Raw genomic sequence first — 72,089 nt, forward strand, 5'->3', positions numbered from 1 at the left:
GCTTGCCCATGGGGAGAGAAGTTCTGGTAGTCCATCTGGAAGGTCCAGAGAGTAGTGATTGATTGGGGAGCTACATCACGGGCGGACCTGGCCAGGTGAAGCTCCCTGACAAGTGGCAGCCTCTCCGGAGACTACTAATTCCGCTGATAACATTCTATGCAAATAACTGGCTGAGTGCCATGGGCAGAAAACATTGACACATACCTGCCAGAGGCCTATTCTGGGTCTGAAGAGTCCACCCTGGTCTCCAGCAACTCATCATCTCAGCACACACTTTGCCTGCACGCATGGAAACCGCCTCTCTCCACGAATGTCTTCACCTGCTAGGAAACACACCATGTCACTCAGCCAAAGGAGAGCACAGGCAAAGTCAACTGAAGCCCCCATTTTCAAGATTTTGCCCTCTGCTGCTCCACAGCCTCCGGTGGCACACTGCATGTGCGTCACTTCTCGGTAGACAAGGCCGAAATCCGGGCATCCAGGGCCCCAGCCGTCCACAGTCTACGGATGGCGGCATATGGATCACCTCTTTGCCTCGTACAGCAGGGAGGCCTGGGCCCTAGACTGGCTCCGCTAGAGCTCCACGACCTCAGCTATTTTCCCTGACCTTTGACCCGTGCCCTCGTGAGTGTGTCATCTCTACTTCCACTTCTCTTCCCACCACACTGAATCCGCCACCTGCGGATACCTGAGCGTGGACATCAACATCTATCCCTGGGTGCAGTGTCACAGGTCACTAGGTGTCTAGGCTCAGGCTGACCTTGGCTGTCTTCTGCCCAGGCAAGGAGCCTAATCCTTCCAAGGAAATCAGGACATGTGCTCACTGGCCGACATCCTTTCTTTCATCCACACAGCGGTCTAGATGAGGGGAAAGAGGCCAGGTAGGCCAGGTGAAGGCTGAGTGTGGGGCCTAAGGCTTCCTTCCCAATCACCATGGTGACAGCCACCGGAAGGCTGGGCGGAACTTCTGACGGGGACGAGTCACAAACACTCAGCCAATAGGAGAGGTCCAGCCTAACCGGCCAGTTCCGCAGAGCCCTCCATTTTACCCATGGACAGACAACGGCCCCTTGCGTCTTTGGCCACAAAATCGAGGGCACCCAGGGAATAACTTCACAGTAGGCAACCCCTGATGTGAACACGTTCGACACACCGGGACAGCAGGCAGGTACCTCTTTTCCACTTACGCTAGGATATCACTAGGCAAGGTGCCCTTCCTCAGCATCTGTGGCCTCTCTGTATGGGTTCTCTCAGAGGAATCTCTTCGTTCTACCCCTGAGACACATCACAAGTATGAGGGTCCTGAGAGAGGGCTTAGAGATGGAACGGGGGAGGGTTCCGGCTGTACTGCTTCCCCGTGGGTAGAAAATAGCAGGTAGTCTCTCTGGAAGGTCTTAGCTTCTGTTGACTGACACGCGCAATACAGTAGGGGCGGACCCTGGCCAGGTGGAGCTTGTGGGCAGATGCAACCTCTCCGGCGACGAATAATTGCGCTGCTGCTTTGTATGGTGAAAACCTCCCCCCGCCAAGGGGGATGGGTAGAGAACATTGACCCACACCCTCCAGGGGCCTTTCTTGGGACTAAAGATTCCAACGTGGTCTCAACGTCGTCACCCTCTCAACACACACCTTTCCTGCACACGTAATCCTGCCTTTCTCCGTCAGGGCCCTATCCTACCAGGAAAAAAAGCAAGCCGCTCAAAAAGGCCGATGCCAGGGAAATCGAGGAAACACTGCCACTTTCCAAATTTTTGCTGTCTACACGTCCCCGCCTGCGGTGCAAGGCTGCCTATGTGGCCGGGCTCCGAAGGCAAGGCCGAAATCCTGGCAGCCTGGGCCCCAGCAGTGCAATGGTTGATGGACGTGGGGACACGGATGACCTGTTCGCCACATACAGGAGGGATCCTTGGGCCCTTCACTGGCTCGCCATTCAGCTCCACCACGTCCACTACTGGCCCTGGCCTTTGCTTTGGCTGGTGCCCCATTAAACGTGTGCTCCGGAGAGATGTTTCTCCACCCATCACTAGCATTCTGCCACCAGGGGATATGTGAGTGTGGGAGTCACCATTTGTCACTGGCAGCAGTGTCACAAGTCACTAGACTTCCAGCTACCCGCTGACCTAGGCTGCCTTCTGCCCCAGGCAAGGTCCCGAATCCTTTATCCCAGATGCTGACACCTGGGCACTGGCGGACATTGATTTTTATCAACACAGAGGTCTGAGTGAGGGTCAGAGGGCCAGGTAGGTGAAGTCAAGGCCAGGTGGGCGGGGCTAAGGCTTCTTTGCCATCACCATAGAGACAGCCCCCCCACCGCAAGAGTGGGCGGAGCTTGGGATGGGCCTGCTGACAAGACTGAGCCAATGGCAGAGATCCGGCCCGCCAGGCAGATGACACAGGGCCCTCCATTGTGACCTATGACCCCTAGTGGCCACAGGATTTGAGCACACCCCGGGAAAGGCTACGCAGGCACAAGGGAGCCCCTGGTGCGGACTGCTTCAGGGCATTGGCAGAGCACGCCAGGTACCTCTTTCCCACTTTCCTGAGGATATCAGTAGGCAAGGCATCCCCACTCAGCATCTCTTGCCTCTCTCTGTCTCTCTCTGCTTGTCTTCGTTCTCTGAAATCTCTTCCTTCTCCCCCTTGTCACTTCACACCTTGGAGTGCCTGACAGAGGGCCTTGAGACGAAAGAACAAAGAGGGAAGGCCTCTGGCTCTACTGCTTGCCCATGGGGAGAGAAGTTCTGGTAGTCCATCTGGAAGGTCTAGAGAGTAGTGATTGATTGGGGAGCTACATCACGGGCGGACCTGGCCAGGTGAAGCTCCCTGACAAGTGGCAGCCTCTCCGGAGACTACTAATTCCGCTGATAACATTCTATGCAAATAACCGGCTGAGTGCCATGGGCAGAAAACATTGACACATACCTGCCAGAGGCCTATTCTGGGTCTGAAGAGTCCACCCTGGTCTCCAGCAACTCATCATCTCAGCACACACTTTGCCTGCACGCATGGAAACCGCCTCTCTCCACGAATGTCTTCACCTGCTAGGAAACACACCATGTCACTCAGCCAAAGGAGAGCACAGGCAAAGTCAACTGAAGCCCCCATTTTCAAGATTTTGCCCTCTGCTGCTCCACAGCCTCCGGTGGCACACTGCATGTGCGTCACTTCTCGGTAGACAAGGCCGAAATCCGGGCATCCAGGGCCCCAGCCGTCCACAGTCTACGGATGGCGGCATATGGATCACCTCTTTGCCTCGTACAGCAGGGAGGCCTGGGCCCTAGACTGGCTCCGCTAGAGCTCCACGACCTCAGCTATTTTCCCTGACCTTTGACCCGTGCCCTCGTGAGTGTGTCATCTCTACTTCCACTTCTCTTCCCACCACACTGAATCCGCCACCTGCGGATACCTGAGCGTGGACATCAACATCTATCCCTGGCTGCAGTGTCACAGGTCACTAGGTGTCTAGGCTCAGGCTGACCTTGGCTGTCTTCTGCCCAGGCAAGGAGCCTAATCCTTCCAAGGAAATCAGGACACGTGCTCACTGGCCGACATCCTTTCTTTCATCCACACAGCGGTCTAGATGAGGGGAAAGAGGCCAGGTAGGCCAGGTGAAGGCTGAGTGTGGGGCCTAAGGCTTCCTTCCCAATCACCATGGTGACAGCCACCGGAAGGCTGGGCGGAACTTCTGACGGGGACGAGTCACAAACACTCAGCCAATAGGAGAGGTCCAGCCTAACCGGCCAGTTCCGCAGAGCCCTCCATTTTACCCATGGACAGACAACGGCCCCTTGCGTCTTTGGCCACAAAATCCAGGGCACCCAGGGAATAACTTCACAGTAGGCAACCCCTGATGTGAACACGTTCGACACACCGGGACAGCAGGCAGGTACCTCTTTTCCACTTACGCTAGGATATCACTAGGCAAGGCGCCCTTCCTCAGCATCTGTGGCCTCTCTGTATGGGTTCTCTCAGAGGAATCTCTTCGTTCTACCCCTGAGACACATCACAAGTATGAGGGTCCTGAGAGAGAGCCTAGAGATGGAACGGGGGAGGGTTCCGGCTGTACTGCTTCCCCGTGGGTAGAAAATAGCAGGTAGTCTCTCTGGAAGGTCTTAGCTTCTGTTGACTGACACGCGCAATACAGTAGGGGCGGACCCTGGCCAGGTGGAGCTTGTGGGCAGATGCAACCTCTCCGGCGACGAATAATTGCGCTGCTGCTTTGTATGGTGAAAACCTCCCCCCGCCAAGGGGGATGGGTAGAGAACATTGACCCACACCCTCCAGGGGCCTTTCTTGGGACTAAAGATTCCAACGTGGTCTCAACGTCGTCACCCTCTCAACACACACCTTTCCTGCACACGTAATCCTGCCTTTCTCCGTCAGGGCCCTATCCTACCAGGAAAAAAAGCAAGCCGCTCAAAAAGGCCGATGCCAGGGAAATCGAGGAAACACTGCCACTTTCCAAATTTTTGCTGTCTACACGTCCCCGCCTGCGGTGCAAGGCTGCCTATGTGGCCGGGCTCCGAAGGCAAGGCCGAAATCCTGGCAGCCTGGGCCCCAGCAGTGCAATGCTTGATGGACGTGGGGACACGGATGACCTGTTCGCCACATACAGGAGGGATCCTTGGGCCCTTCACTGGCTCACCATTCAGCTCCACCACGTCCACTACTGGCCCTGGCCTTTGCTTTGGCTGGTGCCCCATTAAACGTGTGCTCCGGAGCGATGTTTCTCCACCCATCACTAGCATTCTGCCACCAGGGGATATGTGAGTGTGGGAGTCACCATTTGTCACTGGCAGCAGTGTCACAAGTCACTAGACTTCCAGCTACCCGCTGACCTAGGCTGCCTTCTGCCCCAGGCAAGGTCCCGAATCCTTTATCCCAGATGCTGACACCTGGGCACTGGCGGACATTGATTTTTATCAACACAGAGGTCTGAGTGAGGGTCAGAGGGCCAGGTAGGTGAAGTCAAGGCCAGGTGGGCGGGGCTAAGGCTTCTTTGCCATCACCATAGAGACAGTCCCCCCACCGCAAGAGTGGGCGGAGCTTGGGATGGGCCTGCTGACAAGACTGAGCCAATGGCAGAGATCCGGCCCGCCAGGCAGATGACACAGGGCCCTCCATTGTGACCTATGACCCCTAGTGGCCACAGGATTTGAGCACACCCCGGGAAAGGCTACGCAGGCACAAGGGAGCCCCTGGTGCGGACTGCTTCAGGGCATTGGCAGAGCACGCCAGGTACCTCTTTCCCACGTTCCTGAGGATATCAGTAGGCAAGGCATCCCCACTCAGCATCTCTTGCCTCTCTCTGTCTCTCTCTGCTTGAGTTCGTTCTCTGAAATCTCTTCCTTCTCCCCCTTGTCACTTCACACCTTGGAGTGCCTGACAGAGGGCCTTGAGACGAAAGAACAAAGAGGGAAGGCCTCTGGCTCTACTGCTTGCCCATGGGGAGAGAAGTTCTGGTAGTCCATCTGGAAGGTCCAGAGAGTAGTGATTGATTGGGGAGCTACATCACGGGCGGACCTGGCCAGGTGAAGCTCCCTGACAAGTGGCAGCCTCTCCGGAGACTACTAATTCCGCTGATAACATTCTATGCAAATAACTGGCTGAGTGCCATGGGCAGAAAACATTGACACATACCTGCCAGAGGCCTATTCTGGGTCTGAAGAGTCCACCCTGCTCTCCAGCAACTCATCATCTCAGCACACACTTTGCCTGCACGCATGGAAACCGCCTCTCTCCACGAATGTCTTCACCTGCTAGGAAACACACCATGTCACTCAGCCAAAGGAGAGCACAGGCAAAGTCAACTGAAGCCCCCATTTTCAAGATTTTGCCCTCTGCTGCTCCACAGCCTCCGGTGGCACACTGCATGTGCGTCACTTCTCGGTAGACAAGGCCGAAATCCGGGCATCCAGGGCCCCAGCCGTCCACAGTCTACGGATGGCGGCATATGGATCACCTCTTTGCCTCGTACAGCAGGGAGGCCTGGGCCCTAGACTGGCTCCGCTAGAGCTCCACGACCTCAGCTATTTTCCCTGACCTTTGACCCGTGCCCTCGTGAGTGTGTCATCTCTACTTCCACTTCTCTTCCCACCACACTGAATCCGCCACCTGCGGATACCTGAGCGTGGACATCAACATCTATCCCTGGGTGCAGTGTCACAGGTCACTAGGTGTCTAGGCTCAGGCTGACCTTGGCTGTCTTCTGCCCAGGCAAGGAGCCTAATCCTTCCAAGGAAATCAGGACACGTGCTCACTGGCCGACATCCTTTCTTTCATCCACACAGCGGTCTAGATGAGGGGAAAGAGGCCAGGTAGGCCAGGTGAAGGCTGAGTGTGGGGCCTAAGGCTTCCTTCCCAATCACCATGGTGACAGCCACCGGAAGGCTGGGCGGAACTTCTGACGGGGACGAGTCACAAACACTCAGCCAATAGGAGAGGTCCAGCCTAACCGGCCAGTTCCGCAGAGCCCTCCATTTTACCCATGGACAGACAACGGCCCCTTGCGTCTTTGGCCACAAAATCGAGGGCACCCAGGGAATAACTTCACAGTAGGCAACCCCTGATGTGAACACGTTCGACACACCGGGACAGCAGGCAGGTACCTCTTTTCCACTTACGCTAGGATATCACTAGGCAAGGTGCCCTTCCTCAGCATCTGTGGCCTCTCTGTATGGGTTCTCTCAGAGGAATCTCTTCGTTCTACCCCTGAGACACATCACAAGTATGAGGGTCCTGAGAGAGAGCTTAGAGATGGAACGGGGGAGGGTTCCGGCTGTACTGCTTCCCCGTGGGTAGAAAATAGCAGGTAGTCTCTCTGGAAGGTCTTAGCTTCTGTTGACTGACACGCGCAATACAGTAGGGGCGGACCCTGGCCAGGTGGAGCTTGTGGGCAGATGCAACCTCTCCGGCGACGAATAATTGCGCTGCTGCTTTGTATGGTGAAAACCTCCCCCCGCCAAGGGGGATGGGTAGAGAACATTGACCCACACCCTCCAGGGGCCTTTCTTGGGACTAAAGATTCCAACGTGGTCTCAACGTCGTCACCCTCTCAACACGCACCTTTCCTGCACACGTAATCCTGCCTTTCTCCGTCAGGGCCCTATCCTACCAGGAAAAAAAGCAAGCCGCTCAAAAAGGCCGATGCCAGGGAAATCGAGGAAACACTGCCACTTTCCAAATTTTTGCTGTCTACACGTCCCCGCCTGCGGTGCAAGGCTGCCTATGTGGCCGGGCTCCGAAGGCAAGGCCGAAATCCTGGCAGCCTGGGCCCCAGCAGTGCAATGGTTGATGGACGTGGGGACACGGATGACCTGTTCGCCACATACAGGAGGGATCCTTGGGCCCTTCACTGGCTCGCCATTCAGCTCCACCACGTCCACTACTGGCCCTGGCCTTTGCTTTGGCTGGTGCCCCATTAAACGTGTGCTCCGGAGCGATGTTTCTCCACCCATCACTAGCATTCTGCCACCAGGGGATATGTGAGTGTGGGAGTCACCATTTGTCACTGGCAGCAGTGTCACAAGTCACTAGACTTCCAGCTACCCGCTGACCTAGGCTGCCTTCTGCCCCAGGCAAGGTCCCGAATCCTTTATCCCAGATGCTGACACCTGGGCACTGGCGGACATTGATTTTTATCAACACAGAGGTCTGAGTGAGGGTCAGAGGGCCAGGTAGGTGAAGTCAAGGCCAGGTGGGCGGGGCTAAGGCTTCTTTGCCATCACCATAGAGACAGTCCCCCCACCGCAAGAGTGGGCGGAGCTTGGGATGGGCCTGCTGACAAGACTGAGCCAATGGCAGAGATCCGGCCCGCCAGGCAGATGACACAGGGCCCTCCATTGTGACCTATGACCCCTAGTGGCCACAGGATTTGAGCACACCCCGGGAAAGGCTACGCAGGCACAAGGGAGCCCCTGGTGCGGACTGCTTCAGGGCATTGGCAGAGCACGCCAGGTACCTCTTTCCCACGTTCCTGAGGATATCAGTAGGCAAGGCATCCCCACTCAGCATCTCTTGCCTCTCTCTGTCTCTCTCTGCTTGAGTTCGTTCTCTGAAATCTCTTCCTTCTCCCCCTTGTCACTTCACACCTTGGAGTGCCTGACAGAGGGCCTTGAGACGAAAGAACAAAGAGGGAAGGCCTCTGGCTCTACTGCTTGCCCATGGGGAGAGAAGTTCTGGTAGTCCATCTGGAAGGTCCAGAGAGTAGTGATTGATTGGGGAGCTACATCACGGGCGGACCTGGCCAGGTGAAGCTCCCTGACAAGTGGCAGCCTCTCCGGAGACTACTAATTCCGCTGATAACATTCTATGCAAATAACTGGCTGAGTGCCATGGGCAGAAAACATTGACACATACCTGCCAGAGGCCTATTCTGGGTCTGAAGAGTCCACCCTGGTCTCCAGCAACTCATCATCTCAGCACACACTTTGCCTGCACGCATGGAAACCGCCTCTCTCCACGAATGTCTTCACCTGCTAGGAAACACACCATGTCACTCAGCCAAAGGAGAGCACAGGCAAAGTCAACTGAAGCCCCCATTTTCAAGATTTTGCCCTCTGCTGCTCCACAGCCTCCGGTGGCACACTGCATGTGCGTCACTTCTCGGTAGACAAGGCCGAAATCCGGGCATCCAGGGCCCCAGCCGTCCACAGTCTACGGATGGCGGCATATGGATCACCTCTTTGCCTCGTACAGCAGGGAGGCCTGGGCCCTAGACTGGCTCCGCTAGAGCTCCACGACCTCAGCTATTTTCCCTGACCTTTGACCCGTGCCCTCGTGAGTGTGTCATCTCTACTTCCACTTCTCTTCCCACCACACTGAATCCGCCACCTGCGGATACCTGAGCGTGGACATCAACATCTATCCCTGGGTGCAGTGTCACAGGTCACTAGGTGTCTAGGCTCAGGCTGACCTTGGCTGTCTTCTGCCCAGGCAAGGAGCCTAATCCTTCCAAGGAAATCAGGACATGTGCTCACTGGCCGACATCCTTTCTTTCATCCACACAGCGGTCTAGATGAGGGGAAAGAGGCCAGGTAGGCCAGGTGAAGGCTGAGTGTGGGGCCTAAGGCTTCCTTCCCAATCACCATGGTGACAGCCACCGGAAGGCTGGGCGGAACTTCTGACGGGGACGAGTCACAAACACTCAGCCAATAGGAGAGGTCCAGCCTAACCGGCCAGTTCCGCAGAGCCCTCCATTTTACCCATGGACAGACAACGGCCCCTTGCGTCTTTGGCCACAAAATCGAGGGCACCCAGGGAATAACTTCACAGTAGGCAACCCCTGATGTGAACACGTTCGACACACCGGGACAGCAGGCAGGTACCTCTTTTCCACTTACGCTAGGATATCACTAGGCAAGGTGCCCTTCCTCAGCATCTGTGGCCTCTCTGTATGGGTTCTCTCAGAGGAATCTCTTCGTTCTACCCCTGAGACACATCACAAGTATGAGGGTCCTGAGAGAGAGCTTAGAGATGGAACGGGGGAGGGTTCCGGCTGTACTGCTTCCCCGTGGGTAGAAAATAGCAGGTAGTCTCTCTGGAAGGTCTTAGCTTCTGTTGACTGACACGCGCAATACAGTAGGGGCGGACCCTGGCCAGGTGGAGCTTGTGGGCAGATGCAACCTCTCCGGCGACGAATAATTGCGCTGCTGCTTTGTATGGTGAAAACCTCCCCCCGCCAAGGGGGATGGGTAGAGAACATTGACCCACACCCTCCAGGGGCCTTTCTTGGGACTAAAGATTCCAACGTGGTCTCAACGTCGTCACCCTCTCAACACACACCTTTCCTGCACACGTAATCCTGCCTTTCTCCGTCAGGGCCCTATCCTACCAGGAAAAAAAGCAAGCCGCTCAAAAAGGCCGATGCCAGGGAAATCGAGGAAACACTGCCACTTTCCAAATTTTTGCTGTCTACACGTCCCCGCCTGCGGTGCAAGGCTGCCTATGTGGCCGGGCTCCGAAGGCAAGGCCGAAATCCTGGCAGCCTGGGCCCCAGCAGTGCAATGGTTGATGGACGTGGGGACACGGATGACCTGTTCGCCACATACAGGAGGGATCCTTGGGCCCTTCACTGGCTCGCCATTCAGCTCCACCACGTCCACTACTGGCCCTGGCCTTTGCTTTGGCTGGTGCCCCATTAAACGTGTGCTCCGGAGCGATGTTTCTCCACCCATCACTAGCATTCTGCCACCAGGGGATATGTGAGTGTGGGAGTCACCATTTGTCACTGGCAGCAGTGTCACAAGTCACTAGACTTCCAGCTACCCGCTGACCTAGGCTGCCTTCTGCCCCAGGCAAGGTCCCGAATCCTTTATCCCAGATGCTGACACCTGGCCACTGGCGGACATTGATTTTTATCAACACAGAGGTCTGAGTGAGGGTCAGAGGGCCAGGTAGGTGAAGTCAAGGCCAGGTGGGCGGGGCTAAGGCTTCTTTGCCATCACCATAGAGACAGTCCCCCCACCGCAAGAGTGGGCGGAGCTTGGGATGGGCCTGCTGACAAGACTGAGCCAATGGCAGAGATCCGGCCCGCCAGGCAGATGACACAGGGCCCTCCATTGTGACCTATGACCCCTAGTGGCCACAGGATTTGAGCACACCCCGGGAAAGGCTACGCAGGCACAAGGGAGCCCCTGGTGCGGACTGCTTCAGGGCATTGGCAGAGCACGCCAGGTACCTCTTTCCCACGTTCCTGAGGATATCAGTAGGCAAGGCATCCCCACTCAGCATCTCTTGCCTCTCTCTGTCTCTCTCTGCTTGAGTTCGTTCTCTGAAATCTCTTCCTTCTCCCCCTTGTCACTTCACACCTTGGAGTGCCTGACAGAGGGCCTTGAGACGAAAGAACAAAGAGGGAAGGCCTCTGGCTCTACTGCTTGCCCATGGGGAGAGAAGTTCTGGTAGTCCATCTGGAAGGTCCAGAGAGTAGTGATTGATTGGGGAGCTACATCACGGGCGGACCTGGCCAGGTGAAGCTCCCTGACAAGTGGCAGCCTCTCCGGAGACTACTAATTCCGCTGATAACATTCTATGCAAATAACTGGCTGAGTGCCATGGGCAGAAAACATTGACACATACCTGCCAGAGGCCTATTCTGGGTCTGAAGAGTCCACCCTGGTCTCCAGCAACTCATCATCTCAGCACACACTTTGCCTGCACGCATGGAAACCGCCTCTCTCCACGAATGTCTTCACCTGCTAGGAAACACACCATGTCACTCAGCCAAAGGAGAGCACAGGCAAAGTCAACTGAAGCCCCCATTTTCAAGATTTTGCCCTCTGCTGCTCCACAGCCTCCGGTGGCACACTGCATGTGCGTCACTTCTCGGTAGACAAGGCCGAAATCCGGGCATCCAGGGCCCCAGCCGTCCACAGTCTACGGATGGCGGCATATGGATCACCTCTTTGCCTCGTACAGCAGGGAGGCCTGGGCCCTAGACTGGCTCCGCTAGAGCTCCACGACCTCAGCTATTTTCCCTGACCTTTGACCCGTGCCCTCGTGAGTGTGTCATCTCTACTTCCACTTCTCTTCCCACCACACTGAATCCGCCACCTGCGGATACCTGAGCGTGGACATCAACATCTATCCCTGGGTGCAGTGTCACAGGTCACTAGGTGTCTAGGCTCAGGCTGACCTTGGCTGTCTTCTGCCCAGGCAAGGAGCCTAATCCTTCCAAGGAAATCAGGACATGTGCTCACTGGCCGACATCCTTTCTTTCATCCACACAGCGGTCTAGATGAGGGGAAAGAGGCCAGGTAGGCCAGGTGAAGGCTGAGTGTGGGGCCTAAGGCTTCCTTCCCAATCACCATGGTGACAGCCACCGGAAGGCTGGGCAGAACTTCTGACGGGGACGAGTCACAAACACTCAGCCAATAGGAGAGGTCCAGCCTAACCGGCCAGTTCCGCAGAGCCCTCCATTTTACCCATGGACAGACAACGGCCCCTTGCGTCTTTGGCCACAAAATCGAGGGCACCCAGGGAATAACTTCACAGTAGGCAACCCCTGATGTGAACACGTTCGACACACCGGGACAGCAGGCAGGTACCTCTTTTCCACTTACGCTAGGATATCACTAGGCAAGGTGCCCTTCCTCAGCATCTGTGGCCTCTCTGTATGGGTTCTCTCAGAGGAATCTCTTCGTTCTACCCCTGAGACACATCACAAGTATGAGGGTCCTGAGAGAGGGCTTAGAGATGGAACGGGGGAGGGTTCCGGCTGTACTGCTTCCCCGTGGGTAGAAAATAGCAGGTAGTCTCTCTGGAAGGTCTTAGCTTCTGTTGACTGACACGCGCAATACAGTAGGGGCGGACCCTGGCCAGGTGGAGCTTGTGGGCAGATGCAACCTCTCCGGCGACGAATAATTGCGCTGCTGCTTTGTATGGTGAAAACCTCCCCCCGCCAAGGGGGATGGGTAGAGAACATTGACCCACACCCTCCAGGGGCCTTTCTTGGGACTAAAGATTCCAACGTGGTCTCAACGTCGTCACCCTCTCAACACACACCTTTCCTGCACACGTAATCCTGCCTTTCTCCGTCAGGGCCCTATCCTACCAGGAAAAAAAGCAAGCCGCTCAAAAAGGCCGATGCCAGGGAAATCGAGGAAACACTGCCACTTTCCAAATTTTTGCTGTCTACACGTCCCCGCCTGCGGTGCAAGGCTGCCTATGTGGCCGGGCTCCGAAGGCAAGGCCGAAATCCTGGCAGCCTGGGCCCCAGCAGTGCAATGGTTGATGGACGTGGGGACACGGATGACCTGTTCGCCACATACAGGAGGGATCCTTGGGCCCTTCACTGGCTCGCCATTCAGCTCCACCACGTCCACTACTGGCCCTGGCCTTTGCTTTGGCTGGTGCCCCATTAAACGTGTGCTCCGGAGCGATGTTTCTCCACCCATCACTAGCATTCTGCCACCAGGGGATATGTGAGTGTGGGAGTCACCATTTGTCACTGGCAGCAGTGTCACAAGTCACTAGACTTCCAGCTACCCGCTGACCTAGGCTGCCTTCTGCCCCAGGCAAGGTCCCGAATCCTTTATCCCAGATGCTGACACCTGGGCACTGGCGGACATTGATTTTTATCAACACAGAGGTCTGAGTGAGGGTCAGAGGGCCAGGTAGGTGAAGTCAAGGCCAGGTGGGCGGGGCTAAGGCTTCTTTGCCATCACCATAGAGACAGTCCCCCCACCGCAAGAGTGGGCGGAGCTTGGGATGGGCCTGCTGACAAGACTGAGCCAATGGCAGAGATCCGGCCCGCCAGGCAGATGACACAGGGCCCTCCATTGTGACCTATGACCCCTAGTGGCCACAGGATTTGAGCACACCCCGGGAAAGGCTACGCAGGCACAAGGGAGCCCCTGGTGCGGACTGCTTCAGGGCATTGGCAGAGCACGCCAGGTACCTCTTTCCCACGTTCCTGAGGATATCAGTAGGCAAGGCATCCCCACTCAGCATCTCTTGCCTCTCTCTGTCTCTCTCTGCTTGTCTTCGTTCTCTGAAATCTCTTCCTTCTCCCCCTTGTCACTTCACACCTTGGAGTGCCTGACAGAGGGCCTTGAGACGAAAGAACAAAGGGGGAAGGCCTCTGGCTCTACTGCTTGCCCATGGGGAGAGAAGTTCTGGTAGTCCATCTGGAAGGTCCAGAGAGTAGTGATTGATTGGGGAGCTACATCACGGGCGGACCTGGCCAGGTGAAGCTCCCTGACAAGTGGCAGCCTCTCCGGAGACTACTAATTCCGCTGATAACATTCTATGCAAATAACCGGCTGAGTGCCATGGGCAGAAAACATTGACACATACCTGCCAGAGGCCTATTCTGGGTCTGAAGAGTCCACCCTGGTCTCCAGCAACTCATCATCTCAGCACACACTTTGCCTGCACGCATGGAAACCGCCTCTCTCCACGAATGTCTTCACCTGCTAGGAAACACACCATGTCACTCAGCCAAAGGAGAGCACAGGCAAAGTCAACTGAAGCCCCCATTTTCAAGATTTTGCCCTCTGCTGCTCCACAGCCTCCGGTGGCACACTGCATGTGCGTCACTTCTCGGTAGACAAGGCCGAAATCCGGGCATCCAGGGCCCCAGCCGTCCACAGTCTACGGATGGCGGCATATGGATCACCTCTTTGCCTCGTACAGCAGGGAGGCCTGGGCCCTAGACTGGCTCCGCTAGAGCTCCACGACCTCAGCTATTTTCCCTGACCTTTGACCCGTGCCCTCGTGAGTGTGTCATCTCTACTTCCACTTCTCTTCCCACCACACTGAATCCGCCACCTGCGGATACCTGAGCGTGGACATCAACATCTATCACTGGCTGCAGTGTCACAGGTCACTAGGTGTCTAGGCTCAGGCTGACCTTGGCTGTCTTCTGCCCAGGCAAGGAGCCTAATCCTTCCAAGGAAATCAGGACACGTGCTCACTGGCCGACATCCTTTCTTTCATCCACACAGCGGTCTAGATGAGGGGAAAGAGGCCAGGTAGGCCAGGTGAAGGCTGAGTGTGGGGCCTAAGGCTTCTTTCCCAATCACCATGGTGACAGCCACCGGAAGGCTGGGCAGAACTTCTGACGGGGACGAGTCACAAACACTCAGCCAATAGGAGAGGTCCAGCCTAACCGGCCAGTTCCGCAGAGCCCTCCATTTTACCCATGGACAGACAACGGCCCCTTGCGTCTTTGGCCACAAAATCGAGGGCACCCAGGGAATAACTTCACAGTAGGCAACCCCTGATGTGAACACGTTCGACACACCGGGACAGCAGGCAGGTACCTCTTTTCCACTTACGCTAGGATATCACTAGGCAAGGCGCCCTTCCTCAGCATCTGTGGCCTCTCTGTATGTGTTCACTCAGAGGAATCTCTTCGTTCTACCCCTGAGACACATCACAAGTATGAGGGGCCTGAGAGAGAGCTTAGAGATGGAACGGGGGAGGGTTCCCGCTGTACTGCTTCCCCGTGGGTAGAAAATAGCAGGTAGTCTCTCTGGAAGGTCTTAGCTTCTGTTGACTGACACGCGCAATACAGTAGGGGCGGACCCTGGCCAGGTGGAGCTTGTGGGCAGATGCAACCTCTCCGGCGACGAATAATTGCGCTGCTGCTTTGTATGGTGAAAACCTCCCCCCGCCAAGGGGGATGGGTAGAGAACATTGACCCACACCCGCCAGGCGCCTTTCTTGGGACTAAAGATCCCAACGTGGTCTCAACGTCGTCACCCTCTCAACACACACCTTTCCTGCACACGTAATCCTGCCTTTCTCCGTCAGGGCCCTATCCTACCAGGAAAAAAAGCAAGCCGCTCAAAAAGGCCGATGCCAGGGAAATCGAGGAAACACTGCCACTTTCCAAATTTTTGCTGTCTACACGTCCCCGCCTGCGGTGCAAGGCTGCCTATGTGGCCGGGCTCCGAAGGCAAGGCCGAAATCCTGGCAGCCTGGGCCCCAGCAGTGCAATGGTTGATGGACGTGGGCACACGGATGACCTGTTCGCCACATACAGGAGGGATCCTTGGGCCCTTCACTGGCTCGCCATTCAGCTCCACCACGTCCACTACTGGCCCTGGCCTTTGCTTTGGCTGGTGCCCCATTAAACGTGTGCTCCGGAGCGATGTTTCTCCACCCATCACTAGCATTCTGCCACCAGGGGATATGTGAGTGTGGGAGTCACCATTTGTCACTGGCAGCAGTGTCACAAGTCACTAGACTTCCAGCTACCCGCTGACCTAGGCTGCCTTCTGCCCCAGGCAAGGTCCCGAATCCTTTATCCCAGATGCTGACACCTGGGCACTGGCGGACATTGATTTTTATCAACACAGAGGTCTGAGTGAGGGTCAGAGGGCCAGGTAGGTGAAGTCAAGGCCAGGTGGGCGGGGCTAAGGCTTCTTTGCCATCACCATAGAGACAGTCCCCCCACCGCAAGAGTGGGCGGAGCTTGGGATGGGCCTGCTGACAAGACTGAGCCAATGGCAGAGATCCGGCCCGCCAGGCAGATGACACAGGGCCCTCCATTGTGACCTATGACCCCTAGTGGCCACAGGATTTGAGCACACCCCGGGAAAGGCTACGCAGGCACAAGGGAGCCCCTGGTGCGGACTGCTTCAGGGCATTGGCAGAGCACGCCAGGTACCTCTTTCCCACGTTCCTGAGGATATCAGTAGGCAAGGCATCCCCACTCAGCATCTCTTGCCTCTCTCTGTCTCTCTCTGCTTGAGTTCGTTCTCTGAAATCTCTTCCTTCTCCCCCTTGTCACTTCACACCTTGGAGTGCCTGACAGAGGGCCTTGAGACGAAAGAACAAAGAGGGAAGGCCTCTGGCTCTACTGCTTGCCCATGGGGAGAGAAGTTCTGGTAGTCCATCTGGAAGGTCCAGAGAGTAGTGATTGATTGGGGAGCTACATCACGGGCGGACCTGGCCAGGTGAAGCTCCCTGACAAGTGGCAGCCTCTCCGGAGACTACTAATTCCGCTGATAACATTCTATGCAAATAACCGGCTGAGTGCCATGGGCAGAAAACATTGACACATACCTGCCAGAGGCCTATTCTGGGTCTGAAGAGTCCACCCTGGTCTCCAGCAACTCATCATCTCAGCACACACTTTGCCTGCACGCATGGAAACCGCCTCTCTCCACGAATGTCTTCACCTGCTAGGAAACACACCATGTCACTCAGCCAAAGGAGAGCACAGGCAAAGTCAACTGAAGCCGCCATTTTCAAGATTTTGCCCTCTGCTGCTCCACAGCCTCCGGTGGCACACTGCATGTGCGTCACTTCTCGGTAGACAAGGCCGAAATCCGGGCATCCAGGGCCCCAGCCGTCCACAGTCTACGGATGGCGGCATATGGATCACCTCTTTGCCTCGTACAGCAGGGAGGCCTGGGCCCTAGACTGGCTCCGCTAGAGCTCCACGACCTCAGCTATTTTCCCTGACCTTTGACCCGTGCCCTCGTGAGTGTGTCATCTCTACTTCCACTTCTCTTCCCACCACACTGAATCCGCCACCTGCGGATACCTGAGCGTGGACATCAACATCTATCACTGGCTGCAGTGTCACAGGTCACTAGGTGTCTAGGCTCAGGCTGACCTTGGCTGTCTTCTGCCCAGGCAAGGAGCCTAATCCTTCCAAGGAAATCAGGACACGTGCTCACTGGCCGACATCCTTTCTTTCATCCACACAGCGGTCTAGATGAGGGGAAAGAGGCCAGGTAGGCCAGGTGAAGGCTGAGTGTGGGGCCTAAGGCTTCCTTCCCAATCACCATGGTGACAGCCACCGGAAGGCTGGGCGGAACTTCTGACGGGGACGAGTCACAAACACTCAGCCAATAGGAGAGGTCCAGCCTAACCGGCCAGTTCCGCAGAGCCCTCCATTTTACCCATGGACAGACAACGGCCCCTTGCGTCTTTGGCCACAAAATCGAGGGCACCCAGGGAATAACTTCACAGTAGGCAACCCCTGATGTGAACACGTTCGACACACCGGGACAGCAGGCAGGTACCTCTTTTCCACTTACGCTAGGATATCACTAGGCAAGGCGCCCTTCCTCAGCATCTGTGGCCTCTCTGTATGGGTTCACTCAGAGGAATCTCTTCGTTCTACCCCTGAGACACATCACAAGTATGAGGGGCCTGAGAGAGAGCCTAGAGATGGAACGGGGGAGGGTTCCGGCTGTACTGCTTCCCCGTGGGTAGAAAATAGCAGGTAGTCTCTCTGGAAGGTCTTAGCTTCTGTTGACCTACACGCGCAATACAGTAGGGGCGGACCCTGGCCAGGTGGAGCTTGTGGGCAGATGCAACCTCTCCGGCAACGAATAATTGCGCTGCTGCTTTGTATGGTGAAAACCTCCCCCCGCCAAGGGGGATGGGTAGAGAACATTGACCCACACCCTCCAGGGGCCTTTCTTGGGACTAAAGATTCCAACGTGGTCTCAACGTCGTCACCCTCTCAACACGCACCTTTCCTGCACACGTAATCCTGCCTTTCTCCGTCAGGGCCCTATCCTACCAGGAAAAAAAGCAAGCCGCTCAAAAAGGCCGATGCCAGGGAAATCGAGGAAACACTGCCACTTTCCAAATTTTTGCTGTCTACACGTCCCCGCCTGCGGTGCAAGGCTGCCTATGTGGCCGGGCTCCGAAGGCAAGGCCGAAATCCTTGCAGCCTGGGCCCCAGCAGTGCAATGGTTGATGGACGTGGGGACACGGATGACCTGTTCGCCACATCCTTGGGCCCTTCACTGGCTCGCCATTCAGCTCCACCACGTCCACTACTGGCCCTGGCCTTTGCTTTGGCTGGTGCCCCATTAAACGTGTGCTCCGGAGCGATGTTTCTCCACCCATCACTAGCATTCTGCCACCAGGGGATATGTGAGTGTGGGAGTCACCATTTGTCACTGGCAGCAGTGTCACAAGTCACTAGACTTCCAGCTACCCGCTGACCTAGGCTGCCTTCTGCCCCAGGCAAGGTCCCGAATCCTTTATCCCAGATGCTGACACCTGGGCACTGGCGGACATTGATTTTTATCAACACAGAGGTCTGAGTGAGGGTCAGAGGGCCAGGTAGGTGAAGTCAAGGCCAGGTGGGCGGGGCTAAGGCTTCTTTGCCATCACCATAGAGACAGTCCCCCCACCGCAAGAGTGGGCGGAGCTTGGGATGGGCCTGCTGACAAGACTGAGCCAATGGCAGAGATCCGGCCCGCCAGGCAGATGACACAGGGCCCTCCATTGTGACCTATGACCCCTAGTGGCCACAGGATTTGAGCACACCCCGGGAAAGGCTACGCAGGCACAAGGGAGCCCCTGGTGCGGACTGCTTCAGGGCATTGGCAGAGCACGCCAGATACCTCTTTCCCACGTTCCTGAGGATATCAGTAGGCAAGGCATCCCCACTCAGCATCTCTTGCCTCTCTCTGTCTCTCTCTGCTTGTCTTCGTTCTCTGAAATCTCTTCCTTCTCCCCCTTGTCACTTCACACCTTGGAGTGCCTGACAGAGGGCCTTGAGACGAAAGAACAAAGGGGGAAGGCCTCTGGCTCTACTGCTTGCCCATGGGGAGAGAAGTTCTGGTAGTCCATCTGGAAGGTCCAGAGAGTAGTGATTGATTGGGGAGCTACATCACGGGCGGACCTGGCCAGGTGAAGCTCCCTGACAAGTGGCAGCCTCTCCGGAGACTACTAATTCCGCTGATAACATTCTATGCAAATAACCGGCTGAGTGCCATGGGCAGAAAACATTGACACATACCTGCCAGAGGCCTATTCTGGGTCTGAAGAGTCCACCCTGGTCTCCAGCAACTCATCATCTCAGCACACACTTTGCCTGCACGCATGGAAACCGCCTCTCTCCACGAATGTCTTCACCTGCTAGGAAACACACCATGTCACTCAGCCAAAGGAGAGCACAGGCAAAGTCAACTGAAGCCCCCATTTTCAAGATTTTGCCCTCTGCTGCTCCACAGCCTCCGGTGGCACACTGCATGTGCGTCACTTCTCGGTAGACAAGGCCGAAATCCGGGCATCCAGGGCCCCAGCCGTCCACAGTCTACGGATGGCGGCAGATGGATCACCTCTTTGCCTCGTACAGCAGGGAGGCCTGGGCCCTAGACTGGCTCCGCTAGAGCTCCACGACCTCAGCCATTTTCCCTGACCTTTGACCCGTGCCCTCGTGAGTGTGTCATCTCTACTTCCACTTCTCTTCCCACCACACTGAATCCGCCACCTGCGGATACCTGAGCGTGGACATCAACATCTATCACTGGCTGCAGTGTCACAGGTCACTAGGTGTCTAGGCTCAGGCTGACCTTGGCTGTCTTCTGCCCAGGCAAGGAGCCTAATCCTTCCAAGGAAATCAGGACACGTGCTCACTGGCCGACATCCTTTCTTTCATCCACACAGCGGTCTAGATGAGGGGAAAGAGGCCAGGTAGGCCAGGTGAAGGCTGAGTGTGGGGCCTAAGGCTTCTTTCCCAATCACCATGGTGACAGCCACCGGAAGGCTGGGCGGAACTTCTGACGGGGACGAGTCACAAACACTCAGCCAATAGGAGAGGTCCAGCCTAACCGGCCAGTTCCGCAGAGCCCTCCATTTTACCCATGGACAGACAACGGCCCCTTGCGTCTTTGGCCACAAAATCGAGGGCACCCAGGGAATAACTTCACAGTAGGCAACCCCTGATGTGAACACGTTCGACACACCGGGACAGCAGGCAGGTACCTCTTTTCCACTTACGCTAGGATATCACTAGGCAAGGCGCCCTTCCTCAGCATCTGTGGCCTCTCTGTATGTGTTCACTCAGAGGAATCTCTTCGTTCTACCCCTGAGACACATCACAAGTATGAGGGGCCTGAGAGAGAGCTTAGAGATGGAACGGGGGAGGGTTCCGGCTGTACTGCTTCCCCGTGGGTAGAAAATAGCAGGTAGTCTCTCTGGAAGGTCTTAGCTTCTGTTGACTGACACGCGCAATACAGTAGGGGCGGACCCTGGCCAGGTGGAGCTTGTGGGCAGATGCAACCTCTCCGGCGACGAATAATTGCGCTGCTGCTTTGTATGGTGAAAACCTCCCCCCGCCAAGGGGGATGGGTAGAGAACATTGACCCACACCCGCCAGGCGCCTTTCTTGGGACTAAAGATCCCAACGTGGTCTCAACGTCGTCACCCTCTCAACACACACCTTTCCTGCACACGTAATCCTGCCTTTCTCCGTCAGGGCCCTATCCTACCAGGAAAAAAAGCAAGCCGCTCAAAAAGGCCGATGCCAGGGAAATCGAGGAAACACTGCCACTTTCCAAATTTTTGCTGTCTACACGTCCCCGCCTGCGGTGCAAGGCTGCCTATGTGGCCGGGCTCCAAAGGCAAGGCCGAAATCCTGGCAGCCTGGGCCCCAGCAGTGCAATGGTTGATGGACGTGGGCACACGGATGACCTGTTCGCCACATACTGGACGGATCCTTGGGCCCTTCACTGGCTCGCCATTCAGCTCCACGACGTCCACTACTGGCCCTGGCCTTTGCTTTGGCTGGTGCCCCATTAAACGTGTGCTCCGGAGCGATGTTTCTCCACCCATCACTAGCATTCTGCCACCAGGGGATATGTGAGTGTGGGAGTCACCATTTGTCACTGGCAGCAGTGTCACAAGTCACTAGACTTCCAGCTACCCGCTGACCTAGGCTGCCTTCTGCCCCAGGCAAGGTCCCGAATCCTTTATCCCAGATGCTGACACCTGGCCACTGGCGGACATTGATTTTTATCAACACAGAGGTCTGAGTGAGGGTCAGAGGGCCAGGTAGGTGAAGTCAAGGCCAGGTGGGCGGGGCTAAGGCTTCTTTGCCATCACCATAGAGACAGTCCCCCCACCGCAAGAGTGGGCGGAGCTTGGGATGGGCCTGCTGACAAGACTGAGCCAATGGCAGAGATCCGGCCCGCCAGGCAGATGACACAGGGCCCTCCATTGTGACCTATGACCCCTAGTGGCCACAGGATTTGAGCACACCCCGGGAAAGGCTACGCAGGCACAAGGGAGCCCCTGGTGCGGACTGCTTCAGGGCATTGGCAGAGCACGCCAGATACCTCTTTCCCACGTTCCTGAGGATATCAGTAGGCAAGGCATCCCCACTCAGCATCTCTTGCCTCTCTCTGTCTCTCTCTGCTTGTCTTCGTTCTCTGAAATCTCTTCCTTCTCCCCCTTGTCACTTCACACCTTGGAGTGCCTGACAGAGGGCCTTGAGACGAAAGAACAAAGGGGGAAGGCCTCTGGCTCTACTGCTTGCCCATGGGGAGAGAAGTTCTGGTAGTCCATCTGGAAGGTCCAGAGAGTAGTGATTGATTGGGGAGCTACATCACGGGCGGACCTGGCCAGGTGAAGCTCCCTGACAAGTGGCAGCCTCTCCGGAGACTACTAATTCCGCTGATAACATTCTATGCAAATAACCGGCTGAGTGCCATGGGCAGAAAACATTGACACATACCTGCCAGAGGCCTATTCTGGGTCTGAAGAGTCCACCCTGGTCTCCAGCAACTCATCATCTCAGCACACACTTTGCCTGCACGCATGGAAACCGCCTCTCTCCACGAATGTCTTCACCTGCTAGGAAACACACCATGTCACTCAGCCAAAGGAGAGCACAGGCAAAGTCAACTGAAGCCCCCATTTTCAAGATTTTGCCCTCTGCTGCTCCACAGCCTCCGGTGGCACACTGCATGTGCGTCACTTCTCGGTAGACAAGGCCGAAATCCGGGCATCCAGGGCCCCAGCCGTCCACAGTCTACGGATGGCGGCATATGGATCACCTCTTTGCCTCGTACAGCAGGGAGGCCTGGGCCCTAGACTGGCTCCGCTAGAGCTCCACGACCTCAGCTATTTTCCCTGACCTTTGACCCGTGCCCTCGTGAGTGTGTCATCTCTACTTCCACTTCTCTTCCCACCACACTGAATCCGCCACCTGCGGATACCTGAGCGTGGACATCAACATCTATCACTGGCTGCAGTGTCACAGGTCACTAGGTGTCTAGGCTCAGGCTGACCTTGGCTGTCTTCTGCCCAGGCAAGGAGCCTAATCCTTCCAAGGAAATCAGGACACGTGCTCACTGGCCGACATCCTTTCTTTCATCCACACAGCGGTCTAGATGAGGGGAAAGAGGCCAGGTAGGCCAGGTGAAGGCTGAGTGTGGGGCCTAAGGCTTCTTTCCCAATCACCATGGTGACAGCCACCGGAAGGCTGGGCAGAACTTCTGACGGGGACGAGTCACAAACACTCAGCCAATAGGAGAGGTCCAGCCTAACCGGCCAGTTCCGCAGAGCCCTCCATTTTACCCATGGACAGACAACGGCCCCTTGCGTCTTTGGCCACAAAATCGAGGGCACCCAGGGAATAACTTCACAGTAGGCAACCCCTGATGTGAACACGTTCGACACACCGGGACAGCAGGCAGGTACCTCTTTTCCACTTACGCTAGGATATCACTAGGCAAGGCGCCCTTCCTCAGCATCTGTGGCCTCTCTGTATGTGTTCACTCAGAGGAATCTCTTCGTTCTACCCCTGAGACACATCACAAGTATGAGGGGCCTGAGAGAGAGCTTAGAGATGGAACGGGGGAGGGTTCCCGCTGTACTGCTTCCCCGTGGGTAGAAAATAGCAGGTAGTCTCTCTGGAAGGTCTTAGCTTCTGTTGACTGACACGCGCAATACAGTAGGGGCGGACCCTGGCCAGGTGGAGCTTGTGGGCAGATGCAACCTCTCCGGCGACGAATAATTGCGCTGCTGCTTTGTATGGTGAAAACCTCCCCCCGCCAAGGGGGATGGGTAGAGAACATTGACCCACACCCGCCAGGCGCCTTTCTTGGGACTAAAGATCCCAACGTGGTCTCAACGTCGTCACCCTCTCAACACACACCTTTCCTGCACACGTAATCCTGCCTTTCTCCGTCAGGGCCCTATCCTACCAGGAAAAAAAGCAAGCCGCTCAAAAAGGCCGATGCCAGGGAAATCGAGGAAACACTGCCACTTTCCAAATTTTTGCTGTCTACACGTCCCCGCCTGCGGTGCAAGGCTGCCTATGTGGCCGGGCTCCGAAGGCAAGGCCGAAATCCTGGCAGCCTGGGCCCCAGCAGTGCAATGGTTGATGGACGTGGGCACACGGATGACCTGTTCGCCACATACAGGAGGGATCCTTGGGCCCTTCACTGGCTCGCCATTCAGCTCCACCACGTCCACTACTGGCCCTGGCCTTTGCTTTGGCTGGTGCCCCATTAAACGTGTGCTCCGGAGCGATGTTTCTCCACCCATCACTAGCATTCTGCCACCAGGGGATATGTGAGTGTGGGAGTCACCATTTGTCACTGGCAGCAGTGTCACAAGTCACTAGACTTCCAGCTACCCGCTGACCTAGGCTGCCTTCTGCCCCAGGCAAGGTCCCGAATCCTTTATCCCAGATGCTGACACCTGGGCACTGGCGGACATTGATTTTTATCAACACAGAGGTCTGAGTGAGGGTCAGAGGGCCAGGTAGGTGAAGTCAAGGCCAGGTGGGCGGGGCTAAGGCTTCTTTGCCATCACCATAGAGACAGTCCCCCCACCGCAAGAGTGGGCGGAGCTTGGGATGGGCCTGCTGACAAGACTGAGCCAATGGCAGAGATCCGGCCCGCCAGGCAGATGACACAGGGCCCTCCATTGTGACCTATGACCCCTAGTGGCCACAGGATTTGAGCACACCCCGGGAAAGGCTACGCAGGCACAAGGGAGCCCCTGGTGCGGACTGCTTCAGGGCATTGGCAGAGCACGCCAGGTACCTCTTTCCCACGTTCCTGAGGATATCAGTAGGCAAGGCATCCCCACTCAGCATCTCTTGCCTCTCTCTGTCTCTCTCTGCTTGAGTTCGTTCTCTGAAATCTCTTCCTTCTCCCCCTTGTCACTTCACACCTTGGAGTGCCTGACAGAGGGCCTTGAGACGAAAGAACAAAGAGGGAAGGCCTCTGGCTCTACTGCTTGCCCATGGGGAGAGAAGTTCTGGTAGTCCATCTGGAAGGTCCAGAGAGTAGTGATTGATTGGGGAGCTACATCACGGGCGGACCTGGCCAGGTGAAGCTCCCTGACAAGTGGCAGCCTCTCCGGAGACTACTAATTCCGCTGATAACATTCTATGCAAATAACCGGCTGAGTGCCATGGGCAGAAAACATTGACACATACCTGCCAGAGGCCTATTCTGGGTCTGAAGAGTCCACCCTGGTCTCCAGCAACTCATCATCTCAGCACACACTTTGCCTGCACGCATGGAAACCGCCTCTCTCCACGAATGTCTTCACCTGCTAGGAAACACACCATGTCACTCAGCCAAAGGAGAGCACAGGCAAAGTCAACTGAAGCCCCCATTTTCAAGATTTTGCCCTCTGCTGCTCCACAGCCTCCGGTGGCACACTGCATGTGCGTCACTTCTCGGTAGACAAGGCCGAAATCCGGGCATCCAGGGCCCCAGCCGTCCACAGTCTACGGATGGCGGCATATGGATCACCTCTTTGCCTCGTACAGCAGGGAGGCCTGGGCCCTAGACTGGCTCCGCTAGAGCTCCACGACCTCAGCTATTTTCCCTGACCTTTGACCCGTGCCCTCGTGAGTGTGTCATCTCTACTTCCACTTCTCTTCCCACCACACTGAATCCGCCACCTGCGGATACCTGAGCGTGGACATCAACATCTATCACTGGCTGCAGTGTCACAGGTCACTAGGTGTCTAGGCTCAGGCTGACCTTGGCTGTCTTCTGCCCAGGCAAGGAGCCTAATCCTTCCAAGGAAATCAGGACACGTGCTCACTGGCCGACATCCTTTCTTTCATCCACACAGCGGTCTAGATGAGGGGAAAGAGGCCAGGTAGGCCAGGTGAAGGCTGAGTGTGGGGCCTAAGGCTTCCTTCCCAATCACCATGGTGACAGCCACCGGAAGGCTGGGCGGAACTTCTGACGGGGACGAGTCACAAACACTCAGCCAATAGGAGAGGTCCAGCCTAACCGGCCAGTTCCGCAGAGCCCTCCATTTTACCCATGGACAGACAACGGCCCCTTGCGTCTTTGGCCACAAAATCGAGGGCACCCAGGGAATAACTTCACAGTAGGCAACCCCTGATGTGAACACGTTCGACACACCGGGACAGCAGGCAGGTACCTCTTTTCCACTTACGCTAGGATATCACTAGGCAAGGCGCCCTTCCTCAGCATCTGTGGCCTCTCTGTATGGGTTCACTCAGAGGAATCTCTTCGTTCTACCCCTGAGACACATCACAAGTATGAGGGGCCTGAGAGAGAGCCTAGAGATGGAACGGGGGAGGGTTCCGGCTGTACTGCTTCCCCGTGGGTAGAAAATAGCAGGTAGTCTCTCTGGAAGGTCTTAGCTTCTGTTGACCTACACGCGCAATACAGTAGGGGCGGACCCTGGCCAGGTGGAGCTTGTGGGCAGATGCAACCTCTCCGGCGACGAATAATTGCGCTGCTGCTTTGTATGGTGAAAACCTCCCCCCGCCAAGGGGGATGGGTAGAGAACATTGACCCACACCCTCCAGGGGCCTTTCTTGGGACTAAAGATTCCAACGTGGTCTCAACGTCGTCACCCTCTCAACACACACCTTTCCTGCACACGTAATCCTGCCTTTCTCCGTCAGGGCCCTGTCCTACCAGGAAAAAAAGCAAGCCGCTCAAAAAGGCCGATGCCAGGGAAATCGAGGAAACACTGCCACTTTCCAAATTTTTGCTGTCTACACGTCCCCGCCTGCGGTGCAAGGCTGCCTATGTGGCCGGGCTCCGAAGGCAAGGCCGAAATCCTTGCAGCCTGGGCCCCAGCAGTGCAATGGTTGATGGACGTGGGGACACGGATGACCTGTTCGCCACATCCTTGGGCCCTTCACTGGCTCGCCATTCAGCTCCACCACGTCCACTACTGGCCCTGGCCTTTGCTTTGGCTGGTGCCCCATTAAACGTGTGCTCCGGAGAGATGTTTCTCCACCCATCACTAGCATTCTGCCACCAGGGGATATGTGAGTGTGGGAGTCACCATTTGTCACTGGCAGCAGTGTCACAAGTCACTAGACTTCCAGCTACCCGCTGACCTAGGCTGCCTTCTGCCCCAGGCAAGGTCCCGAATCCTTTATCCCAGATGCTGACACCTGGGCACTGGCGGACATTGATTTTTATCAACACAGAGGTCTGAGTGAGGGTCAGAGGGCCAGGTAGGTGAAGTCAAGGCCAGGTGGGCGGGGCTAAGGCTTCTTTGCCATCACCATAGAGACAGTCCCCCCACCGCAAGAGTGGGCAGAGCTTGGGATGGGCCTGCTGACAAGACTGAGCCAATGGCAGAGATCCGGCCCGCCAGGCAGATGACACAGGGCCCTCCATTGTGACCTATGACCCCTAGTGGCCACAGGATTTGAGCACACCCCGGGAAAGGCTACGCAGGCACAAGGGAGCCCCTGGTGCGGACTGCTTCAGGGCATTGGCAGAGCACGCCAGATACCTCTTTCCCACGTTCCTGAGGATATCAGTAGGCAAGGCATCCCCACTCAGCATCTCTTGCCTCTCTCTGTCTCTCTCTGCTTGTCTTCGTTCTCTGAAATCTCTTCCTTCTCCCCCTTGTCACTTCACACCTTGGAGTGCCTGACAGAGGGCCTTGAGACGAAAGAACAAAGGGGGAAGGCCTCTGGCTCTACTGCTTGCCCATGGGGAGAGAAGTTCTGGTAGTCCATCTGGAAGGTCCAGAGAGTAGTGATTGATTGGGGAGCTACATCACGGGCGGACCTGGCCAGGTGAAGCTCCCTGACAAGTGGCCGCCTCTCCGGAGACTACTAATTCCGCTGATAACATTCTATGCAAATAACCGGCTGAGTGCCATGGGCAGAAAACATTGACACATACCTGCCAGAGGCCTATTCTGGGTCTGAAGAGTCCACCCTGGTCTCCAGCAACTCATCATCTCAGCACACACTTTGCCTGCACGCATGGAAACCGCCTCTCTCCACGAATGTCTTCACCTGCTAGGAAACACACCATGTCACTCAGCCAAAGGAGAGCACAGGCAAAGTCAACTGAAGCCCCCATTTTCAAGATTTTGCCCTCTGCTGCTCCACAGCCTCCGGTGGCACACTGCATGTGCGTCACTTCTCGGTAGACAAGGCCGAAATCCGGGCATCCAGGGCCCCAGCCGTCCACAGTCTACGGATGGCGGCATATGGATCACCTCTTTGCCTCGTACAGCAGGGAGGCCTGGGCCCTAGACTGGCTCCGCTAGAGCTCCACGACCTCAGCTATTTTCCCTGACCTTTGACCCGTGCCCTCGTGAGTGTGTCATCTCTACTTCCACTTCTCTTCCCACCACACTGAATCCGCCACCTGCGGATACCTGAGCGTGGACATCAACATCTATCACTGGCTGCAGTGTCACAGGTCACTAGGTGTCTAGGCTCAGGCTGACCTTGGCTGTCTTCTGCCCAGGCAAGGAGCCTAATCCTTCCAAGGAAATCAGGACACGTGCTCACTGGCCGACATCCTTTCTTTCATCCACACAGCGGTCTAGATGAGGGGAAAGAGGCCAGGTAGGCCAGGTGAAGGCTGAGTGTGGGGCCTAAGGCTTCCTTCCCAATCACCATGGTGACAGCCACCGGAAGGCTGGGCGGAACTTCTGACGGGGACGAGTCACAAACACTCAGCCAATAGGAGAGGTCCAGCCTAACCGGCCAGTTCCGCAGAGCCCTCCATTTTACCCATGGACAGACAACGGCCCCTTGCGTCTTTGGCCACAAAATCGAGGGCACCCAGGGAATAACTTCACAGTAGGCAACCCCTGATGTGAACACGTTCGACACACCGGGACAGCAGGCAGGTACCTCTTTTCCACTTACGCTAGGATATCACTAGGCAAGGCGCCCTTCCTCAGCATCTGTGGCCTCTCTGTATGGGTTCACTCAGAGGAATCTCTTCGTTCTACCCCTGAGACACATCACAAGTATGAGGGGCCTGAGAGAGAGCCTAGAGATGGAACGGGGGAGGGTTCCGGCTGTACTGCTTCCCCGTGGGTAGAAAATAGCAGGTAGTCTCTCTGGAAGGTCTTAGCTTCTGTTGACCTACACGCGCAATACAGTAGGGGCGGACCCTGGCCAGGTGGAGCTTGTGGGCAGATGCAACCTCTCCGGCGACGAATAATTGCGCTGCTGCTTTGTATGGTGAAAACCTCCCCCCGCCAAGGGGGATGGGTAGAGAACATTGACCCACACCCTCCAGGGGCCTTTCTTGGGACTAAAGATTCCAACGTGGTCTCAACGTCGTCACCCTCTCAACACACACCTTTCCTGCACACGTAATCCTGCCTTTCTCCGTCAGGGCCCTGTCCTACCAGGAAAAAAAGCAAGCCGCTCAAAAAGGCCGATGCCAGGGAAATCGAGGAAACACTGCCACTTTCCAAATTTTTGCTGTCTACACGTCCCCGCCTGCGGTGCAAGGCTGCCTATGTGGCCGGGCTCCGAAGGCAAGGCCGAAATCCTTGCAGCCTGGGCCCCAGCAGTGCAATGGTTGATGGACGTGGGGACACGGATGACCTGTTCGCCACATCCTTGGGCCCTTCACTGGCTCGCCATTCAGCTCCACCACGTCCACTACTGGCCCTGGCCTTTGCTTTGGCTGGTGCCCCATTAAACGTGTGCTCCGGAGAGATGTTTCTCCACCCATCACTAGCATTCTGCCACCAGGGGATATGTGAGTGTGGGAGTCACCATTTGTCACTGGCAGCAGTGTCACAAGTCACTAGACTTCCAGCTACCCGCTGACCTAGGCTGCCTTCTGCCCCAGGCAAGGTCCCGAATCCTTTATCCCAGATGCTGACACCTGGGCACTGGCGGACATTGATTTTTATCAACACAGAGGTCTGAGTGAGGGTCAGAGGGCCAGGTAGGTGAAGTCAAGGCCAGGTGGGCGGGGCTAAGGCTTCTTTGCCATCACCATAGAGACAGTCCCCCCACCGCAAGAGTGGGCAGAGCTTGGGATGGGCCTGCTGACAAGACTGAGCCAATGGCAGAGATCCGGCCCGCCAGGCAGATGACACAGGGCCCTCCATTGTGACCTATGACCCCTAGTGGCCACAGGATTTGAGCACACCCCGGGAAAGGCTACGCAGGCACAAGGGAGCCCCTGGTGCGGACTGCTTCAGGGCATTGGCAGAGCACGCCAGATACCTCTTTCCCACGTTCCTGAGGATATCAGTAGGCAAGGCATCCCCACTCAGCATCTCTTGCCTCTCTCTGTCTCTCTCTGCTTGTCTTCGTTCTCTGAAATCTCTTCCTTCTCCCCCTTGTCACTTCACACCTTGGAGTGCCTGACAGAGGGCCTTGAGACGAAAGAACAAAGGGGGAAGGCCTCTGGCTCTACTGCTTGCCCATGGGGAGAGAAGTTCTGGTAGTCCATCTGGAAGGTCCAGAGAGTAGTGATTGATTGGGGAGCTACATCACGGGCGGACCTGGCCAGGTGAAGCTCCCTGACAAGTGGCCGCCTCTCCGGAGACTACTAATTCCGCTGATAACATTCTATGCAAATAACCGGCTGAGTGCCATGGGCAGAAAACATTGACACATACCTGCCAGAGGCCTATTCTGGGTCTGAAGAGTCCACCCTGGTCTCCAGCAACTCATCATCTCAGCACACACTTTGCCTGCACGCATGGAAACCGCCTCTCTCCACGAATGTCTTCACCTGCTAGGAAACACACCATGTCACTCAGCCAAAGGAGAGCACAGGCAAAGTCAACTGAAGCCCCCATTTTCAAGATTTTGCCCTCTGCTGCTCCACAGCCTCCGGTGGCACACTGCATGTGCGTCACTTCTCGGTAGACAAGGCCGAAATCCGGGCATCCACGGCCCCAGCCGTCCACAGTCTACGGATGGCGGCAGATGGATCACCTCTTTGCCTCGTACAGCAGGGAGGCCTGGGCCCTAGACTGGCTCCGCTAGAGCTCCACGACCTCAGCCATTTTCCCTGACCTTTGACCCGTGCCCTCGTGAGTGTGTCATCTCTACTTCCACTTCTCTTCCCACCACACTGAATCCGCCACCTGCGGATACCTGAGCGTGGACATCAACATCTATCACTGGCTGCAGTGTCACAGGTCACTAGGTGTCTAGGCTCAGGCTGACCTTGGCTGTCTTCTGCCCAGGCAAGGAGCCTAATCCTTCCAAGGATATCAGGACACGTGCTCACTGGCCGACATCCTTTCTTTCATCCACACAGCGGTCTAGATGAGGGGAAAGAGGCCAGGTAGGCCAGGTGAAGGCTGAGTGTGGGGCCTAAGGCTTCTTTCCCAATCACCATGGTGACAGCCACCGGAAGGCTGGGCGGAACTTCTGACGGGGACGAGTCACAAACACTCAGCCAATAGGAGAGGTCCAGCCTAACCGGCCAGTTCCGCAGAGCCCTCCATTTTACCCATGGACAGACAACGGCCCCTTGCGTCTTTGGCCACAAAATCGAGGGCACCCAGGGAATAACTTCACAGTAGGCAACCCCTGATGTGAACACGTTCGACACACCGGGACAGCAGGCAGGTACCTCTTTTCCACTTACGCTAGGATATCACTAGGCAAGGCGCCCTTCCTCAGCATCTGTGGCCTCTCTGTATGTGTTCACTCAGAGGAATCTCTTCGTTCTACCCCTGAGACACATCACAAGTATGAGGGGCCTGAGAGAGAGCTTAGAGATGGAACGGGGGAGGGTTCCGGCTGTACTGCTTCCCCGTGGGTAGAAAATAGCAGGTAGTCTCTCTGGAAGGTCTTAGCTTCTGTTGACTGACACGCGCAATACAGTAGGGGCGGACCCTGGCCAGGTGGAGCTTGTGGGCAGATGCAACCTCTCCGGCGACGAATAATTGCGCTGCTGCTTTGTATGGTGAAAACCTCCCCCCGCCAAGGGGGATGGGTAGAGAACATTGACCCACACCCGCCAGGCGCCTTTCTTGGGACTAAAGATCCCAACGTGGTCTCAACGTCGTCACCCTCTCAACACACACCTTTCCTGCACACGTAATCCTGCCTTTCTCCGTCAGGGCCCTATCCTACCAGGAAAAAAAGCAAGCCGCTCAAAAAGGCCGATGCCAGGGAAATCGAGGAAACACTGCCACTTTCCAAATTTTTGCTGTCTACACGTCCCCGCCTGCGGTGCAAGGCTGCCTATGTGGCCGGGCTCCAAAGGCAAGGCCGAAATCCTGGCAGCCTGGGCCCCAGCAGTGCAATGGTTGATGGACGTGGGCACACGGATGACCTGTTCGCCACATACTGGACGGATCCTTGGGCCCTTCACTGGCTCGCCATTCAGCTCCACGACGTCCACTACTGGCCCTGGCCTTTGCTTTGGCTGGTGCCCCATTAAACGTGTGCTCCGGAGCGATGTTTCTCCACCCATCACTAGCATTCTGCCACCAGGGGATATGTGAGTGTGGGAGTCACCATTTGTCACTGGCAGCAGTGTCACAAGTCACTAGACTTCCAGCTACCCGCTGACCTAGGCTGCCTTCTGCCCCAGGCAAGGTCCCGAATCCTTTATCCCAGATGCTGACACCTGGCCACTGGCGGACATTGATTTTTATCAACACAGAGGTCTGAGTGAGGGTCAGAGGGCCAGGTAGGTGAAGTCAAGGCCAGGTGGGCGGGGCTAAGGCTTCTTTGCCATCACCATAGAGACAGTCCCCCCACCGCAAGAGTGGGCGGAGCTTGGGATGGGCCTGCTGACAAGACTGAGCCAATGGCAGAGATCCGGCCCGCCAGGCAGATGACACAGGGCCCTCCATTGTGACCTATGACCCCTAGTGGCCACAGGATTTGAGCACACCCCGGGAAAGGCTACGCAGGCACAAGGGAGCCCCTGGTGCGGACTGCTTCAGGGCATTGGCAGAGCACGCCAGGTACCTCTTTCCCACTTTCCTGAGGATATCAGTAGGCAAGGCATCCCCACTCAGCATCTCTTGCCTCTCTCTGTCTCTCTCTGCTTGTCTTCGTTCTCTGAAATCTCTTCCTTCTCCCCCTTGTCACTTCACACCTTGGAGTGCCTGACAGAGGGCCTTGAGACGAAAGAACAAAGGGGGAAGGCCTCTGGCTCTACTGCTTGCCCATGGGGAGAGAAGTTCTGGTAGTCCATCTGGAAGGTCCAGAGAGTAGTGATTGATTGGGGAGCTACATCACGGGCGGACCTGGCCAGGTGAAGCTCCCTGACAAGTGGCAGCCTCTCCGGAGACTACTAATTCCGCTGATAACATTCTATGCAAATAACCGGCTGAGTGCCATGGGCAGAAAACATTGACACATACCTGCCAGAGGCCTATTCTGGGTCTGAAGAGTCCACCCTGGTCTCCAGCAACTCATCATCTCAGCACACACTTTGCCTGCACGCATGGAAACCGCCTCTCTCCACGAATGTCTTCACCTGCTAGGAAACACACGATGTCACTCAGCCAAAGGAGAGCACAGGCAAAGTCAACTGAAGCCCCCATTTTCAAGATTTTGCCCTCTGCTGCTCCACAGCCTCCGGTGGCACACTGCATGTGCGTCACTTCTCGGTAGACAAGGCCGAAATCCGGGCATCCAGGGCCCCAGCCGTCCACAGTCTACGGATGGCGGCATATGGATCACCTCTTTGCCTCGTACAGCAGGGAGGCCTGGGCCCTAGACTGGCTCCGCTAGAGCTCCACGACCTCAGCTATTTTCCCTGACCTTTGACCCGTGCCCTCGTGAGTGTGTCATCTCTACTTCCACTTCTCTTCCCACCACACTGAATCCGCCACCTGCGGATACCTGAGCGTGGACATCAACATCTATCACTGGCTGCAGTGTCACAGGTCACTAGGTGTCTAGGCTCAGGCTGACCTTGGCTGTCTTCTGCCCGGGCAAGGAGCCTAATCCTTCCAAGGAAATCAGGACACGTGCTCACTGGCCGACATCCTTTCTTTCATCCACACAGCGGTCTAGATGAGGGGAAAGAGGCCAGGTAGGCCAGGTGAAGGCTGAGTGTGGGGCCTAAGGCTTCTTTCCCAATCACCATGGTGACAGCCACCGGAAGGCTGGGCGGAACTTCTGACGGGGACGAGTCACAAACACTCAGCCAATAGGAGAGGTCCAGCCTAACCGGCCAGTTCCACAGAGCCCTCCATTTTACCCATGGACAGACAACGGCCCCTTGCTTCTTTGGCCACAAAATCGAGGGCACCCAGGGAATAACTTCACAGTAGGCAACCCCTGATGTGAACACGTTCGACACACCGGGACAGCAGGCAGGTACCTCTTTTCCACTTACGCTAGGATATCACTAGGCAAGGCGCCCTTCCTCAGCATCTGTGGCCTCTCTGTATGTGTTCACTCAGAGGAATCTCTTCGTTCTACCCCTGAGACACATCACAAGTATGAGGGGCCTGAGAGAGAGCTTAGAGATGGAACGGGGGAGGGTTCCGGCTGTACTGCTTCCCCGTGGGTAGAAAATAGCAGGTAGTCTCTCTGGAAGGTCTTAGCTTCTGTTGACTGACACGCGCAATACAGTAGGGGCGGACCCTGGCCAGGTGGAGCTTGTGGGCACATGCAACCTCTCCGGCGACGAATAATTGCGCTGCTGCTTTGTATGGTGAAAACCTCCCCCCGCCAAGGGGGATGGGTAGAGAACATTGACCCACACCCGCCAGGCGCCTTTCTTGGGACTAAAGATCCCAACGTGGTCTCAACGTCGTCACCCTCTCAACACACACCTTTCCTGCACACGTAATCCTGCCTTTCTCCGTCAGGGCCCTATCCTACCAGGAAAAAAAGCAAGCCGCTCAAAAAGGCCGATGCCAGGGAAATCGAGGAAACACTGCCACTTTCCAAATTTTTGCTGTCTACACGTCCCCGCCTGCGGTGCAAGGCTGCCTATGTGGCCGGGCTCCGAAGGCAAGGCCGAAATCCTGGCAGCCTGGGCCCCAGCAGTGCAATGGTTGATGGACGTGGGCACACGGATGACCTGTTCGCCACATACAGGAGGGATCCTTGGGCCCTTCACTGGCTCGCCATTCAGCTCCACCACGTCCACTACTGGCCCTGGCCTTTGCTTTGGCTGGTGCCCCATTAAACGTGTGCTCCGGAGCGATGTTTCTCCACCCATCACTAGCATTCTGCCACCAGGGGATATGTGAGTGTGGGAGTCACCATTTGTCACTGGCAGCAGTGTCACAAGTCACTAGACTTCCAGCTACCCGCTGACCTAGGCTGCCTTCTGCCCCAGGCAAGGTCCCGAATCCTTTATCCCAGATGCTGACACCTGGCCACTGGCAGACATTGATTTTTATCAACACAGAGGTCTGAGTGAGGGTCAGAGGGCCAGGTAGGTGAAGTCAAGGATAGGTGGGCGGGGCTAAGGCTTCTTTGCCATCACCATAGAGACAGTCCTCCCACCGCAAGAGTGGGCGGAGCTTGGGATGGGCCTGCTGACAAGACTGAGCCAATGGCAGAGATCCGGCCCGCCAGGCAGATGACACAGGGCCCTCCATTGTGACCGATGACCCCTAGTGGCCACAGGATTTGAGCACACCCCGGGAAAGGCTACGCAGGCACAAGGGAGCCCCTGGTGCGGACTGCTTCAGGGCATTGGCAGAGCACGCCAGGTACCTCTTTCCCACTTTCCTGAGGATATCAGTAGGCAAGGCATCCCCACTCAGCATCTCTTGCCTCTCTCTGTCTCTCTCTGCTTGTCTTCGTTCTCTGAAATCTCTTCCTTCTCCCCCTTGTCACTTCACACCTTGGAGTGCCTGACAGAGGGCCTTGAGACGAAAGAACAAAGGGGGAAGGCCTCTGGCTCTACTGCTTGCCCATGGGGAGAGAAGTTCTGGTAGTCCATCTGGAAGGTCCAGAGAGTAGTGATTGATTGGGGAGCTACATCACGGGCGGACCTGGCCAGGTGAAGCTCCCTGACAAGTGGCAGCCTCTCCGGAGACTACTAATTCCGCTGATAACATTCTATGCAAATAACCGGCTGAATGCCATGGGCAGAAAACATTGACACATACCTGCCAGAGGCCTATTCTGGGTCTGAAGAGTCCACCCTGGTCTCCAGCAACTCATCATCTCAGCACACACTTTGCCTGCACGCATGGAAACCGCCTCTCTCCACGAATGTCTTCACCTGCTAGGAAACACACCATGTCACTCAGCCAAAGGAGAGCACAGGCAAAGTCAACTGAAGCCCCCATTTTCAAGATTTTGCCCTCTGCTGCTCCACAGCCTCCGGTGGCACACTGCATGTGCGTCACTTCTCGGTAGACAAGGCCGAAATCCGGGCATCCAGGGCCCCAGCCGTCCACAGTCTACGGATGGCGGCATATGGATCACCTCTTTGCCTCGTACAGCAGGGAGGCCTGGGCCCTAGACTGGCTCCGCTAGAGCTCCACGACCTCAGCTATTTTCCCTGACCTTTGACCCGTGCCCTCGTGAGTGTGTCATCTCTACTTCCACTTCTCTTCCCACCACACTGAATCCGCCACCTGCGGATACCTGAGCGTGGACATCAACATCTATCACTGGCTGCAGTGTCACAGGTCACTAGGTGTCTAGGCTCAGGCTGACCTTGGCTGTCTTCTGCCCAGGCAAGGAGCCTAATCCTTCCAAGGAAATCAGGACACGTGCTCACTGGCCGACATCCTTTCTTTCATCCACACAGCGGTCTAGATGAGGGGAAAGAGGCCAGGTAGGCCAGGTGAAGGCTGAGTGTGGGGCCTAAGGCTTCTTTCCCAATCACCATGGTGACAGCCACCGGAAGGCTGGGCGGAACTTCTGACGGGGACGAGTCACAAACACTCAGCCAATAGGAGAGGTCCAGCCTAACCGGCCAGTTCCGCAGAGCCCTCCATTTTACCCATGGACAGACAACGGCCCCTTGCGTCTTTGGCCACAAAATCGAGGGCACCCAGGGAATAACTTCACAGTAGGCAACCCCTGATGTGAACACGTTCGACACACCGGGACAGCAGGCAGGTACCTCTTTTCCACTTACGCTAGGATATCACTAGGCAAGGCGCCCTTCCTCAGCATCTGTGGCCTCTCTGTATGGGTTCACTCAGAGGAATCTCTTCGTTCTACCCCTGAGACACATCACAAGTATGAGGGGCCTGTGAGAGAGCCTAGAGATGGAACGGGGGAGGGTTCCGGCTGTACTGCTTCCCCGTGGGTAGAAAATAGCAGGTAGTCTCTCTGGAAGGTCTTAGCTTCTATTGACTGACACGCGCAATACAGTAGGGGCGGACCCTGGCCAGGTGGAGCTTGTGGGCAGATGCAACCTCTCCGGCGACGAATAATTGCGCTGCTGCTTTGTATGGTGAAAACCTCCCCCCGCCAAGGGGGATGGGTAGAGAACATTGACCCACACCCGCCAGAGGCCTTTCTTGTGACTAAAGATTCCAACGTGGTCTCAACGTCATCACCCTCTCAACACACACCTTTCCTGCACACGTAATCCTGCCTTTCTCCGTCAGGGCCCTATCCTACCAGGAAAAAAAGCAAGCCGCTCAAAAAGGCCGATGCCAGGGAAATCGAGGAAACACTGCCACTTTCCAAATTTTTGCTGTCTACACGTCCCCGCCTGCGGTGCAAGGCTGCCTATGTGGCCGGGCTCCGAAGGCAAGGCCGAAATCCTGGCAGCCTGGGCCCCAGCAGTGCAATGGTTGATGGACGTGGGCACACGGATGACCTGTTCGCCACATACTGGACGGATCCTTGGGCCCTTCACTGGCTCGCCATTCAGCTCCACGACGTCCACTACTGGCCCTGGCCTTTGCTTTGGCTGGTGCCCCATTAAACGTGTGCTCCGGAGCGATGTTTCTCCACCCATCACTAGCATTCTGCCACCAGGGGATATGTGAGTGTGGGAGTCACCATTTGTCACTGGCAGCAGTGTCACAAGTCACTAGACTTCCAGCTACCCGCTGACCTAGGCTGCCTTCTGCCCCAGGCAAGGTCCCGAATCCTTTATCCCAGATGCTGACACCTGGGCACTGGCGGACATTGATTTTTATCAACACAGAGGTCTGAGTGAGGGTCAGAGGGCCAGGTAGGTGAAGTCAAGGCCAGGTGGGCGGGGCTAAGGCTTCTTTGCCATCACCATAGAGACAGCCCCCCCACCGCAAGAGTGGGCGGAGCTTGGGATGGGCCTGCTGACAAGACTGAGCCAATGGCAGAGATCCGGCCCGCCAGGCAGATGACACAGGGCCCTCCATTGTGACCTATGACCCCTAGTGGCCACAGGATTTGAGCACACCCCGGGAAAGGCTACGCAGGCACAAGGGAGCCCCTGGTGCGGACTGCTTCAGGGCATTGGCAGAGCACGCCAGATACCTCTTTCCCACGTTCCTGAGGATATCAGTAGGCAAGGCATCCCCACTCAGCATCTCTTGCCTCTCTCTGTCTCTCTCTGCTTGTCTTCGTTCTCTGAAATCTCTTCCTTCTCCCCCTTGTCACTTCACACCTTGGAGTGCCTGACAGAGGGCCTTGAGACGAAAGAACAAAGGGGGAAGGCCTCTGGCTCTACTGCTTGCCCATGGGGAGAGAAGTTCTGGTAGTCCATCTGGAAGGTCCAGAGAGTAGTGATTGATTGGGGAGCTACATCACGGGCGGACCTGGCCAGGTGAAGCTCCCTGACAAGTGGCAGCCTCTCCGGAGACTACTAATTCCGCTGATAACATTCTATGCAAATAACCGGCTGAGTGCCATGGGCAGAAAACATTGACACATACCTGCCAGAGGCCTATTCTGGGTCTGAAGAGTCCACCCTGGTCTCCAGCAACTCATCATCTCAGCACACACTTTGCCTGCACGCATGGAAACCGCCTCTCTCCACGAATGTCTTCACCTGCTAGGAAACACACCATGTCACTCAGCCAAAGGAGAGCACAGGCAAAGTCAACTGAAGCCCCCATTTTCAAGATTTTGCCCTCTGCTGCTCCACAGCCTCCGGTGGCACACTGCATGTGCGTCACTTCTCGGTAGACAAGGCCGAAATCCGGGCATCCAGGGCCCCAGCCGTCCACAGTCTACGGATGGCGGCATATGGATCACCTCTTTGCCTCGTACAGCAGGGAGGCCTGGGCCCTAGACTGGCTCCGCTAGAGCTCCACGACCTCAGCTATTTTCCCTGACCTTTGACCCGTGCCCTCGTGAGTGTGTCATCTCTACTTCCACTTCTCTTCCCACCACACTGAATCCGCCACCTGCGGATACCTGAGCGTGGACATCAACATCTATCACTGGCTGCAGTGTCACAGGTCACTAGGTGTCTAGGCTCAGGCTGACCTTGGCTGTCTTCTGCCCAGGCAAGGAGCCTAATCCTTCCAAGGAAATCAGGACACGTGCTCACTGGCCGACATCCTTTCTTTCATCCACACAGCGGTCTAGATGAGGGGAAAGAGGCCAGGTAGGCCAGGTGAAGGCTGAGTGTGGGGCCTAAGGCTTCTTTCCCAATCACCATGGTGACAGCCACCGGAAGGCTGGGCGGAACTTCTGACCGGGACGAGTCACAAACACTCAGCCAATAGGAGAGGTCCAGCCTAACCGGCCAGTTCCGCAGAGCCCTCCATTTTACCCATGGACAGACAACGGCCCCTTGCGTCTTTGGCCACAAAATCGAGGGCACCCAGGGAATAACTTCACAGTAGGCAACCCCTGATGTGAACACGTTCGACACACCGGGACAGCAGGCAGGTACCTCTTTTCCACTTACGCTAGGATATCACTAGGCAAGGCGCCCTTCCTCAGCATCTGTGGCCTCTCTGTATGGGTTCACTCAGAGGAATCTCTTCGTTCTACCCCTGAGACACATCACAAGTATGAGGGGCCTGAGAGAGAGCCTAGAGATGGAACGGGGGAGGGTTCCGGCTGTACTGCTTCCCCGTGGGTAGAAAATAGCAGGTAGTCTCTCTGGAAGGTCTTAGCTTCTGTTGACTGACACGCGCAATACAGTAGGGGCGGACCCTGGCCAGGTGGAGCTTGTGGGCAGATGCAACCTCTCCGGCGACGAATAATTGCGCTGCTGCTTTGTATGGTGAAAACCTCCCCCCGCCAAGGGGGATGGGTAGAGAACATTGACCCACACCCGCCAGGCGCCTTTCTTGGGACTAAAGATCCCAACGTGGTCTCAACGTCGTCACCCTCTCAACACACACCTTTCCTGCACACGTAATCCTGCCTTTCTCCGTCAGGGCCCTATCCTACCAGGAAAAAAAGCAAGCCGCTCAAAAAGGCCGATGCCAGGGAAATCGAGGAAACACTGCCACTTTCCAAATTTTTGCTGTCTACACGTCCCCGCCTGCGGTGCAAGGCTGCCTATGTGGCCGGGCTCCGAAGGCAAGGCCGAAATCCTGGCAGCCTGGGCCCCAGCAGTGCAATGGTTGATGGACGTGGGCACACGGATGACCTGTTCACCACATACTGTACGGATCCTTGGGCCCTTCACTGGCTCGCCATTCAGCTCCACGACGTCCACTACTCGCCCTGGCCTTTGCTTTGGCTGGTGCCCCATTAAACGTGTGCTCCGGAGCGATGTTTCTCCACCCATCACTAGCATTCTGCCACCAGGGGATATGTGAGTGTGGGAGTCACCATTTGTCACTGGCAGCAGTGTCACAAGTCACTAGACTTCCAGCTACCCGCTGACCTAGGCTGCCTTCTGCCCCAGGCAAGGTCCCGAATCCTTTATCCCAGATGCTGACACCTGGGCACTGGCGGACATTGATTTTTATCAACACAGAGGTCTGAGTGAGGGTCAGAGGGCCAGGTAGGTGAAGTCAAGGCCAGGTGGGCGGGGCTAAGGCTTCTTTGCCATCACCATAGAGACAGTCCCCGCACCGCAAGAGTGGGCGGAGCTTGGGATGGGCCTGCTGACAAGACTGAGCCAATGGCAGAGATCCGGCCCGCCAGGCAGATGACACAGGGCCCTCCATTGTGACCGATGACCCCTAGTGGCCACAGGATTTGAGCACACCCCGGGAAAGGCTACGCAGGCACAAGGGAGCCCCTGGTGCGGACTGCTTCAGGGCATTGGCAGAGCACGCCAGGTACCTCTTTCCCACTTTCCTGAGGATATCAGTAGGCAAGGCATCCCCACTCAGCATCTCTTGCCTCTCTCTGTCTCTCTCTGCTTGTCTTCGTTCTCTGAAATCTCTTCCTTCTCCCCCTTGTCACTTCACACCTTGGAGTGCCTGACAGAGGGCCTTGAGACGAAAGAACAAAGGGGGAAGGCCTCTGGCTCTACTGCTTGCCCATGGGGAGAGAAGTTCTGGTAGTCCATCTGGAAGGTCCAGAGAGTAGTGATTGATTGGGGAGCTACATCACGGGCGGACCTGGCCAGGTGAAGCTCCCTGACAAGTGGCAGCCTCTCCGGAGACTACTAATTCCGCTGATAACATTCTATGCAAATAACCGGCTGAGTGCCATGGGCAGAAAACATTGACACATACCTGCCAGAGGCCTATTCTGGGTCTGAAGAGTCCACCCTGCTCTCCAGCAACTCATCATCTCAGCACACACTTTGCCTGCACGCATGGAAACCGCCTCTCTCCACGAATGTCTTCACCTGCTAGGAAACACACCATGTCACTCAGCCAAAGGAGAGCACAGGCAAAGTCAACTGAAGCCCCCATTTTCAAGATTTTGCCCTCTGCTGCTCCACAGCCTCCGGTGGCACACTGCATGTGCGTCACTTCTCGGTAGACAAGGCCGAAATCCGGGCATCCAGGGCCCCAGCCGTCCACAGTCTACGGATGGCGGCATATGGATCACCTCTTTGCCTCGTACAGCAGGGAGGCCTGGGCCCTAGACTGGCTCCGCTAGAGCTCCACGACCTCAGCTATTTTCCCTGACCTTTGACCCGTGCCCTCGTGAGTGTGTCATCTCTACTTCCACTTCTCTTCCCACCACACTGAATCCGCCACCTGCGGATACCTGAGCGTGGACATCAACATCTATCACTGGCTGCAGTGTCACAGGTCACTAGGTGTCTAGGCTCAGGCTGACCTTGGCTGTCTTCTGCCCAGGCAAGGAGCCTAATCCTTCCAAGGAAATCAGGACACGTGCTCACTGGCCAACATCCTTTCTTTCATCCACACAGCGGTCTAGATGAGGGGAAAGAGGCCAGGTAGGCCAGGTGAAGGCTGAGTGTGGGGCCTAAGGCTTCTTTCCCAATCACCATGGTGACAGCCACCGGAAGGCTGAGCGGAACTTCTCACGGGGACGAGTCACAAACACTCAGCCAATAGGAGAGGTCCAGCCTAACCGGCCAGTTCCGCAGAGCCCTCCATTTTACCCATGGACAGACAACGGCCCCTTGCGTCTTTGGCCACAAAATCGAGGGCACCCAGGGAATAACTTCACAGTAGGCAACCCCTGATGTGAACACGTTCGACACACCGGGACAGCAGGCAGGTACCTCTTTTCCACTTACGCTAGGATATCACTAGGCAAGGCGCCCTTCCTCAGCATCTGTGGCCTCTCTGTATGGGTTCACTCAGAGGAATCTCTTCGTTCTACCCCTGAGACACATCACAAGTATGAGGGGCCTGAGAGAGAGCCTAGAGATGGAACGGGGGAGGGTTCCGGCTGTACTGCTTCCCCGTGGGTAGAAAATAGCAGGTAGTCTCTCTGGAAGGTCTTAGCTTCTGTTGACTGACACGCGCAATACAGTAGGGGCGGACCCTGGCCAGGTGGAGCTTGTGGGCAGATGCAACCTCTCCGGCGACGAATAATTGCGCTGCTGCTTTGTATGGTGAAAACCTCCCCCCGCCAAGGGGGATGGGTAGAGAACATTGACCCACACCCGCCAGGCGCCTTTCTTGGGACTAAAGATCCCAACGTGGTCTCAACGTCGTCACCCTCTCAACACACACCTTTCCTGCACACGTAATCCTGCCTTTCTCCGTCAGGGCCCTATCCTACCAGGAAAAAAGGCAAGCCGCTCAAAAAGGCCGATGCCAGGGAAATCGAGGAAACACTGCCACTTTCCAAATTTTTGCTGTCTACACGTCCCCGCCTGCGGTGCAAGGCTGCCTATGTGGCCGGGCTCCGAAGGCAAGGCCGAAATCCTGGCAGCCTGGGCCCCAGCAGTGCAATGGTTGATGGACGTGGGGACACGGATGACCTGTTCGCCACATACAGGAGGGATCCTTGGGCCCTTCACTGGCTCGCCATTCAGCTCCACGACGTCCACTACTGGCCCTGGCCTTTGCTTTGGCTGGTGCCCCATTAAACGTGTGCTCCGGAGCGATGTTTCTCCACCCATCACTAGCATTCTGCCACCAGGGGATATGTGAGTGTGGGAGTCACCATTTGTCACTGGCAGCAGTGTCACAAGTCACTAGACTTCCAGCTACCCGCTGACCTAGGCTGCCTTCTGCCCCAGGCAAGGTCCCGAATCCTTTATCCCAGATGCTGACACCTGGGCACTGGCGGACATTGATTTTTATCAACACAGAGGTCTGAGTGAGGGTCAGAGGGCCAGGTAGGTGAAGTCAAGGCCAGGTGGGCGGGGCTAAGGCTTCTTTGCCATCACCATAGAGACAGTCCCCCCACCGCAAGAGTGGGCGGAGCTTGGGATGGGCCTGCTCACAAGACTGAGCCAATGGCAGAGATCCGGCCCGCCAGGCAGATGACACAGGGCCCTCCATTGTGACCTATGACCCCTAGTGGCCACAGGATTTGAGCACACCCCGGGAAAGGCTACGCAGGCACAAGGGAGCCCCTGGTGCGGACTGCTTCAGGGCATTGGCAGAGCACGCCAGGTACCTCTTTCCCACTTTCCTGAGGATATCAGTAGGCAAGGCATCCCCACTCAGCATCTCTTGCCTCTCTCTGTCTCTCTCTGCTTGTCTTCGTTCTCTGAAATCTCTTCCTTCTCCCCCTTGTCACTTCACACCTTGGAGTGCCTGACAGAGGGCCTTGAGACGAAAGAACAAAGGGGGAAGGCCTCTGGCTCTACTGCTTGCCCATGGGGAGAGAAGTTCTGGTAGTCCATCTGGAAGGTCTAGAGAGTAGTGATTGATTGGGGAGCTACATCACGGGCGGACCTGGCCAGGTGAAGCTCCCTGACAAGTGGCAGCCTCTCCGGAGACTACTAATTCCGCTGATAACATTCTATGCAAATAACCGGCTGAGTGCCATGGGCAGAAAACATTGACACATACCTGCCAGAGGCCTATTCTGGGTCTGAAGAGTCCACCCTGGTCTCCAGCAACTCATCATCTCAGCACACACTTTGCCTGCACGCATGGAAACCGCCTCTCTCCACGAATGTCTTCACCTGCTAGGAAACACACCATGTCACTCAGCCAAAGGAGAGCACAGGCAAAGTCAACTGAAGTCCCCATTTTCAAGATTTTGCCCTCTGCTGCTCCACAGCCTCCGGTGGCACACTGCATGTGCGTCACTTCTCGGTAGACAAGGCCGAAATCCGGGCATCCAGGGCCCCAGCCGTCCACAGTCTACGGATGGCGGCATATGGATCACCTCTTTGCCTCGTACAGCAGGGAGGCCTGGGCCCTAGACTGGCTCCGCTAGAGCTCCACGACCTCAGCTATTTTCCCTGACCTTTGACCCGTGCCCTCGTGAGTGTGTCATCTCTACTTCCACTTCTCTTCCCACCACACTGAATCCGCCACCTGCGGATACCTGAGCGTGGACATCAACATCTATCACTGGCTGCAGTGTCACAGGTCACTAGGTGTCTAGGCTCAGGCTGACCTTGGCTGTCTTCTGCCCAGGCAAGGAGCCTAATCCTTCCAAGGAAATCAGGACACGTGCTCACTGGCCGACATCCTTTCTTTCATCCACACAGCGGTCTAGATGAGGGGAAAGAGGCCAGGTAGGCCAGGTGAAGGCTGAGTGTGGGGCCTAAGGCTTCCTTCCCAATCACCATGGTGACAGCCACCGGAAGGCTGGGCGGAACTTCTGACGGGGACGAGTCACAAACACTCAGCCAATAGGAGAGGTCCAGCCTAACCGGCCAGTTCCGCAGAGCCCTCCATTTTACCCATGGACAGACAACGGCCCCTTGCGTCTTTGGCCACAAAATCGAGGGCACCCAGGGAATAACTTCACAGTAGGCAACCCCTGATGTGAACACGTTCGACACACCGGGACAGCAGGCAGGTACCTCTTTTCCACTTACGCTAGGATATCACTAGGCAAGGCGCCCTTCCTCAGCATCTGTGGCCTCTCTGTATGTGTTCACTCAGAGGAATCTCTTCGTTCTACCCCTGAGACACATCACAAGTATGAGGGGCCTGAGAGAGAGCCTAGAGATGGAACGGGGGAGGGTTCCGGCTGTACTGCTTCCCCGTGGGTAGAAAATAGCAGGTAGTCTCTCTGGAAGGTCTTAGCTTCTGTTGACTGACACGCGCAATACAGTAGGGGCGGACCCTGGCCAGGTGGAGCTTGTGGGCAGATGCAACCTCTCCGGCGACGAATAATTGCGCTGCTGCTTTGTATGGTGAAAACCTCCCCCCGCCAAGGGGGATGGGTAGAGAACATTGACCCACACCCGCCAGGGGCCTGTCTTGGGACTAAAGATCCCAACGTGGTCTCAACGTCGTCACCCTCTCAACACGCACCTTTCCTGCACACGTAATCCTGCCTTTCTCCGTCAGGGCCCTATCCTACCAGGAAAAAAAGCAAGCCGCTCAAAAAGGCCGATGCCAGGGAAATCGAGGAAACACTGCCACTTTCCAAATTTTTGCTGTCTACACGTCCCCGCCTGCGGTGCAAGGCTGCCTATGTGGCCGGGCTCCGAAGGCAAGGCCGAAATCCTGGCAGCCTGGGCCCCAGCAGTGCAATGGTTGATGGACGTGGGCACACGGATGACCTGTTCGCCACATACTGGACGGATCCTTGGGCCCTTCACTGGCTCGCCATTCAGCTCCACGACGTCCACTACTGGCCCTGGCCTTTGCTTTGGCTGGTGCCCCATTAAACGTGTGCTCCGGATTGATGTTTCTCCACCCATCACTAGCATTCTGCCACCAGGGGATATGTGAGTGTGGGAGTCACCATTTGTCACTGGCAGCAGTGTCACAAGTCACTAGACTTCCAGCTACCCGCTGACCTAGGCTGCCTTCTGCCCCAGGCAAGGTCCCGAATCCTTTATCCCAGATGCTGACACCTGGGCACTGGCGGACATTGATTTTTATCAACACAGAGGTCTGAGTGAGGGTCAGAGGGCCAGGTAGGTGAAGTCAAGGCCAGGTGGGCGGGGCTAAGGCTTCTTTGTCATCACCATAGAGACAGTCCCCCCACCGCAAGAGTGGGCGGAGCTTGGGATGGGCCTGCTGACAAGACTGAGCCAATGGCAGAGATCCGGCCCGCCAGGCAGATGACACAGGGCCCTCCATTGTGACCTATGACCCCTAGCGGCCACAGGATTTGAGCACACCCCGGGAAAGGCTACGCAGGCACAAGGGAGCCCCTGGTGCGGACTGCTTCAGGGCATTGGCAGAGCACGCCAGGTACCTCTTTCCCACGTTCCTGAGGATATCAGTAGGCAAGGCATCCCCACTCAGCATCTCTTGCCTCTCTCTGTCTCTCTCTGCTTGTCTTCGTTCTCTGAAATCTCTTCCTTCTCCCCCTTGTCACTTCACACCTTGGAGTGCCTGACAGAGGGCCTTGAGACGAAAGAACAAAGGGGGAAGGCCTCTGGCTCTACTGCTTGCCCATGGGGAGAGAAGTTCTGGTAGTCCATCTGGAAGGTCCAGAGAGTAGTGATTGATTGGGGAGCTACATCACGGGCGGACCTGGCCAGGTGAAGCCCCCTGACAAGTGGCAGCCTCTCCGGAGACTACTAATTCCGCTGATAACATTCTATGCAAATAACCGGCTGAGTGCCATGGGCAGAAAACATTGACACATACCTGCCAGAGGCCTATTCTGGGTCTGAAGAGTCCACCCTGGTCTCCAGCAACTCATCATCTCAGCACACACTTTGCCTGCACGCATGGAAACCGCCTCTCTCCACGAATGTCTTCACCTGCTAGGAAACACACCATGTCACTCAGCCAAAGGAGAGCACAGGCAAAGTCAACTGAAGCCCCCATTTTCAAGATTTTGCCCTCTGCTGCTCCACAGCCTCCGGTGGCACACTGCATGTGCGTCACTTCTCGGTAGACAAGGCCGAAATCCGGGCATCCAGGGCCCCAGCCGTCCACAGTCTACGGATGGCGGCATATGGATCACCTCTTTGCCTCGTACAGCAGGGAGGCCTGGGCCCTAGACTGGCTCCGCTAGAGCTCCACGACCTCAGCTATTTTCCCTGACCTTTGACCCGTGCCCTCGTGAGTGTGTCATCTCTACTTCCACTTCTCTTCCCACCACACTGAATCCGCCACCTGCGGATACCTGAGCGTGGACATCAACATCTATCACTGGCTGCAGTGTCACAGGTCACTAGGTGTCTAGGCTCAGGCTGACCTTGGCTGTCTTCTGCCCAGGCAAGGAGCCTAATCCTTCCAAGGAAATCAGGACACGTGCTCACTGGCCGACATCCTTTCTTTCATCCACACAGCGGTCTAGATGAGGGGAAAGAGGCCAGGTAGGCCAGGTGAAGGCTGAGTGTGGGGCCTAAGGCTTCCTTCCCAATCACCATGGTGACAGCCACCGGAAGGCTGGGCGGAACTTCTGACGGGGACGAGTCACAAACACTCAGCCAATAGGAGAGGTCCAGCCTAACCGGCCAGTTCCGCAGAGCCCTCCATTTTACCCATGGACAGACAACGGCCCCTTGCGTCTTTGGCCACAAAATCGAGGGCACCCAGGGAATAACTTCACAGTAGGCAACCCCTGATGTGAACACGTTCGACACACCGGGACAGCAGGCAGGTACCTCTTTTCCACTTACGCTAGGATATCACTAGGCAAGGCGCCCTTCCTCAGCATCTGTGGCCTCTCTGTATGGGTTCACTCAGAGGAATCTCTTCGTTCTACCCCTGAGACACATCACAAGTATGAGGGGCCTGAGAGAGAGCCTAGAGATGGAACGGGGGAGGGTTCCGGCTGTACTGCTTCCCCGTGGGTAGAAAATAGCAGGTAGTCTCTCTGGAAGGTCTTAGCTTCTGTTGACTGACACGCGCAATACAGTAGGGGCGGACCCTGGCCAGGTGGAGCTTGTGGGCAGATGCAACCTCTCCGGCGACGAATAATTGCGCTGCTGCTTTGTATGGTGAAAACCTCCCCCCGCCAAGGGGGATGGGTAGAGAACATTGACCCACACCCGCCAGGCGCCTTTCCTGGGACTAAAGATCCCAACGTGGTCTCAACGTCGTCACCCTCTCAACACGCACCTTTCCTGCACACGTAATCCTGCCTTTCTCCGTCAGGGCCCTATCCTACCAGGAAAAAAGGCAAGCCGCTCAAAAAGGCCGATGCCAGGGAAATCGAGGAAACACTGCCACTTTCCAAATTTTTGCTGTCTACACGTCCCCGCCTGCGGTGCAAGGCTGCCTATGTGGCCGGGCTCCGAAGGCAAGGCCGAAATCCTGGCAGCCTGGGCCCCAGCAGTGCAATGGTTGATGGACGTGGGCACACGGATGACCTGTTCGCCACATACAGGAGGGATCCTTGGGCCCTTCACTGGCTCGCCATTCAGCTCCACGACGTCCACTACTGGCCCTGGCCTTTGCTTTGGCTGGTGCCCCATTAAACGTGTGCTCCGGAGCGATGTTTCTCCACCCATCACTAGCATTCTGCCACCAGGCGATATGTGAGTGTGGGAGTCACCATTTGTCACTGGCAGCAGTGTCACAAGTCACTAGACTTCCAGCTACCCGCTGACCTAGGCTGCCTTCTGCCCCAGGCAAGGTCCCGAATCCTTTATCCCAGATGCTGACACCTGGCCACTGGCGGACATTGATTTTTATCAACACAGAGGTCTGAGTGAGGGTCAGAGGGCCAGGTAGGTGAAGTCAAGGCCAGGTGGGCGGGGCTAAGGCTTCTTTGCCATCACCATAGAGACAGTCCCCCCACCGCAAGAGTGGGCGGAGCTTGGGATGGGCCTGCTCACAAGACTGAGCCAATGGCAGAGATCCGGCCCGCCAGGCAGATGACACAGGGCCCTCCATTGTGACCGATGACCCCTAGTGGCCACAGGATTTGAGCACACCCCGGGAAAGGCTACGCAGGCACAAGGGAGCCCCTGGTGCGGACTGCTTCAGGGCATTGGCAGAGCACGCCAGGTACCTCTTTCCCACTTTCCTGAGGATATCAGTAGGCAAGGCATCCCCACTCAGCATCTCTTGCCTCTCTCTGTCTCTCTCTGCTTGTCTTCGTTCTCTGAAATCTCTTCCTTCTCCCCCTTGTCACTTCACACCTTGGAGTGCCTGACAGAGGGCCTTGAGACGAAAGAACAAAGGGGGAAGGCCTCTGGCTCTACTGCTTGCCCATGGGGAGAGAAGTTCTGGTAGTCCATCTGGAAGGTCCAGAGAGTAGTGATTGATTGGGGAGCTACATCACGGGCGGACCTGGCCAGGTGAAGCTCCCTGACAAGTGGCAGCCTCTCCGGAGACTACTAATTCCGCTGATAACATTCTATGCAAATAACCGGCTGAATGCCATGGGCAGAAAACATTGACACATACCTGCCAGAGGCCTATTCTGGGTCTGAAGAGTCCACCCTGGTCTCCAGCAACTCATCATCTCAGCACACACTTTGCCTGCACGCATGGAAACCGCCTCTCTCCACGAATGTCTTCACCTGCTAGGAAACACACCATGTCACTCAGCCAAAGGAGAGCACAGGCAAAGTCAACTGAAGCCCCCATTTTCAAGATTTTGCCCTCTGCTGCTCCACAGCCTCCGGTGGCACACTGCATGTGCGTCACTTCTCGGTAGACAAGGCCGAAATCCGGGCATCCAGGGCCCCAGCCGTCCACAGTCTACGGATGGCGGCATATGGATCACCTCTTTGCCTCGTACAGCAGGGAGGCCTGGGCCCTAGACTGGCTCCGCTAGAGCTCCACGACCTCAGCTATTTTCCCTGACCTTTGACCCGTGCCCTCGTGAGTGTGTCATCTCTACTTCCACTTCTCTTCCCACCACACTGAATCCGCCACCTGCGGATACCTGAGCGTGGACATCAACATCTATCACTGGCTGCAGTGTCACAGGTCACTAGGTGTCTAGGCTCAGGCTGACCTTGGCTGTCTTCTGCCCAGGCAAGGAGCCTAATCCTTCCAAGGAAATCAGGACACGTGCTCACTGGCCGACATCCTTTCTTTCATCCACACAGCGGTCTAGATGAGGGGAAAGAGGCCAGGTAGGCCAGGTGAAGGCTGAGTGTGGGGCCTAAGGCTTCTTTCCCAATCACCATGGTGACAGCCACCGGAAGGCTGGGCGGAACTTCTGACGGGGACGAGTCACAAACACTCAGCCAATAGGAGAGGTCCAGCCTAACCGGCCAGTTCCGCAGAGCCCTCCATTTTACCCATGGACAGACAACGGCCCCTTGCGTCTTTGGCCACAAAATCGAGGGCACCCAGGGAATAACTTCACAGTAGGCAACCCCTGATGTGAACACGTTCGACACACCGGGACAGCAGGCAGGTACCTCTTTTCCACTTACGCTAGGATATCACTAGGCAAGGCGCCCTTCCTCAGCATCTGTGGCCTCTCTGTATGGGTTCACTCAGAGGAATCTCTTCGTTCTACCCCTGAGACACATCACAAGTATGAGGGGCCTGTGAGAGAGCCTAGAGATGGAACGGGGGAGGGTTCCGGCTGTACTGCTTCCCCGTGGGTAGAAAATAGCAGGTAGTCTCTCTGGAAGGTCTTAGCTTCTATTGACTGACACGCGCAATACAGTAGGGGCGGACCCTGGCCAGGTGGAGCTTGTGGGCAGATGCAACCTCTCCGGCGACGAATAATTGCGCTGCTGCTTTGTATGGTGAAAACCTCCCCCCGCCAAGGGGGATGGGTAGAGAACATTGACCCACACCCGCCAGAGGCCTTTCTTGTGACTAAAGATTCCAACGTGGTCTCAACGTCATCACCCTCTCAACACACACCTTTCCTGCACACGTAATCCTGCCTTTCTCCGTCAGGGCCCTATCCTACCAGGAAAAAAAGCAAGCCGCTCAAAAAGGCCGATGCCAGGGAAATCGAGGAAACACTGCCACTTTCCAAATTTTTGCTGTCTACACGTCCCCGCCTGCGGTGCAAGGCTGCCTATGTGGCCAGGCTCCGAAGGCAAGGCCGAAATCCTGGCAGCCTGGGCCCCAGCAGTGCAATGGTTGATGGACGTGGGCACACGGATGACCTGTTCGCCACATACTGGACGGATCCTTGGGCCCTTCACTGGCTCGCCATTCAGCTCCACGACGTCCACTACTGGCCCTGGCCTTTGCTTTGGCTGGTGCCCCATTAAACGTGTGCTCCGGAGCGATGTTTCTCCACCCATCACTAGCATTCTGCCACCAGGGGATATGTGAGTGTGGGAGTCACCATTTGTCACTGGCAGCAGTGTCACAAGTCACTAGACTTCCAGCTACCCGCTGACCTAGGCTGCCTTCTGCCCCAGGCAAGGTCCCGAATCCTTTATCCCAGATGCTGACACCTGGGCACTGGCGGACATTGATTTTTATCAACACAGAGGTCTGAGTGAGGGTCAGAGGGCCAGGTAGGTGAAGTCAAGGCCAGGTGGGCGGGGCTAAGGCTTCTTTGCCATCACCATAGAGACAGTCCCCCCACCGCAAGAGTGGGCGGAGCTTGGGATGGGCCTGCTCACAAGACTGAGCCAATGGCAGAGATCCGGCCCGCCAGGCAGATGACACAGGGCCCTCCATTGTGACCTATGACCCCTAGTGGCCACAGGATTTGAGCACACCCCGGGAAAGGCTACGCAGGCACAAGGGAGCCCCTGGTGCGGACTGCTTCAGGGCATTGGCAGAGCACGCCAGGTACCTCTTTCCCACTTTCCTGAGGATATCAGTAGGCAAGGCATCCCCACTCAGCATCTCTTGCCTCTCTCTGTCTCTCTCTGCTTGTCTTCGTTCTCTGAAATCTCTTCCTTCTCCCCCTTGTCACTTCACACCTTGGAGTGCCTGACAGAGGGCCTTGAGACGAAAGAACAAAGGGGGAAGGCCTCTGGCTCTACTGCTTGCCCATGGGGAGAGAAGTTCTGGTAGTCCATCTGGAAGGTCTAGAGAGTAGTGATTGATTGGGGAGCTACATCACGGGCGGACCTGGCCAGGTGAAGCTCCCTGACAAGTGGCAGCCTCTCCGGAGACTACTAATTCCGCTGATAACATTCTATGCAAATAACCGGCTGAGTGCCATGGGCAGAAAACATTGACACATACCTGCCAGAGGCCTATTCTGGGTCTGAAGAGTCCACCCTGGTCTCCAGCAACTCATCATCTCAGCACACACTTTGCCTGCACGCATGGAAACCGCCTCTCTCCACGAATGTCTTCACCTGCTAGGAAACACACCATGTCACTCAGCCAAAGGAGAGCACAGGCAAAGTCAACTGAAGCCCCCATTTTCAAGATTTTGCCCTCTGCTGCTCCACAGCCTCCGGTGGCACACTGCATGTGCGTCACTTCTCGGTAGACAAGGCCGAAATCCGGGCATCCAGGGCCCCAGCCGTCCACAGTCTACGGATGGCGGCATATGGATCACCTCTTTGCCTCGTACAGCAGGGAGGCCTGGGCCCTAGACTGGCTCCGCTAGAGCTCCACGACCTCAGCTATTTTCCCTGACCTTTGACCCGTGCCCTCGTGAGTGTGTCATCTCTACTTCCACTTCTCTTCCCACCACACTGAATCCGCCACCTGCGGATACCTGAGCGTGGACATCAACATCTATCACTGGCTGCAGTGTCACAGGTCACTAGGTGTCTAGGCTCAGGCTGACCTTGGCTGTCTTCTGCCCAGGCAAGGAGCCTAATCCTTCCAAGGAAATCAGGACACGTGCTCACTGGCCGACATCCTTTCTTTCATCCACACAGCGGTCTAGATGAGGGGAAAGAGGCCAGGTAGGCCAGGTGAAGGCTGAGTGTGGGGCCTAAGGCTTCCTTCCCAATCACCATGGTGACAGCCACCGGAAGGCTGGGCGGAACTTCTGACGGGGACGAGTCACAAACACTCAGCCAATAGGAGAGGTCCAGCCTAACCGGCCAGTTCCGCAGAGCCCTCCATTTTACCCATGGACAGACAACGGCCCCTTGCGTCTTTGGCCACAAAATCGAGGGCACCCAGGGAATAACTTCACAGTAGGCAACCCCTGATGTGAACACGTTCGACACACCGGGACAGCAGGCAGGTACCTCTTTTCCACTTACGCTAGGATATCACTAGGCAAGGCGCCCTTCCTCAGCATCTGTGGCCTCTCTGTATGTGTTCACTCAGAGGAATCTCTTCGTTCTACCCCTGAGACACATCACAAGTATGAGGGGCCTGAGAGAGAGCCTAGAGATGGAACGGGGGAGGGTTCCGGCTGTACTGCTTCCCCGTGGGTAGAAAATAGCAGGTAGTCTCTCTGGAAGGTCTTAGCTTCTGTTGACTGACACGCGCAATACAGTAGGGGCGGACCCTGGCCAGGTGGAGCTTGTGGGCAGATGCAACCTCTCCGGCGACGAATAATTGCGCTGCTGCTTTGTATGGTGAAAACCTCCCCCCGCCAAGGGGGATGGGTAGAGAACATTGACCCACACCCGCCAGGGGCCTGTCTTGGGACTAAAGATCCCAACGTGGTCTCAACGTCGTCACCCTCTCAACACGCACCTTTCCTGCACACGTAATCCTGCCTTTCTCCGTCAGGGCCCTATCCTACCAGGAAAAAAAGCAAGCCGCTCAAAAAGGCCGATGCCAGGGAAATCGAGGAAACACTGCCACTTTCCAAATTTTTGCTGTCTACACGTCCCCGCCTGCGGTGCAAGGCTGCCTATGTGGCCGGGCTCCGAAGGCAAGGCCGAAATCCTGGCAGCCTGGGCCCCAGCAGTGCAATGGTTGATGGACGTGGGCACACGGATGACCTGTTCGCCACATACTGGACGGATCCTTGGGCCCTTCACTGGCTCGCCATTCAGCTCCACGACGTCCACTACTGGCCCTGGCCTTTGCTTTGGCTGGTGCCCCATTAAACGTGTGCTCCGGATTGATGTTTCTCCACCCATCACTAGCATTCTGCCACCAGGGGATATGTGAGTGTGGGAGTCACCATTTGTCACTGGCAGCAGTGTCACAAGTCACTAGACTTCCAGCTACCCGCTGACCTAGGCTGCCTTCTGCCCCAGGCAAGGTCCCGAATCCTTTATCCCAGATGCTGACACCTGGGCACTGGCGGACATTGATTTTTATCAACACAGAGGTCTGAGTGAGGGTCAGAGGGCCAGGTAGGTGAAGTCAAGGCCAGGTGGGCGGGGCTAAGGCTTCTTTGTCATCACCATAGAGACAGTCCCCCCACCGCAAGAGTGGGCGGAGCTTGGGATGGGCCTGCTGACAAGACTGAGCCAATGGCAGAGATCCGGCCCGCCAGGCAGATGACACAGGGCCCTCCATTGTGACCTATGACCCCTAGCGGCCACAGGATTTGAGCACACCCCGGGAAAGGCTACGCAGGCACAAGGGAGCCCCTGGTGCGGACTGCTTCAGGGCATTGGCAGAGCACGCCAGGTACCTCTTTCCCACGTTCCTGAGGATATCAGTAGGCAAGGCATCCCCACTCAGCATCTCTTGCCTCTCTCTGTCTCTCTCTGCTTGTCTTCGTTCTCTGAAATCTCTTCCTTCTCCCCCTTGTCACTTCACACCTTGGAGTGCCTGACAGAGGGCCTTGAGACGAAAGAACAAAGGGGGAAGGCCTCTGGCTCTACTGCTTGCCCATGGGGAGAGAAGTTCTGGTAGTCCATCTGGAAGGTCCAGAGAGTAGTGATTGATTGGGGAGCTACATCACGGGCGGACCTGGCCAGGTGAAGCTCCCTGACAAGTGGCAGCCTCTCCAGAGACTACTAATTCCGCTGATAACATTCTATGCAAATAACCGGCTGAGTGCCATGGGCAGAAAACATTGACACATACCTGCCAGAGGCCTATTCTGGGTCTGAAGAGTCCACCCTGCTCTCCAGCAACTCATCATCTCAGCACACACTTTGCCTGCACGCATGGAAACCGCCTCTCTCCACGAATGTCTTCACCTGCTAGGAAACACACCATGTCACTCAGCCAAAGGAGAGCACAGGCAAAGTCAACTGAAGCCCCCATTTTCAAGATTTTGCCCTCTGCTGCTCCACAGCCTCCGGTGGCACACTGCATGTGCGTCACTTCTCGGTAGACAAGGCCGAAATCCGGGCATCCAGGGCCCCAGCCATCCACAGTCTACGGATGGCGGCATATGGATCACCTCTTTGCCTCGTACAGCAGGGAGGCCTGGGCCCTAGACTGGCTCCGCTAGAGCTCCACGACCTCAGCTATTTTCCCTGACCTTTGACCCGTGCCCTCGTGAGTGTGTCATCTCTACTTCCACTTCTCTTCCCACCACACTGAATCCGCCACCTGCGGATACCTGAGCGTGGACATCAACATCTATCACTGGCTGCAGTGTCACAGGTCACTAGGTGTCTAGGCTCAGGCTGACCTTGGCTGTCTTCTGCCCAGGCAAGGAGCCTAATCCTTCCAAGGAAATCAGGACACGTGCTCACTGGCCGACATCCTTTCTTTCATCCACACAGCGGTCTAGATGAGGGGAAAGAGGCCAGGTAGGCCAGGTGAAGGCTGAGTGTGGGGCCTAAGGCTTCCTTCCCAATCACCATGGTGACAGCCACCGGAAGGCTGGGCGGAACTTCTGACGGGGACGAGTCACAAACACTCAGCCAATAGGAGAGGTCCAGCCTAACCGGCCAGTTCCGCAGAGCCCTCCATTTTACCCATGGACAGACAACGGCCCCTTGCGTCTTTGGCCACAAAATCGAGGGCACCCAGGGAATAACTTCACAGTAGGCAACCCCTGATGTGAACACGTTCGACACACCGGGACAGCAGGCAGGTACCTCTTTTCCACTTACGCTAGGATATCACTAGGCAAGGCGCCCTTCCTCAGCATCTGTGGCCTCTCTGTATGGGTTCACTCAGAGGAATCTCTTCGTTCTACCCCTGAGACACATCACAAGTATGAGGGGCCTGAGAGAGAGCCTAGAGATGGAACGGGGGAGGGTTCCGGCTGTACTGCTTCCCCGTGGGTAGAAAATAGCAGGTAGTCTCTCTGGAAGGTCTTAGCTTCTGTTGACTGACACGCGCAATACAGTAGGGGCGGACCCTGGCCAGGTGGAGCTTGTGGGCAGATGCAACCTCTCCGGCGACGAATAATTGCGCTGCTGCTTTGTATGGTGAAAACCTCCCCCCGCCAAGGGGGATGGGTAGAGAACATTGACCCACACCCGCCAGGCGCCTTTCCTGGGACTAAAGATCCCAACGTGGTCTCAACGTCGTCACCCTCTCAACACGCACCTTTCCTGCACACGTAATCCTGCCTTTCTCCGTCAGGGCCCTATCCTACCAGGAAAAAAGGCAAGCCGCTCAAAAAGGCCGATGCCAGGGAAATCGAGGAAACACTGCCACTTTCCAAATTTTTGCTGTCTACACGTCCCCGCCTGCGGTGCAAGGCTGCCTATGTGGCCGGGCTCCGAAGGCAAGGCCGAAATCCTGGCAGCCTGGGCCCCAGCAGTGCAATGGTTGATGGACGTGGGCACACGGATGACCTGTTCGCCACATACAGGAGGGATCCTTGGGCCCTTCACTGGCTCGCCATTCAGCTCCACGACGTCCACTACTGGCCCTGGCCTTTGCTTTGGCTGGTGCCCCATTAAACGTGTGCTCCGGAGCGATGTTTCTCCACCCATCACTAGCATTCTGCCACCAGGCGATATGTGAGTGTGGGAGTCACCATTTGTCACTGGCAGCAGTGTCACAAGTCACTAGACTTCCAGCTACCCGCTGACCTAGGCTGCCTTCTGCCCCAGGCAAGGTCCCGAATCCTTTATCCCAGATGCTGACACCTGGGCACTGGCGGACATTGATTTTTATCAACACAGAGGTCTGAGTGAGGGTCAGAGGGCCAGGTAGGTGAAGTCAAGGCCAGGTGGGCGGGGCTAAGGCTTCTTTGCCATCACCATAGAGACAGTCCCCCCACCGCAAGAGTGGGCGGAGCTTGGGATGGGCCTGCTCACAAGACTGAGCCAATGGCAGAGATCCGGCCCGCCAGGCAGATGACACAGGGCCCTCCATTGTGACCGATGACCCCTAGTGGCCACAGGATTTGAGCACACCCCGGGAAAGTCTACGCAGGCACAAGGGAGCCCCTGGTGCGGACTGCTTCAGGGCATTGGCAGAGCACGCCAGGTACCTCTTTCCCACTTTCCTGAGGATATCAGTAGGCAAGGCATCCCCACTCAGCATCTCTTGCCTCTCTCTGTCTCTCTCTGCTTGTCTTCGTTCTCTGAAATCTCTTCCTTCTCCCCCTTGTCACTTCACACCTTGGAGTGCCTGACAGAGGGCCTTGAGACGAAAGAACAAAGGGGGAAGGCCTCTGGCTCTACTGCTTGCCCATGGGGAGAGAAGTTCTGGTAGTCCATCTGGAAGGTCTAGAGAGTAGTGATTGATTGGGGAGCTACATCACGGGCGGACCTGGCCAGGTGAAGCTCCCTGACAAGTGGCAGCCTCTCCGGAGACTACTAATTCCGCTGATAACATTCTATGCAAATAACCGGCTGAGTGCCATGGGCAGAAAACATTGACACATACCTGCCAGAGGCCTATTCTGGGTCTGAAGAGTCCACCCTGCTCTCCAGCAACTCATCATCTCAGCACACACTTTGCCTGCACGCATGGAAACCGCCTCTCTCCACGAATGTCTTCACCTGCTAGGAAACACACCATGTCACTCAGCCAAAGGAGAGCACAGGCAAAGTCAACTGAAGCCCCCATTTTCAAGATTTTGCCCTCTGCTGCTCCACAGCCTCCGGTGGCACACTGCATGTGCGTCACTTCTCGGTAGACAAGGCCGAAATCCGGGCATCCAGGGCCCCAGCCGTCCACAGTCTACGGATGGCGGCATATGGATCACCTCTTTGCCTCGTACAGCAGGGAGGCCTGGGCCCTAGACTGGCTCCGCTAGAGCTCCACGACCTCAGCTATTTTCCCTGACCTTTGACCCGTGCCCTCGTGAGTGTGTCATCTCTACTTCCACTTCTCTTCCCACCACACTGAATCCGCCACCTGCGGATACCTGAGCGTGGACATCAACATCTATCACTGGCTGCAGTGTCACAGGTCACTAGGTGTCTAGGCTCAGGCTGACCTTGGCTGTCTTCTGCCCAGGCAAGGAGCCTAATCCTTCCAAGGAAATCAGGACACGTGCTCACTGGCCGACATCCTTTCTTTCGTCCACACAGCGGTCTAGATGAGGGGAAAGAGGCCAGGTAGGCCAGGTGAAGGCTGAGTGTGGGGCCTAAGGCTTCCTTCCCAATCACCATGGTGACAGCCACCGGAAGGCTGGGCGGAACTTCTGACGGGGACGAGTCACAAACGCTCAGCCAATAGGAGAGGTCCAGCCTAACCGGCCAGTTCCGCAGAGCCCTCCATTTTACCCATGGACAGACAACGGCCCCTTGCGTCTTTGGCCACAAAATCGAGGGCACCCAGGGAATAACTTCACAGTAGGCAACCCCTGATGTGAACACGTTCGACACACCGGGACAGCAGGCAGGTACCTCTTTTCCACTTACGCTAGGATATCACTAGGCAAGGCGCCCTTCCTCAGCATCTGTGGCCTCTCTGTATGTGTTCACTCAGAGGAATCTCTTCGTTCTACCCCTGAGACACATCACAAGTATGAGGGGCCTGAGAGAGAGCCTAGAGATGGAACGGGGGAGGGTTCCGGCTGTACTGCTTCCCCGTGGGTAGAAAATAGCAGGTAGTCTCTCTGGAAGGTCTTAGCTTCTGTTGACTGACACGCGCAATACAGTAGGGGCGGACCCTGGCCAGGTGGAGCTTGTGGGCAGATGCAACCTCTCCGGCGACGAATAATTGCGCTGCTGCTTTGTATGGTGAAAACCTCCCCCCGCCAAGGGGGATGGGTAGAGAACATTGACCCACACCCGCCAGGGGCCTGTCTTGGGACTAAAGATCCCAACGTGGTCTCAACGTCGTCACCCTCTCAACACGCACCTTTCCTGCACACGTAATCCTGCCTTTCTCCGTCAGGGCCCTATCCTACCAGGAAAAAAAGCAAGCCGCTCAAAAAGGCCGATGCCAGGGAAATCGAGGAAACACTGCCACTTTCCAAATTTTTGCTGTCTACACGTCCCCGCCTGCGGTGCAAGGCTGCCTATGTGGCCGGGCTCCGAAGGCAAGGCCGAAATCCTGGCAGCCTGGGCCCCAGCAGTGCAATGGTTGATGGACGTGGGCACACGGATGACCTGTTCGCCACATACTGGACGGATCCTTGGGCCCTTCACTGGCTCGCCATTCAGCTCCACGACGTCCACTACTGGCCCTGGCCTTTGCTTTGGCTGGTGCCCCATTAAACGTGTGCTCCGGATTGATGTTTCTCCACCCATCACTAGCATTCTGCCACCAGGGGATATGTGAGTGTGGGAGTCACCATTTGTCACTGGCAGCAGTGTCACAAGTCACTAGACTTCCAGCTACCCGCTGACCTAGGCTGCCTTCTGCCCCAGGCAAGGTCCCGAATCCTTTATCCCAGATGCTGACACCTGGGCACTGGCGGACATTGATTTTTATCAACACAGAGGTCTGAGTGAGGGTCAGAGGGCCAGGTAGGTGAAGTCAAGGCCAGGTGGGCGGGGCTAAGGCTTCTTTGTCATCACCATAGAGACAGTCCCCCCACCGCAAGAGTGGGCGGAGCTTGGGATGGGCCTGCTGACAAGACTGAGCCAATGGCAGAGATCCGGCCCGCCAGGCAGATGACACAGGGCCCTCCATTGTGACCTATGACCCCTAGCGGCCACAGGATTTGAGCACACCCCGGGAAAGGCTACGCAGGCACAAGGGAGCCCCTGGTGCGGACTGCTTCAGGGCATTGGCAGAGCACGCCAGGTACCTCTTTCCCACGTTCCTGAGGATATCAGTAGGCAAGGCATCCCCACTCAGCATCTCTTGCCTCTCTCTGTCTCTCTCTGCTTGTCTTCGTTCTCTGAAATCTCTTCCTTCTCCCCCTTGTCACTTCACACCTTGGAGTGCCTGACAGAGGGCCTTGAGACGAAAGAACAAAGGGGGAAGGCCTCTGGCTCTACTGCTTGCCCATGGGGAGAGAAGTTCTGGTAGTCCATCTGGAAGGTCCAGAGAGTAGTGATTGATTGGGGAGCTACATCACGGGCGGACCTGGCCAGGTGAAGCTCCCTGACAAGTGGCAGCCTCTCCAGAGACTACTAATTCCGCTGATAACATTCTATGCAAATAACCGGCTGAGTGCCATGGGCAGAAAACATTGACACATACCTGCCAGAGGCCTATTCTGGGTCTGAAGAGTCCACCCTGCTCTCCAGCAACTCATCATCTCAGCACACACTTTGCCTGCACGCATGGAAACCGCCTCTCTCCACGAATGTCTTCACCTGCTAGGAAACACACCATGTCACTCAGCCAAAGGAGAGCACAGGCAAAGTCAACTGAAGCCCCCATTTTCAAGATTTTGCCCTCTGCTGCTCCACAGCCTCCGGTGGCACACTGCATGTGCGTCACTTCTCGGTAGACAAGGCCGAAATCCGGGCATCCAGGGCCCCAGCCATCCACAGTCTACGGATGGCGGCATATGGATCACCTCTTTGCCTCGTACAGCAGGGAGGCCTGGGCCCTAGACTGGCTCCGCTAGAGCTCCACGACCTCAGCTATTTTCCCTGACCTTTGACCCGTGCCCTCGTGAGTGTGTCATCTCTACTTCCACTTCTCTTCCCACCACACTGAATCCGCCACCTGCGGATACCTGAGCGTGGACATCAACATCTATCACTGGCTGCAGTGTCACAGGTCACTAGGTGTCTAGGCTCAGGCTGACCTTGGCTGTCTTCTGCCCAGGCAAGGAGCCTAATCCTTCCAAGGAAATCAGGACACGTGCTCACTGGCCGACATCCTTTCTTTCATCCACACAGCGGTCTAGATGAGGGGAAAGAGGCCAGGTAGGCCAGGTGAAGGCTGAGTGTGGGGCCTAAGGCTTCCTTCCCAATCACCATGGTGACAGCCACCGGAAGGCTGGGCGGAACTTCTGACGGGGACGAGTCACAAACACTCAGCCAATAGGAGAGGTCCAGCCTAACCGGCCAGTTCCGCAGAGCCCTCCATTTTACCCATGGACAGACAACGGCCCCTTGCGTCTTTGGCCACAAAATCGAGGGCACCCAGGGAATAACTTCACAGTAGGCAACCCCTGATGTGAACACGTTCGACACACCGGGACAGCAGGCAGGTACCTCTTTTCCACTTACGCTAGGATATCACTAGGCAAGGCGCCCTTCCTCAGCATCTGTGGCCTCTCTGTATGGGTTCACTCAGAGGAATCTCTTCGTTCTACCCCTGAGACACATCACAAGTATGAGGGGCCTGAGAGAGAGCCTAGAGATGGAACGGGGGAGGGTTCCGGCTGTACTGCTTCCCCGTGGGTAGAAAATAGCAGGTAGTCTCTCTGGAAGGTCTTAGCTTCTGTTGACTGACACGCGCAATACAGTAGGGGCGGACCCTGGCCAGGTGGAGCTTGTGGGCAGATGCAACCTCTCCGGCGACGAATAATTGCGCTGCTGCTTTGTATGGTGAAAACCTCCCCCCGCCAAGGGGGATGGGTAGAGAACATTGACCCACACCCGCCAGGCGCCTTTCCTGGGACTAAAGATCCCAACGTGGTCTCAACGTCGTCACCCTCTCAACACGCACCTTTCCTGCACACGTAATCCTGCCTTTCTCCGTCAGGGCCCTATCCTACCAGGAAAAAAGGCAAGCCGCTCAAAAAGGCCGATGCCAGGGAAATCGAGGAAACACTGCCACTTTCCAAATTTTTGCTGTCTACACGTCCCCGCCTGCGGTGCAAGGCTGCCTATGTGGCCGGGCTCCGAAGGCAAGGCCGAAATCCTGGCAGCCTGGGCCCCAGCAGTGCAATGGTTGATGGACGTGGGCACACGGATGACCTGTTCGCCACATACAGGAGGGATCCTTGGGCCCTTCACTGGCTCGCCATTCAGCTCCACGACGTCCACTACTGGCCCTGGCCTTTGCTTTGGCTGGTGCCCCATTAAACGTGTGCTCCGGAGCGATGTTTCTCCACCCATCACTAGCATTCTGCCACCAGGCGATATGTGAGTGTGGGAGTCACCATTTGTCACTGGCAGCAGTGTCACAAGTCACTAGACTTCCAGCTACCCGCTGACCTAGGCTGCCTTCTGCCCCAGGCAAGGTCCCGAATCCTTTATCCCAGATGCTGACACCTGGGCACTGGCGGACATTGATTTTTATCAACACAGAGGTCTGAGTGAGGGTCAGAGGGCCAGGTAGGTGAAGTCAAGGCCAGGTGGGCGGGGCTAAGGCTTCTTTGCCATCACCATAGAGACAGTCCCCCCACCGCAAGAGTGGGCGGAGCTTGGGATGGGCCTGCTCACAAGACTGAGCCAATGGCAGAGATCCGGCCCGCCAGGCAGATGACACAGGGCCCTCCATTGTGACCGATGACCCCTAGTGGCCACAGGATTTGAGCACACCCCGGGAAAGTCTACGCAGGCACAAGGGAGCCCCTGGTGCGGACTGCTTCAGGGCATTGGCAGAGCACGCCAGGTACCTCTTTCCCACTTTCCTGAGGATATCAGTAGGCAAGGCATCCCCACTCAGCATCTCTTGCCTCTCTCTGTCTCTCTCTGCTTGTCTTCGTTCTCTGAAATCTCTTCCTTCTCCCCCTTGTCACTTCACACCTTGGAGTGCCTGACAGAGGGCCTTGAGACGAAAGAACAAAGGGGGAAGGCCTCTGGCTCTACTGCTTGCCCATGGGGAGAGAAGTTCTGGTAGTCCATCTGGAAGGTCTAGAGAGTAGTGATTGATTGGGGAGCTACATCACGGGCGGACCTGGCCAGGTGAAGCTCCCTGACAAGTGGCAGCCTCTCCGGAGACTACTAATTCCGCTGATAACATTCTATGCAAATAACCGGCTGAGTGCCATGGGCAGAAAACATTGACACATACCTGCCAGAGGCCTATTCTGGGTCTGAAGAGTCCACCCTGCTCTCCAGCAACTCATCATCTCAGCACACACTTTGCCTGCACGCATGGAAACCGCCTCTCTCCACGAATGTCTTCACCTGCTAGGAAACACACCATGTCACTCAGCCAAAGGAGAGCACAGGCAAAGTCAACTGAAGCCCCCATTTTCAAGATTTTGCCCTCTGCTGCTCCACAGCCTCCGGTGGCACACTGCATGTGCGTCACTTCTCGGTAGACAAGGCCGAAATCCGGGCATCCAGGGCCCCAGCCGTCCACAGTCTACGGATGGCGGCATATGGATCACCTCTTTGCCTCGTACAGCAGGGAGGCCTGGGCCCTAGACTGGCTCCGCTAGAGCTCCACGACCTCAGCTATTTTCCCTGACCTTTGACCCGTGCCCTCGTGAGTGTGTCATCTCTACTTCCACTTCTCTTCCCACCACACTGAATCCGCCACCTGCGGATACCTGAGCGTGGACATCAACATCTATCACTGGCTGCAGTGTCACAGGTCACTAGGTGTCTAGGCTCAGGCTGACCTTGGCTGTCTTCTGCCCAGGCAAGGAGCCTAATCCTTCCAAGGAAATCAGGACACGTGCTCACTGGCCGACATCCTTTCTTTCGTCCACACAGCGGTCTAGATGAGGGGAAAGAGGCCAGGTAGGCCAGGTGAAGGCTGAGTGTGGGGCCTAAGGCTTCCTTCCCAATCACCATGGTGACAGCCACCGGAAGGCTGGGCGGAACTTCTGACGGGGACGAGTCACAAACGCTCAGCCAATAGGAGAGGTCCAGCCTAACCGGCCAGTTCCGCAGAGCCCTCCATTTTACCCATGGACAGACAACGGCCCCTTGCGTCTTTGGCCACAAAATCGAGGGCACCCAGGGAATAACTTCACAGTAGGCAACCCCTGATGTGAACACGTTCGACACACCGGGACAGCAGGCAGGTACCTCTTTTCCACTTACGCTAGGATATCACTAGGCAAGGCGCCCTTCCTCAGCATCTGTGGCCTCTCTGTATGTGTTCACTCAGAGGAATCTCTTCGTTCTACCCCTGAGACACATCACAAGTATGAGGGGCCTGAGAGAGAGCCTAGAGATGGAACGGGGGAGGGTTCCGGCTGTACTGCTTCCCCGTGGGTAGAAAATAGCAGGTAGTCTCTCTGGAAGGTCTTAGCTTCTGTTGACTGACACGCGCAATACAGTAGGGGCGGACCCTGGCCAGGTGGAGCTTGTGGGCAGATGCAACCTCTCCGGCGACGAATAATTGCGCTGCTGCTTTGTATGGTGAAAACCTCCCCCCGCCAAGGGGGATGGGTAGAGAACATTGACCCACACCCGCCAGGGGCCTGTCTTGGGACTAAAGATCCCAACGTGGTCTCAACGTCGTCACCCTCTCAACACACACCTTTCCTGCACACGTAATCCTGCCTTTCTCCGTCAGGGCCCTATCCTACCAGGAAAAAAAGCAAGCCGCTCAAAAAGGCCGATGCCAGGGAAATCGAGGAAACACTGCCACTTTCCAAATTTTTGCTGTCTACACGTCCCCGCCTGCGGTGCAAGGCTGCCTATGTGGCCGGGCTCCGAAGGCAAGGCCGAAATCCTGGCAGCCTGGGCCCCAGCAGTGCAATGTTTGATGGACGTGGGGACACGGATGACCTGTTCGCCACATACAGGAGGGATCCTTGGGCCCTTCACTGGCTCGCCATTCAGCTCCACGACGTCCACTACTGGCCCTGGCCTTTGCTTTGGCTGGTGCCCCATTAAACGTGTGCTCCGGAGCGATGTTTCTCCACCCATCACTAGCATTCTGCCACCAGGGGATATGTGAGTGTGGGAGTCACCATTTGTCACTGGCAGCAGTGTCACAAGTCACTAGACTTCCAGCTACCCGCTGACCTAGGCTGCCTTCTGCCCCAGGCAAGGTCCCGAATCCTTTATCCCAGATGCTGACACCTGGGCACTGGCGGACATTGATTTTTATCAACACACAGGTCTGAGTGAGGGTCAGAGGGCCAGGTAGGTGAAGTCAAGGCCAGGTGGGCGGGGCTAAGGCTTCTTTGCCATCACCATAGAGACAGTCCCCCCACCGCAAGAGTGGGCGGAGCTTGGGATGGGCCTGCTCACAAGACTGAGCCAATGGCAGAGATCCGGCCCGCCAGGCAGATGACACAGGGCCCTCCATTGTGACCTATGACCCCTAGTGGCCACAGGATTTGAGCACACCCCGGGAAAGGCTACGCAGGCACAAGGGAGCCCCTGGTGCGGACTGCTTCAGGGCATTGGCAGAGCACGCCAGGTACCTCTTTCCCACGTTCCTGAGGATATCAGTAGGCAAGGCATCCCCACTCAGCATCTCTTGCCTCTCTCTGTCTCTCTCTGCTTGTCTTCGTTCTCTGAAATCTCTTCCTTCTCCCCTTTGTCACTTCACACCTTGGAGTGCCTGACAGAGGGCCTTGAGACGAAAGAACAAAGGGGGAAGGCCTCTGGCTCTACTGCTTGCCCATGCGAAGAGAAGTTCTGGTAGTCCATCTGGAAGGTCTAGAGAGTAGTGATTGATTGGGGAGCTACATCACGGGCGGACCTGGCCAGGTGAAGCTCCCTGACAAGTGGCAGCCTCTCCGGAGACTACTAATTCCGCTGATAACATTCTATGCAAATAACCGGCTGAGTGCCATGGGCAGAAAACATTGACACATACCTGCCAGAGGCCTATTCTGGGTCTGAAGAGTCCACCCTGGTCTCCAGCAACTCATCATCTCAGCACACACTTTGCCTGCACGCATGGAAACCGCCTCTCTCCACGAATGTCTTCACCTGCTAGGAAACACACCATGTCACTCAGCCAAAGGAGAGCACAGGCAAAGTCAACTGAAGCCCCCATTTTCAAGATTTTGCCCTCTGCTGCTCCACAGCCTCCGGTGGCACACTGCATGTGCGTCACTTCTCGGTAGACAAGGCCGAAATCCGGGCATCCAGGGCCCCAGCCGTCCACAGTCTACGGATGGCGGCATATGGATCACCTCTTTGCCTCGTACAGCAGGGAGGCCTGGGCCCTAGACTGGCTCCGCTAGAGCTCCACGACCTCAGCTATTTTCCCTGACCTTTGACCCGTGCCCTCGTGAGTGTGTCATCTCTACTTCCACTTCTCTTCCCACCACACTGAATCCGCCACCTGCGGATACCTGAGCGTGGACATCAACATCTAGCACTGGCTGCAGTGTCACAGGTCACTAGGTGTCTAGGCTCAGGCTGACCTTGGCTGTCTTCTGCCCAGGCAAGGAGCCTAATCCTTCCAAGGAAATCAGGACACGTGCTCACTGGCCGACATCCTTTCTTTCATCCACACAGCGGTCTAGATGAGGGGAAAGAGGCCAGGTAGGCCAGGTGAAGGCTGAGTGTGGGGCCTAAGGCTTCCTTCCCAATCACCATGGTGACAGCCACCGGAAGGCTGGGCGGAACTTCTGACGGGGACGAGTCACAAACACTCAGCCAATAGGAGAGGTCCAGCCTAACCGGCCAGTTCCGCAGAGCCCTCCATTTTACCCATGGACAGACAACGGCCCCTTGCGTCTTTGGCCACAAAATCGAGGGCACCCAGGGAATAACTTCACAGTAGGCAACCCCTGATGTGAACACGTTCGACACACCGGGACAGCAGGCAGGTACCTCTTTTCCACTTACGCTAGGATATCACTAGGCAAGGCGCCCTTCCTCAGCATCTGTGGCCTCTCTGTATGTGTTCACTCAGAGGAATCTCTTCGTTCTACCCCTGAGACACATCACAAGTATGAGGGGCCTGAGAGAGAGCCTAGAGATGGAACGGGGGAGGGTTCCGGCTGTACTGCTTCCCCGTGGGTAGAAAATAGCAGGTAGTCTCTCTGGAAGGTCTTAGCTTCTGTTGACTGACACGCGCAATACAGTAGGGGCGGACCCTGGCCAGGTGGAGCTTGTGGGCAGATGCAACCTCTCCGGCGACGAATAATTGCGCTGCTGCTTTGTATGGTGAAAACCTCCCCCCGCCAAGGGGGATGGGTAGAGAACATTGACCCACACCCGCCAGGGGCCTGTCTTGGGACTAAAGATCCCAACGTGGTCTCAACGTCGTCACCCACTCAACACGCACCTTTCCTGCACACGTAATCCTGCCTTTCTCCGTCAGGGCCCTATCCTACCAGGAAAAAAAGCAAGCCGCTCAAAAAGGCCGATGCCAGGGAAATCGAGGAAACACTGCCACTTTCCAAATTTTTGCTGTCTACACGTCCCCGCCTGCGGTGCAAGGCTGCCTATGTGGCCGGGCTCCGAAGGCAAGGCCGAAATCCTGGCAGCCTGGGCCCCAGCAGTGCAATGGTTGATGGACGTGGGGACACGGATGACCTGTTCGCCACATACAGGAGGGATCCTTGGGCCCTTCACTGGCTCGCCATTCAGCTCCACGACGTCCACTACTGGCCCTGGCCTTTGCTTTGGCTGGTGCCCCATTAAACGTGTGCTCCGGATTGATGTTTCTCCACCCATCACTAGCATTCTGCCACCAGGGGATATGTGAGTGTGGGAGTCACCATTTGTCACTGGCAGCAGTGTCACAAGTCACTAGACTTCCAGCTACCCGCTGACCTAGGCTGCCTTCTGCCCCAGGCAAGGTCCCGAATCCTTTATCCCAGATGCTGACACCTGGGCACTGGCGGACATTGATTTTTATCAACACACAGGTCTGAGTGAGGGTCAGAGGGCCAGGTAGGTGAAGTCAAGGCCAGGTGGGCGGGGCTAAGGCTTCTTTGCCATCACCATAGAGACAGCCCCCCCACCGCAAGAGTGGGCGGAGCTTGGGATGGGCCTGCTGACAAGACTGAGCCAATGGCAGAGATCCGGCCCGCCAGGCAGATGACACAGGGCCCTCCATTGTGACCTATGACCCCTAGTGGCCACAGGATTTGAGCACACCCCGGGAAAGGCTACGCAGGCACAAGGGAGCCCCTGGTGCGGACTGCTTCAGGGCATTGGCAGAGCACGCCAGGTACCTCTTGCCCACTTTCCTGAGGATATCAGTAGGCAAGGCATCCCCACTCAGCATCTCTTGCCTCTCTCTGTCTCTCTCTGCTTGTCTTCGTTCTCTGAAATCTCTTCCTTCTCCCCCTTGTCACTTCACACCTTGGAGTGCCTGACAGAGGGCCTTGAGACGAAAGAACAAAGGGGGAAGGCCTCTGGCTCTACTGCTTGCCCATGGGGAGAGAAGTTCTGGTAGTCCATCTGGAAGGTCTAGAGAGTAGTGATTGATTGGGGAGCTACATCACGGGCGGACCTGGCCAGGTGAAGCTCCCTGACAAGTGGCAGCCTCTCCGGAGACTACTAATTCCGCTGATAACATTCTATGCAAATAACCGGCTGAGTGCCATGGGCAGAAAACATTGACACATACCTGCCAGAGGCCTATTCTGGGTCTGAAGAGTCCACCCTGGTCTCCAGCAACTCATCATCTCAGCACACACTTTGCCTGCACGCATGGAAACCGCCTCTCTCCACGAATGTCTTCACCTGCTAGGAAACACACCATGTCACTCAGCCAAAGGAGAGCACAGGCAAAGTCAACTGAAGCCCCCATTTTCAAGATTTTGCCCTCTGCTGCTCCACAGCCTCCGGTGGCACAAATACTATCTCTATCTTCTCGGTAGACAAGGCCGAAATCCGGGCATCCAGGGCCCTAGCCGTCCACAGTCTACGGATGGCGGCATATGGATCACATCTTTGCCTCGTACAGCAGGGAGGCCTGGGCCCTAGACTGGCTCCGCTAGAGCTCCACGACCTCAGCTATTTTCCCTGACCTTTGACCCGTGCCCTCGTGAGTGTGTCATCTCTACTTCCACTTCTCTTCCCACCACACTGAATCCGCCACCTGCGGATACCTGAGCGTGGACATCAACATCTATCACTGGCTGCAGTGTCACAGGTCACTAGGTGTCTAGGCTCAGGCTGACCTTGGCTGTCTTCTGCCCAGGCAAGGAGCCTAATCCTTCCACGGAAATCAGGACACGTGCTCACTGGCCGACATCCTTTCTTTCATCCACACAGCGGTCTAGATGAGGGGAAAGAGGCCAGGTAGGCCAGGTGAAGGCTGAGTGTGGGGCCTAAGGCTTCCTTCCCAATCACCATGGTGACAGCCACCGGAAGGGTGGGCGGAACTTCGGACGGGGACGAGTCACAAACACTCAGCCAATAGGAGAGGTCCAGCCTAACCGGCCAGTTCCGCAGAGCCCTCCATTTTACCCATGGACAGACAACGGCCCCTTGCGTCTTTGGCCACAAAATCGAGGGCACCCAGGGAATAACTTCACAGTAGGCAACCCCTGATGTGAACACGTTCGACACACCGGGACAGCAGGCAGGTACCTCTTTTCCACTTACGCTAGGATATCACTAGGCAAGGCGCCCTTCCTCAGCATCTGTGGCCTCTCTGTATGGGTTCACTCAGAGGAATCTCTTCGTTCTACCCCTGAGACACATCACAAGTATGAGGGGCCTGAGAGAGAGCCTAGAGATGGAACGGGGGAGGGTTCCGGCTGTACTGCTTCCCCGTGGGTAGAAAATAGCAGGTAGTCTCTCTGGAAGGTCTTAGCTTCTGTTGACTGACACGCGCAATACAGTAGGGGCGGACCCTGGCCAGGTGGAGCTTGTGGGCAGATGCAACCTCTCCGGCGACGAATAATTGCGCTGCTGCTTTGTATGGTGAAAACCTCCCCCCCGCCAAGGGGGATGGGTAGAGAACATTGACCCACACCCGCCAGGGGCCTGTCTTGGGACTAAAGATCCCAACGTGGTCTCAACGTCGTCACCCTCTCAACACACACCTTTCCTGCACACGTAATCCTGCCTTTCTCCGTCAGGGCCCTATCCTACCAGGAAAAAAAGCAAGCCGCTCAAAAAGGCCGATGCCAGGGAAATCGAGGAAACACTGCCACTTTCCAAATTTTTGCTGTCTACACGTCCCCGCCTGCGGTGCAAGGCTGCCTATGTGGCCGGGCTCCGAAGGCAAGGCCGAAATCCTGGCAGCCTGGGCCCCAGCAGTGCAATGGTTGATGGACGTGGGGACACGGATGACCTGTTCGCCACATACAGGAGGGATCCTTGGGCCCTTCACTGGCTCGCCATTCAGCTCCACGACGTCCACTACTGGCCCTGGCCTTTGCTTTGGCTGGTGCCCCATTAAACGTGTGCTCCGGAGCGATGTTTCTCCACCCATCACTAGCATTCTGCCACCAGGGGATATGTGAGTGTGGGAGTCACCATTTGTCACTGGCAGCAGTGTCACAAGTCACTAGACTTCCAGCTACCCGCTGACCTAGGCTGCCTTCTGCCCCAGGCAAGGTCCCGAATCCTTTATCCCAGATGCTGACACCTGGGCACTGGCGGACATTGATTTTTATCAACACACAGGTCTGAGTGAGGGTCAGAGGGCCAGGTAGGTGAAGTCAAGGCCAGGTGGGCGGGGCTAAGGCTTCTTTGCCATCACCATAGAGACAGTCCCCCCACCGCAAGAGTGGGCGGAGCTTGGGATGGGCCTGCTGACAAGACTGAGCCAATGGCAGAGATCCGGCCCGCCAGGCAGATGACACAGGGCCCTCCATTGTGACCTATGACCCCTAGTGGCCACAGGATTTGAGCACACCCCGGGAAAGGCTACACAGGCACAAGGGAGCCCCTGGTGCGGACTGCTTCAGGGCATTGGCAGAGCACGCCAGGTACCTCTTTCCCACTTTCCTGAGGATATCAGTAGGCAAGGCATCCCCACTCAGCATCTCTTGCCTCTCTCTGTCTCTCTCTGCTTGTCTTCGTTCTCTGAAATCTCTTCCTTCTCCCCCTTGTCACTTCACACCTTGGAGTGCCTGACAGAGGGCCTTGAGACGAAAGAACAAAGGGGGAAGGCCTCTGGCTCTACTGCTTGCCCATGGGGAGAGAAGTTCTGGTAGTCCATCTGGAAGGTCCAGAGAGTAGTGATTGATTGGGGAGCTACATCACGGGCGGACCTGGCCAGGTGAAGCTCCCTGACAAGTGGCAGCCTCTCCGGAGACTACTAATTCCGCTGATAACATTCTATGCAAATAACCGGCTGAGTGCCATGGGCAGAAAACATTGACACATACCTGCCAGAGGCCTATTCTGGGTCTGAAGAGTCCACCCTGGTCTCCAGCAACTCATCATCTCAGCACACACTTTGCCTGCACGCATGGAAACCGCCTCTCTCCACGAATGTCTTCACCTGCTAGGAAACACACCATGTCACTCAGCCAAAGGAGAGCACAGGCAAAGTCAACTGAAGCCCCCATTTTCAAGATTTTGCCCTCTGCTGCTCCACAGCCTCCGGTGGCACACTGCATGTGCGTCACTTCTCGGTAGACAAGGCCGAAATCCGGGCATCCAGGGCCCCAGCCGTCCACAGTCTATGGATGGCGGCATATGGATCACCTCTTTGCCTCGTACAGCAGGGAGGCCTGGGCCCTAGACTGGCTCCGCTAGAGCTCCACGACCTCAGCTATTTTCCCTGACCTTTGACCCGTGCCCTCGTGAGTGTGTCATCTCTACTTCCACTTCTCTTCCCACCACACTGAATCCGCCACCTGCGGATACCTGAGCGTGGACATCAACATCTATCACTGGCTGCAGTGTCACAGGTCACTAGGTGTCTAGGCTCAGGCTGACCTTGGCTGTCTTCTGCCCAGGCAAGGAGCCTAATCCTTCCAAGGAAATCAGGACACGTGCTCACTGGCCGACATCCTTTCTTTCATCCACACAGCGGTCTAGATGAGGGGAAAGAGGCCAGGTAGGCCAGGTGAAGGCTGAGTGTGGGGCCTAAGGCTTCCTTCCCAATCACCATGGTGACAGCCACCGGAAGGCTGGGCGGAACTTCTGACGGGGACGAGTCACAAACGCTCAGCCAATAGGAGAGGTCCAGCCTAACCGGCCAGTTCCGCAGAGCCCTCCATTTTACCCATGGACAGACAACGGCCCCTTGCGTCTTTGGCCACAAAATCGAGGGCACCCAGGGAATAACTTCACAGTAGGCAACCCCTGATGTGAACACGTTCGACACACCGGGACAGCAGGCAGGTACCTCTTTTCCACTTACGCTAGGATATCACTAGGCAAGGCGCCCTTCCTCAGCATCTGTGGCCTCTCTGTATGTGTTCACTCAGAGGAATCTCTTCGTTCTACCCCTGAGACACATCACAAGTATGAGGGGCCTGAGAGAGAGCCTAGAGATGGAACGGGGGAGGGTTCCGGCTGTACTGCTTCCCCGTGGGTAGAAAATAGCAGGTAGTCTCTCTGGAAGGTCTTAGCTTCTGTTGACTGACACGCGCAATACAGTAGGGGCGGACCCTGGCCAGGTGGAGC

Source organism: Loxodonta africana, assembly GCF_030014295.1.
Source record: "Loxodonta africana isolate mLoxAfr1 chromosome 14 unlocalized genomic scaffold, mLoxAfr1.hap2 SUPER_14_unloc_2, whole genome shotgun sequence".
NCBI lineage: Eukaryota > Metazoa > Chordata > Mammalia > Proboscidea > Elephantidae > Loxodonta > Loxodonta africana.